Here is a 72,089-nt window from a genome sequence, read left to right on the forward strand (position 1 = left end):
GAATTCTGAAAACTAGTTGTGTGTGATCTTTTCCTAAGGTTTTTTAAGCTTGTTTACTACTCCAACCACTTTTCAAGCAATCTGTGATGCTTTACTAATTGCTGTCAAAACAGACTTTTAAGTCCAGTCCTTAATAAACTTCTTTCAATATGTGTCCTACACTTTTACTTTACTCTTAGTTAATAAGTTCTGCCCCCTCTAGTATGTGTACTGCCTTGGGATCCTCTTGAGAACCCTCTGAACTCTAGCATACTGTGGGTGGCCTTTCCACACTGCACTGGTTCAATGCTTGGCTATTAAGTCTTGGTGTAAGCATTGTCCGGGGTCCTTGAGACCCTTAGGGAACTTTGATGAACCTAGAATTTCATTTGTCTATGGGAATGAGGTTTGAAAGGCCATTGGAGGCTTTGGGAAACTTGGGCCTGATTGCAGGCTCTCTATAGGATAACTTCTTGATTTTCTATTTCCCTTATTTAATTCATTTGTTGTCCTGTAATATTTTGTAAACAGATATTTGGGGTAATTTAGTAAAAAAGGTGGGTAGATGTATACTTTGTGGGGTATTATGGGTAGAAATCCTGCTCTTAGGATTTTACTTTTAAATCTGCCTGCTTTATTCAATAGAAAACATGTTCATAGGGTATGACTCTTGTTGAATCTGATTTTATTTGCATAATAGAAATCATCCCTATAAGTTTTCACTTTTAAGGTCGTTTGCATTAGATAGAAACCATGTTCATAAATCCTGCATTTGTCATGTTAGAAACTATGTTTCTAGGTTCCAAGCCATCACGTTTTAAATCAATTCAAGTATAGATACCATGCCTATAGGGCATAATTCCGATTCAGTAAGTCTTTCACATGTTACTGCAAATTGACTAAAACCAGTAATACGCCTAGATACCATGCTTATAGGGATTTGTATTCACAATTACGTCTAAAAATCTAATTACCCTAATAATTCGATTTCACTCAACTAGTTCACTTCTTAAAACTGGTCTTATTAAGCGATAACATTTCCTGAAAATGGTTCTTTCATGTTTCAGCATTGCTTTAATCTCATTAGATATCCTACCTATAGGTATTACAAGGGTCTATTTTGAAAAACCTATTCGTTTTTGCATCAACATAAATATTAGTATTCTGCACATAGGCAAGTCCTAGGGCATTTTCAAAACTTGCATTTCCCTGAAACTGTTCTCTCAACATTTATGATCCTAATAATCTTTTAAAGAAGAGGCCTTGGGCAACTAGTAGGTTATGACTTCTGAAAGTGGTCTATTAATGCATAATCACTAAGAAATCCTTCTTTAGGACTTTGATTACCAAAGACCTTACTTGTGGTTGAGTCGTGCTGCATGCGTGCTTGTTTGTGGAGGAAACTATGAGCCTTTTACTTTATCTCGTTATGTTAAAGTCCTAGATGCTTTTTGACTGTCGCCTTAGAGTTTTGCCTTTAAAACCGTAGGGGTACGTCTACAACTACTTATAGGTATAGGTCCTAACTCCCTCTGATATTATTAAGAAGGGACGGGCAGTAGCACGCAATATGATTCAATGACCAAACACTCGCTTTGCATGACCAATAAGGAGATGGGAAGTGTAGACATGGGATATGATGACTAAGCATTAATGTCACGTGTAGCCCATCATTGAAGAATGTTTACCAGACATTGCATGGGGTGATCCTATAGGATAAACAACCTAGGACCCCTTTTTACCCCAAATCCTCTCCTTATTTAAAACTTAATTTTGTATAATTTGTTCAAACCTTTATTTCACTACTTGTTCAATGAGCTGTACAACTTACTTGAATCAACTATTTGTATTGACTAATTTATAAATATAAGTTTGATCGGGACATATAGTTGTGGACCAAGAAGGGTGCCTAACACCTTCCTCTCGAGGTTATTTCAAGCCCTTACCCTAATCTCTGGTAACGCAAACCAACCCAAGAGTTAATCGATCTAGGTGCCCTAACGCACCATAATCCGTTAGGTGGTGACTCTTCAAATACCCAATTCCCAAAAGGAAACGAGTCATTACCCCCCATGAGTGTCGAAACCCGGAGTTCCTCCCCGCGGAGGGAAAAAGGGGCGCAACAGCATGGCGACTCTGCTGAGGATACCTTTAGGCTCTTACCATATCAAACTTGTCTTTACAAATTAGTCCAAGCATGCTTATCTCGTACCCTACTCCCTTATCTGAATTTAACTGTCTATTTTTAAGCATTTATGATTCTTTACCCCTGAAAACTGACTTGTCTCTTTGTTTTCCTTGTCTTGTAACTATCTTTTCAATTATTTAAATGCTGGATTTTTTCCTATGTGAAAATACTTTCCTACATGTTATTAACTGCTGCATAAATCATGCTCCATATCATATTCCACTTGTGCGTCTCAAATTCTATAGCAACGCTTTAATGAGTGATTGCGCTCTTCCTATTTATTACCCTTTCAGAAAGGCTTATTTGCAGTAAAACCAGTCGATCAATGTTGCAGTCGACGATTTCGTGCCTTTCCCCTCAAGTTGTCCGCTTAAGGGTACCAGTCTAAAACCCCATAGAAACCTTACTCTATTTAAATTGTGCATGCATCATGGTCAAACTTAGTTGGATTAATTATGTTGTCCACATAATGATCCTTTAAGATAAGCCTTATCCAAAGTCCATCGAGTTTTCCATAATCCCAACGAACACTATCACGTTATGTGCATTAATTTGGAGGATTAAATGCCGATATGCTGATCATAAATGTATAAATAGTTGAGTCCGGTAGGGGTAAGGCCTAACCCTTTTGTTTTGCAGAAAAATGAGGCACGAAGTCCCTAGATTTGGCATGGTTAGCAATATCCCTCCATTGTTGCTAAATTGGTGGAAAGATCTTTCCTCAACTGACAAGAAGTATGTGAAAAAGTACCTGGGTAACCTGCCTTCCCTGCTACATATTGAACCAAACAAGAAACTGATCGAGGCTGCCACCCTATTCTAGGATGCTGAAAGAGTCGTGTTCTGTTTTGCAACATAGAAATGACACTACTCCTGGAGGAAATAAGAGGACTTACAGGGTTGACTTGGGACAGTCCCAGGCTTTTGGAACCAGAAAACCGTATAGGCAGGGGATTTTTGAAAAAGATGGGGCTGAAAAAGAATGTCGACTTAGGTTCCTGAAGGACTCCTACATACCTTTCGAAAATCTCTACAAGTGGTATGGCCACAACAAGTCTTTCTGCACTTATCATGATGAGATCACCCTCACTTCACTGGGTCACATCCATCGCAGAGTGTTCGTGTTCATCTTGTGCTTCCTGGGGATGATAGTGTTCCCAATGAAAAAAGGAAGAATCCACACCAGGTTGGCCATGGTCGCCAAAACTCTAATAGAGGGGATTAGTTGACAGACATATACCATAATCCCCATGATCATTGTTGATATCTATAGGGCCCTGGAGCGCTGTCAAAGAGGGGTCCAACATTTCGAGGGCTGCAATTTATTGCTGCAATTATGGTTGTTGGAGCATCTCCAAAAGGGTTGCTATCGCCAAGAATTTCCGCGAAGGGCTTGGATCGACCACATTGCTTTCCATCACCCTAAGCAGATGACCTACATTCCGGACAGATTTGCTCAGCTAGAAAATACCAGCGAATGGGTAGAATTCTTTGACAATTTGAACAAGGAACATGTGCAGTGGATGGTTGAATGGTTTCCAATGGATGAGTACATTATCAGGTCCAAGGATGCTCCACATTTGGTGTTGATCGGGTTGAGAGGGATATATACATATGTCTCTATGCGGGTTATGAGGCAAGTAGGCAGAAAGCAGGTTGTACCAAGGGTCATCAAGATGAGCCACTTCAGGGCATATTTCCAAGACAACAACATGCCTTACAAGTGCCAAGCTCAGCATATGTGGCACTGCAAAATTATTATGGAGAAAAGCACTGTTGAGACAGACAGATATCATACGGGGTGCGAGCCTCTCTACCCTGTATGGTTGGAGGACAATCTGAAAGGAACAGTGACACCAAGGACTGGTCAAGGGAACAGAATTATAAACGAGGAAGCTGAAGCCCAAGTCAAATACAATAGGCTACGTAAGATAGTCCACGACTCTGAGAATGAGCATCGAGAGATACATGAGAGAAACGTTAGGTTGATCGAGGAATGGAAAGAGATGGCAGTCACTTCCAATAGAAAACTGGAATACCTGGAGCGAGGAATAGTAGAGTTAGAGGGCAAAGTCATAAAAAGGATTGAAAACTGTCAGAATGCTGAAGGAGCCAAGGGAGGACATCTAGCCCAATCCTACTTGATGCTGGGACTGCGCTAGCTGGGAGATCTGTTTGATGGAGTCCAGAAGATCGAATCTGGGGAAGGTCCTTCTAGGACCAAATTGATTAGATTTACTTGCTTTCCTTAAAATGTAATAAGGTCAAGTGCCATTAGTGACTTGTCTTATTATTATGTTAGTGTCATTTTTGGATTCATCTACTTTTATATTATGAAATGAAGCATTTATTGGCATTTGAAGTTCTCTAAATCTACTTGTCACTAGGCCTACCTCGGGAGCAACGAGGCTCCCAAATTAGGATACGAGTTTATATTTCACACTATGTGTTTAAATACTGCAAACATTTCAGGAACCCCACTAACTTGTTACCTTTTGTTTTGTTTACTTTTATTACTGTTATTCCCATTCCCATAGGTTGGTTCGTCTATACTGTCCTCATAAGCATATCATACCAGATCCAAAGGCCCTCCACCTCCTCCTCCTCTAAGAACACAAAAGCAGAGGAAGACGAAATAGCTGGGCTAAAGGATTTGTTCTTGGAAGATAAGGATATGGACTGTAGTGCCATAATTGAGGAGGTGGAAGAAGGCCTCTCCATTCAGATTGTGACAAAGGGAGCTGTTATTAGAAACTGGACCAGCACACCATCCCGAGCCCGCTGAGTCCCTCGGTAGCTTGGCAGAATTTATAGCCATTCTAGGCATTTTTAAATTTCCAGCAATCTTGTTTTAAGATTTCTTTGTTTCAAAATAAATGCTCGATCTACCGATCCAAGCTTTGTTCGAATAATTTTCTCAGTTTTAATCAAATGCATTTACCCTTTATCATTATTCATTACTATTTTTTATACTTTTCCTTTCTACTGTGTTATTATTACTTTTCCTGATGAACCAGTGACTGTGACATGTAATGAGGCGACGCAACATGAGAATAGTGACTCAGAGGAAGAAGATGAGATACCCGAGGAAATTGTAAGGGAAGTTGAGAATTTTGAGAACAAGCCTAAATCCAACTTGGACGAAATAGAAGCAATAAATTTGGGAGATGCCAAGACCTTCAAAGAGACCCGCATCGGTATTCACTTGTCACCAACAGAAAAGGAAGAGTACATCTGTTTTCGAACGGAATATGAGGATATCTTCGCATGGTCGTATGCGCTATGACCGGTTTGAGCACAATTGAACTACGCTTGTCCTGATTCCTGTTTAAGAGGGGATACATAGGCAGCCTTATGGGTTCAGACATATCATAATAAAATTTTCATCCCCCACCCCAATAAAGAAACTGGGGTAGAATTTTGAGGAGGGTCCTTAAAATTCCGGAGCAAGTCCAGCCAGCGCCATCATATGTCAGGAAGCCAGTAATCAGTCAAGAACTGGGGCAGAATTTTGAGGAGGGTCCTCAAAATTCCAGAGCAACTCCACCCAACGCCATCACATGTCAAAAAGCTAGTAATCAGTCAAGAACTAGGGTAGAATTTTGAGAAGGATTCTCAAAATTCCGAAAAAGATTCAGCAAGGTCCGCCATCCATGAACAGTTAGAAATCATCTACCAAACTAGGGCAGAATTTTGAGGAGGACCCTCAAAATTCCAGCATAAGAAAGCTACAATGCCTTTGGAAAGTGTCACAGTCGCTAGTTCATCAAAAGTTACTTAATATATCAATACACTTCCAAAATAATTCCATTTAGATCAATGAATGCATATTTTTCGAAAATTTTGATAACAGTCAGATGCTACCTAGGGGAACTAGAAAGGGGCTTCCAGAGCAGAGTGAAGCAAGGTCGGGAGATGAAGCAAAAACCAACCTCCCCTCATGAAATTTATGATTTTTTTGAACGCAGGCACATTTGATGATAGATTTAGTACAAATAGTAGATTCACCATCCATCCGGCCATTTGACACTGAACCTATCCTAGCTAAGATACTCTACCCTTATCTGCTATTTTCTCTTTGTATGAGACTAATCCTTGACTCCATATTTGCATGAGTCTAATCTCTGACTCCACATTTGTATGAGTCTAATCCTTGACTCCATATTTGCATGGGTCTAATCTCTGACTCCACATTTACATGAGTCTAATCCTTGACTCCATATTTGCATGAGACCAAGCTCTGTCTCCAAAATCTTGCATGAGTCTAATCCTTGACTCCATATTTGCATGAGTCTAATCCTTAACTCCACATTTGCATGAGTCTAAGCCTTGACTCCACATTTGCATGAGTATAATCCTTGACTCCATATTAGCATGGGTCTAAGCACTGACTCCACATTTGAATGAGTCTAATCCTTGACTCCATATTTGCATGGGACTAAGCCCTATCCCGAATCTTGCATGAGGCTAAGCCCAGCCTCCATATTTGCATGAGGCTAAGCCCTACATCCATTTGCATAAAGCTAAGCACTGCCTTCCATTTGCATGGGACTAAGCCCTGTCCCGCATATTACATGAGGTTAAGATCTACCTCCATATTTGCATAAGGCTAAGCTCTGCCTTCCATTTGCATAGGACTAAGTCCTGTCCCGCATCTTGCATGAGGTTAAGCTCTGCCCTCCATTTCGCAAGACTAAACCTTGTCTTGTTACATCATATTATTGCATCTCATGGGCTGAAATATCGCCAATCTGTCAAAAGACGTCATAGTCTAAAGGCACCATCCTCATAGCCTAAAGACACCATGCCATGGCCTGAGGATCTCTCAAATTTGCATATCATTATTCAAAGGCATCATGGTTCGGAGGCACCATTTTCATGGCTCGAGAACATCATTTCGTGGCATGCTAACCCCTCATTATACAATTCATGGCCCAGGACGTCATGGTCCAAGGATGTCATCTTTAACCGTCCGAAGACAACCTTCATTGTCCAAAGGGAATTTGCATCATGTTTAATTTTTCACAAACACGTTTGTAGCATCTTTTATCTGCATGTAACCAATGAGAAACCACTATCCTAGTAGGAGCCATCTCGCTCCAGTTCCCTTTGACCGTCCCAATCGTATCCGCTTCCACATCTCGTATCTGTTTTACAACAATTTCATCGGCATACTCCGCAGGTGAATCCAAAACTACACATGGCCTAATTCCTGTAAAACCAGGGATATGTAGGTAACTCGAAAATTGGAGCTCGGCCTCTATCTTTGAAAACATCCCATCCGGTCAAAATTGGCCATCATTTCTTTACCCGAAAACTCTTTCATCCTTCCCGGATAAAGAGGGGCAACTGTGGATACCCAATTGTTCCCTATATATTTTAAATGTGCATACAAAGCCTTAAAAATAACATATATATGCATATATATATATATGCATGCACAAGGCTTCATTATTTTTTTCATAATTTTAAGAGTTTAAATTGATTTGTTTTCTACCTTTTTATCCATAAAATCCCCAATAATTATTTCCTAAATTATTGTATTGATAATTCATTTATTTGATTTCTATATTTATGCCAAAATATAGTTAATGTAATTTTTTATATATTTGTAAAATTACATTTAGTATTTTTTAAGATAAATTGTATATAATTGCAATGTTAGCCCATTTTAAGATATAATTATATTTTATACGCATGAAATTGATCCTCATATTTTTGAAATTCCAATTATGTATTTTAAATCATTTTAGCAACTTAAATTATTTTCCAGAAATTACCGATTATTTTTATAAAGTAAAATAGGGAAAACTTGACTATTTAAATAACAGCCAAATTTGGATTTCAATTATAGCCAAATCGGACCCCAATCCCAGCCCAATTTTATAATTAAAAACCCGACCTTACCCTATTAATCCTTACCCAAACCCGCACCTACCCATTCTAATCTTGACCGTTGGTCTCCCAAATCAATAGTCTAAATAATCCCATTCATTTTTTAATTCTAACCAACCCCCCTAACCCTAATCATTTTTCCAATCCGTCGCCTTCAGATGCTCTCTCATCTCCACTCTTCTCTCAAACCTAACCCAAGACTCCTCCAGTCACCTCCTTCTCCGGTCATCTCAGGCGACTGTCTCTCAAACCCCAAGCCTCCAATGGTCACTCCACCACCTTACTCATCATCTCTAAGGCCCTCAAGGGTCATGTTCCATGTTGATTTGGACCTAGAGTTTCTAATTCTGCTTTTTGAGGCTTCTCTACTCTGATTTTGGGCAAAATCACACTATGTGTGTAACGATTTGTGAAGTTGCAATAGGTTCTTTTGATTTCTACTTAGTTTTCCTTTTAAAACTCTAACTCTCTTTTGTATCTCTCAGATCTATGTTATTTTCATGCTTTAAGCCTGATTCCTTCTATGATTTGCTCATTCACGAGCTTTCTTATGAAAGATCTTTTACTCTAAACCGCTTTTACTTTCTTTGAAAACTATGGTTTCTAGGAGTTCTTTTAAACCTGTTTCGACCAATTTCTTTATGATTAAACCTATTTTCCCTGTTTATTTTGACCGATTCTATGTTCCTACTGCTTTTTAAACTCAACTCTGTGAAAAGCCCTAATTTTTAAAGATTTTTCTCTACTTGTTCTGTGTGTTAGCATAAATTTCTTTACTTATTTCTGCGTGTTAGCATTATTTTCTTTACTCTGCTTTTATGGTTAGCATGATTTTCTTCACTTTGGTTCCGTGTGTTAGCATGATTTTCTTTACCTTGGCTCTGTGTATTAGCATGATTTTCTTTGCCTTGGTTTTTTTAATCTCTCATGGTCACTATTCTTGGAATATGTTATACTGAATCTTTAGCCTACTTATATCACCTCTATATGACTGTGTTTGCTCATCTCTTGTTTCTTTCTGCCTATATAATTGACCTTGTTTGTTTGCTATTTCTGTTCATTCGTCACTATTTATATGTTGAAATATGCAGAATCATGACTCCCCATGATTGATTCTGATTTTCCTTAACTTTTGGTAATTGAAAGATTTTCCTTCGAAGCCCTAGAATTATACTCGTCTGTTTGAATTAACTGATTCTGTTATCTTATTTACTATGGTACTTTATTTACTTAGCCTTTCCTTAATTGTTTTTTTTTCCTGAATTTGGTCCTAATTGGCTACTTTATGTCAACTGAACCTGGCTCCTTTCCTTATTTAATCATGTACCGATTCTTCTTCCTGCCTTATATGGTACTGAATCTTTTCGTTTGATCTTAATTCCCTTAACTTAAGGAAGTACTTCCTTGATTCTCTAATTGATTGATTCCGAGTTCTCAAATTACTGTACTACTATGATTTTTACCTTATTCTACTACCTACTTTCAACTATAAATTCTTTAAGTTTTTACAAACAAGGGACAGAAACTTCGTTTTCAAAAACTACCTCTCTTTTTAGAAAATCTCTGCTCTCCCTCTCTCTTGTGCTATTTGCTACTATTAGCCAACTGCAAGCCAAGGCTTATCATTCTGTGCTCTTTGGTTCTTTCATTCTGCTAACTTCTATCTTCACTGGTATGTCCTAGTTTTGATTTAAAGTCATAACAATAACATGCTTCTCTTGTTGCTTCTGTTTCTCTTATTTCTAGTCTTCTTCTACTTGTGGTTCTGTTGTGAAACTTGTAGTTGAGTTACATCACTAGCATGCTATTATGTCTCCCTTTCCATTTAGATTAATGCATTCCCTTATGTGTGTTTAAAAATATGTCTTGACAGTTTCTTTTACCTCTTGTCTGCTTACCACCTTATGAATCCCCAAATCCTTATCACCCCTTCTATGTGTTTGTGTTCTCATTGACTGGTTTGTGACTATGCCAGTGTCGACTATCTCTGAGCATGTTTCAAACCAGTTTTAAGACCTTTGCTGGGTTATGTAGCCAAATATTTATGTATCCCCAAGCCCCTTAACCCTTGTGTGACTATTGAATTCAGAAAACTAGCTGTGTGTGATCTTTTCCTAAGGTGTTTTAAGCTTGTTTACTACTCCAATATCTTTTCAAGCAATCTATGATGCTTTACTAATTTCTTTCAAAACAGACTTTTAAGTCTAGTCCTTAATAAATTTCTTTCAATATGTGTCCTACACTTTCACTTTACTCTTAGTTAATAAGTTCTGCCCCCTCTAGTATATGTACTGCCTTGGAGTCCTCGTGAGAACCCTCTGAACTCTGGCATACTGAGGTTGGCCTTTCCACACTGCACTGGTTCAATGCTTGGCTATTAAGTCTAGGTGTAAGCATTGCCCGGGGTCCTTGAGACCCTTAGGGAACTTTGATGCACCTAGACTCTTATTTTTCTATGGGAATGAAGTTTGAAAGGCCATTGGAGGCTTTGGTAAACTTGGGCCTAATTGCAGGCTCTCTATAGAATAGCTTCTTGATTTTCTATTTCCCTTCTGTAATTCATTTGTTGACATGTAATATTTTGTAAATAGATATTCAGGGTAATTTAGTAAAAGGGGTGGGTAGATGTATAATTTGTGGGGTAATATGGGTAGAAATCATGCTCTTAGGATTTTACTTCAAATCTGCCTGTTTTATTCAATAGAAAACATGTTCATAGGGTATGACTCTTGTTGAATCTGATTTCATTTGCATAATAGACATCATGCCTATAGGTTTCCACTTTTAAGGTCATTTGCATCAGATAGAAACCATGTTCATAAATCCTGCATTTGTCATGTTAGAAACTATGTTTCTAGGTTCCAAGCCATCACGTTTTAAATCAATTCAAGTATAGATACCATGCCTATAGGACATAATTCCGATTCAGTAAGTCTTTAACATGTTACTGAAAATTGACTAAAATCAGTAATATGCCTAGATACCATGACTATAGGGATTCTATTCGCAATTACGTCTGAAAATCTAATTAGCCTAATAAGTCGATTTCATCTCACCTAGTTCACTTCTTAAAGCTGGTCTTAGTAAGCGATAATATTTCTTGAAAATGGTTCTTTTAGCACTGCTTTAATCTTATTAGATATCCTGCCTATAGGTATTACAAGGGTCTATTTCGAAAAACCTATTTGTTTCTGCATCAACATAAATATCAGTATTCTGCATATAGGAAAGCCTTAGGGCATTTTCAAAACTTGCATTTCCCTGAAAATATTTTGTTAACGTTTCTGATCCTAATAAACTTTTAAAGAAGAGGCCCTAGGCAACTAATAGGTTATGACTTCTGAAAGTGGTTTATTTCTGCATAATCACTTAAAAATCCTACTTTAGGACTTTGATTACTAAAGACCTTACTTGTGGTTGAGGTGTGCTGCATGCATGCTTGTTTGCAGAGGAAACTATGAACCTTTTACTTACTCTCGTTATTTGAAAGTCCTAGATGCTTTTTGACTGTCACCTTAGAGTTTTGCCTTTAAAACCTTAGGGGTACATCTAGAACTACCTATAAGTAGAGGTCCTAACTCCCTCCGGGACTATTAAGAAGGGACGGATGGCATCACGAAATAGGAATCAATGACCAAACACTCGCTTTGCATGACCAATAAGGGGATGAGAAGGGTAGACATGGGATATGATGACTACGCATTAATGTCACGTGTAGCCCCTTATTGAGGAGTGTTTACCAGACATTGCGTGGGGTGATCCTATAGGATAAACAACTTAGGACCCCTTCTTACCCCAAATCCTCTCCTTATTTAAAACTTTGTTTTGTATAATTTGTTCAAGACTTAATTTCACTACTTGAGTTGTTCAATGAGCTTTACAACTTACTTGATTCAACTATTTGTATGAAATAATTTGTAAATATAAGGTCGGTCGGGACCCACAATTGTGGACCAAGAGGGGTCCCTAACACCTTCCCCTTGAGGTTATTTCGAGTCCTTACACTAATCTCTAGTAATGCAAACCAACCCAAGAATTAATCGCTCTAGGTGCCCTAATGCACCATAATCCGTTAGGTGCCGAGCCTTCAAATACCCACTTCCCAAAAGGAAACGAGTCATTACACCAATGAGTGTCGAAACCCAGACTTCTCTCCGCAGAGGGAGAAAGGGGGTGCGACAATCATCTGTTCATGGGTCTCAGAAAAATACGTAAGTTGAAAAAGTTTACTTCATGATATTTATCAAAGGCATAATGGTCTTATGATATTCCGATAGATTTTATTGACATGCTTCTCATGCATTGCATTTATTGATACTGATCCGTGACCAGATGGCGTAATATACGCATATATATGTATATTATATGTATATGGGATATGGAAAAAGGTTATGGCGTTATATACGCACAACCACCTTATCAGCTGGTATACGTTGATAATTGTGCCCACAGTGGCCAAGATGATATGATGGGATGCCTTTAGAGGCCTATTGATGTTATGAAACATGTACATATGCACGACACGACATTTATACACATATGCATGATACTATAAGTATTAAATGATATACAAAGTTATCTAGACTTACAGGTTCAGTCATGTGCTCCATATTTCTTTCATATCCTCTATATATTGATTTACATGCCTTACATACTCGGTACGTTATTCGTACTGACGTACTTTTGTTGTGGATGCTGCATTTATTCCTACAGGTATAAGTAATCGACTTGATGAGCCCTCATAGTAGATGAGGTTAGCATTTAGCGAAGGATCAGTAAGACTCCACCTCATTCGGAGTGCAACCGAATCTATGAGTCATCGTGTCAGAGTTTTGCTACTGACTTATGGGTTGGCCGGTACCCTATCCCATTTAATGTCGAATAATCTTAGATGCTTTTTAGATAGAGGTTCATTTTATATAGTATGTCAGAGGCCTTGACGGCCCACATGTATTCGTGTTTTATGAACGATGGTTCATTAATATAACATTTTCCCATTTATAGTTGTGCATTACGAGTTGTGGCCATGTTGGCCCATGATAGTTATAAAGAAAATGAATGAGTTACAAAGTAGTTCGCGCAGGCCCATGCGATACTAGGTGCCTGTTACGACCAAAAATCTGGCCCTGTCGTGATGACGCCTATCGTGGAACTAGGCCAACCACTTATTCCAATTTTCCATTTTTACCCAAATTATTAACTTTAAAAAACATCAATTTTCAAAGTGAAATCAAATAATAAAAGCTAGAAGTATCAAAACAGCGGAAAGAAATACAACCCCGACCTCGGGTGTCACCAGTCATGAGCAGACTAATTCAACATGTCTGAAATACAAATCTGGAATAGTCTGAATACATACAATAAATAAAGCTAGAGGAAGATATGGAAGGAGAAGACGAAATTGCGGTCGTCAATCAGCTTCCTCACAATCTCTGATCGAAGTCTGCATAAGGAAGATCAACAACCGCTACCGTGACCAGATACACTTGGATCTTCATACAAGGTACAGGGGTAACTTGAGTACGCCAACTCAGTAACTAACAAGTCCAACCTGTGGACTGACAAGTAGTGACAAACTAAACCTTAATAGGCAATTAGCAATTAATAGAACAGAAATGTAGACATGCTTACAGTTCAAATAAAACTCAACAGTAATAGATGCAGCTGATCAGTGAAGATTTCAAAACTTAGAGATTTTATATAGGTACCAATGCACAACTAGCGTGATCAATGTTCCACGAACTCTATTCACAAGTGCTCAACCACTCGGTACTGTATATGGCCATCCGGCCCAGGGAAGATCCATCCTGGAATATATATTACTGACCGCAGTCATTTAGTACCAAGGACACAGGACGATCCAGCCTCTTAGAGAAGATCCATCTCTCGGTATAGTACTTCAGACAAGATCCATGTCCAGGGAAGATCCATCCCTCAATATAATCATCTACTGCGCCCACTAGGGGTGTAAAGACTCCGGATGGGCTTCTTTGACTCTAATAGCTATATCAATGGCAGCGAGGGGATGTCCAATATCATTGTTGCGGCGTGCAACCCGATCCCATACTGTCAATAAATATTCGGTTCTCGGCCTCACTCGGTCAATACTCTATAGTCTTACACACATGGGCTAAGATGTCATAATACAAGCCCGAACAATGACATGATATGTCAGATAGCAATAATCGAGACTGAGGCATGATATAATATGCATGAACAGGACTGAGTATAGAATATACATGAATCTAATGACATGATAGCAAGAAACAACCTCTCGGGTCTCAACGATGTTGGGGTGAAGCCTTAACATGATAACTATAATGATTTGCAGCTTATCAACTTAATCACATGATTATAACACATATATCAACATAAAAGGGTAGCTAAGCGGTGACATGGAATGATCCAGGACGCATTTCTCATGGTGCACGCCCACACGCCCGTCACTTGACCTCCACTCTAAAGTGCTCAACCACCCGGTACTGTATATGGCCATCTGGCACAGGGAATATCCATCTCGAAATATATATCACTGACCACAATCATTTAGTACCAAGGGCACAAGCCGATCCAGCCTCTTAGAGAAGATCCATCTCCCGGTATAGTACTTCAAACAAGATCCATGTCCAGGGAAGATCCATCCCTCAATATTATCATCTACTGTGCTCACTGGGGGTGTAAAGACTCCGGAGGGGCTTCTTTGAGCCCAAGAGCTATATCAATGGCAGCGAAGGCATGTTCAATATCATTGTTGCGGCGTGCAACCCGATCCTATACGGTCAATAAATATTCGGCTCTTGGCCTCACTCAGTCAATACTCTCCAGTCTCACACACATAGGCTAAGATGTCATAATACAAGCCCGAACAATGATATGATATGTCAGATAGCAATAATCGATACTGAGGAATGATATAATATGCATGAACAGGACTGAGTATAGAATATACATGAATCTAATGACATGATAGCAAGAAACGACCTCTCGGGTCTCAACGGTGTTGGCGTGAAGCCTTAACATGATAACTAACATGATTTGCAACTTATCAACTTAATCACATGATTACAACTTATATATCAACATAAAAGTGTAGCTAAGCGGTGCCATGGAATGATCCAGGCCGCATTTCTCATGGTGCACGCCCACACGCCTATCACTTGGCATAGCGTCACCTTCATAATAATAATAGAACATATCATTCGGGGTTTCGAACCAGCAGAACCAAGGTTGGAAGCGCTACTTACCTCAAGCCATGACAAAACTCTAGCCCGTGATGCCTTTCCCTCTCGAATCGGCCCCCAAATTCCTTGAATCTAACCAATGTCAGTTCATAACCATCAATATATGCTAAAGAAGTGAAACCCATACCAAATTAACCAAATTACAACACAAAATCCGAATTGACCAAACCCGACCCCCGGGCCCAAGTCTTGGAATTTGACAAATTTTACATCAACTGAATCCTTATCCTGCCACGAGTTCAGTCATACCAAAAGTACCAAATCAGACCTTAAATCGTCCCTTAAATCACCACTCAAAGCTCTCCAATTAACCAAGCCCTAACCCCCAATTTACCACATATTTTCTCCTAAATTTAATGCTAACAATAATAAAAATAATCATAATAACGACCTTAGGAACCAAGGACCTTACCTCAATGAATCCCTCTGAAAATCTCCCTTGAAATTGCTCCCAAAAGCTTCACCACAAATGAAATATTGAGAAAAATGGCCAAAAATCGCGAATGCAATCTTTTATACTTTCTGACCCAGGCTTTTAACACCTGCGATCCCTACACCGCACCTGCGGTACCGTATATGCGGCCCAAGCACAGTTGTTTGCCGTTAAAATAGTAATAACAATTAAATTTGTTTGTCGGACTCAAAAAATAAGTGATCTATTTTTATGCTAGTTTGTTAAGAAGTTGATGCTATGTATGTGAGACTTAGAAATGAAATGAGAGTTAAGGATGGGTGATAATCAAACCGTTAGGCCAATTATCGGGGCCTTGAGCTTGTCGATTCGGGGCCTTGAAGTCGATCTCAGAGCTTGAGTACGAGCTACCAAAGGCAATTAAAATGTGACTAACAGTTATAGTAAAATTAACGGAGGCTCTTTATGGCCAATGATAAGCAATAAATGATGAACAAATATGAAGATAATAAATGAAGCAATAGTATCTAAACAATGTGTTAGAGAGCAAATGGAATGTTCTTATATATTTCATGTGAAGAAACTGAAGCAACAGAGGAAAACAAAGTGTCATAGACCACCTTTATATAGGAGAGGAATCCCAACATAGTACAAAATACATTAATAACAAAGAAGTAGGGATGGGACAGGTAGCTAATGTCATGGTGCAGGTTCAGACTAGCCTCAGACAAGCCTGACAGATTTTATCGGCCCTTGCTGCAGTCCTTGGGAACTCCCCATATTTGTTGTGGTTGCGGCCAACATTATCCCTAGGTTGGGCGTCGATGAACCACGAGGGAGGAAACTCGGCCATAGCCTTATAGCCTCGAGGCTTCGAGATGATCTTCTGAAATGCCTTAATGACGAGAAATGGGACCCTTCGATTTCGCCGTATATAGATAGTCCCCGCGTTTCTTGGAGAGGAGCGATAAGAAAGGACCTTGACATCCGATTCTTCGGGCTTCCTATGATGACATCATACTGATGACGTCAACTCATGACGTAAGCCTTTGTGATAGCTGAGACGTCTCATGGACTTGTCTTTTTGGCATCATTCAATGCAGTGTCAATTCCCATTCTCCAAAGCGATAGTACCGCCGTCGATTCGGTTTTCAATAATGCATTGATTGTGCCTGTCAATTCGTCTTTTAAAGGTATTGATGGCATTGCTGGCCATACTATCTTCCCTATTAATGAGGGCCTTTCGATGCTATCTTCTTACCCAAGTGCCTTTTAATATCTATCCATCCTTTTCTCCTCACTATTTTCCATCATTGTTAACCACCATGTTTGGGGTTCATGGCCTTAAGGTTGCATGACAACTTTTTCATCGGCTGCATAATGGCCTTCTACCTAAAGCTTCCCCTTGCCGAATGAGATCATACTATCTTGTCGCTGTTGTTGTTGTTGATACGACTGTTACTGCTGTCGTTATTGGCTCGAGGTGATGATATAGGGGGTCGACTTCTTTCGATTTAGAAGGACGTTTGGACTCTACACCGCTGCTCGGGAGAGTGTTCGAACTATACACTACTGCTCACTCTTCTACCCTAGCCTGGTGTGGCACTTCATCCCTCGGGTTTTTTACCAAAGGATAAAGTGGCACATCCGGCCCTGAACTTGCACGGAACGATGTCTTGGAATGTGGACTCGAAGCGGCCATGCAAGTAGGGTTGATGCCCGCCGAATCTTCAATTTTTGGCTTTGGCAGTCTATGTCTCTTTTTTTTGCCTCTTGTGCATCACCTTCCTCTTCTTTGCCTTCCCCTTTTCCTCTTCTTCATCTTCTCACTCGGAGATATTATTCCGCGAGATCGAGATGGGAACCTTGAGGAGGTGGCCGTTGAAGGTATCATCGTCGAGGATTCATGTTCGAGGAGGTGGTGCTTGGAGATGCTGCTACCGGAGATGAACCTTCGAGAGTAGACTAGGTTTTAGGCTTTCACTACATGTGTACCCGTTTGTTTCTTTGTTTCTGTGTAAGGACCCCTCGTGGACTTTTGTAATCATGTGTAAGGACCCCTTGTGGGCTTTTGTAATTGAATGTTTATGAATACAAAGATGTTTCTTCAATTTTGTCTTCAATTCTTGCTATACTCCCTTTTATTTATGTTTACGGAGATTCTGAATGAACGACTCTATCGGTTAGTGCCTATATCAAACCCAGAAGCGAGTATTCTTTATGACTTTCGGTTGATAAAAATGGCTTCTCATGGAATCCTTTACCGTCCCTCGGGCCAAACCTGGATTGATCCGTTAAACTCGGTTCATCGGGATCCTTACTTTGAGTCGAATGGAAGTAGGGTTTCGAACCCCTAAACTGAGACTTAGCCTTTGGACCTTCGAGAGCAGTCCTCGAGTGAGGGTTGACTCGGGGCATTTGGGAACTTGTCTTGAAATTAATGTATGTAACCTTAAGGCCTTGTAGATAGGCCCCAGATGAGGGATTGCTCGGTTTTAGATGATATCCTGATATTGAAACCTTATGGACGGAGCTTGTAGCGCTTATTCTTTTTCTTGAGAGGAGCTTACGAAATCGGGTATCGCCTTGCAATGCTGTTAAAGGCTTCCTGGATCCTAACTTATTTTTTGAAGGAGGTCCTCGTGATCAGTACCATCTTAGGGTTTGTGATGATGCCAATGGTTCCCTGGGGCCTAACTTCTTTTAGATGGAGATCCTCGAGGTTTGGTACCACCTCGGGAATAGCGAAGGTGTTATGGGCTTCCTGGGGCCTAACCCTTTTCTGATGGAGGTCCTCAAGGTCGAGTACCACCTCAGGACTGGCGATGATAACATCGATTAGTGTTTCTAATTGGCTTCGATGCAAGTGGATCATTTCCGTTTATTCGATGTATAATTAGGATTGTCTCTGCTCTTTTGGAGATCCCACCATTATAAATAGTTGCCCTTCTCTTTCCGCGTCAAACCTTTCATTATTTTAGTACTAATATACTTGCACAGATTCCCGCTTTAGTTCTCCAATTTTACCATATCCATGACTGCTGCATTGGGGCCCGCTCGGCAGAGAGGGGAGAGCTCTGCCTCCAGTATTCAAGATCAACAAAATTATGCCTCGAAGATTATTTCTTCAATAGGAGAAGAGAATCTTGGGTTAGTGAGAAAGGACAGTGGATGGGGGGAAAAGGTAGTGTTACAGACGTTTTCCCCGGGCGAGGGCATCACGGATTGTGCCGATGGATTCTTGAATGTGTATACATACCTTTTCACAATGGGCCCCCTTGATAAGGTTGTTCTCGACTTCTGCTTTGAGTATCGGGTTACCATAACGCATATCCATCCGTTATTTTGGTGAACAGTATTGATGATGAGATTTTTTACGGTGAAGGCGGGGCTTGAATTTACTCTCAGTCATCTTATCAGGCTGTACCGGCCCTTTCACCATCGAGGTCTACTAACCTTGCGATGTTGATCGACCACGCCCATCATTGGTAATAATGAGGAAGATGGAGACCGGGAGTGGATGAGTTGCTTCATTTGAATGCGAACCGTTGACATTATCCCCATGGAGCTTATGTCATTCCCTGAGGAATGGAACTATACACGTAAGTGGTGCATTTCGTACCTTATCAGTTTTACATGTGATGAAAACTTGTTTCGTAACCGTGCCCTTTTTTCTTTTTCTGCAGCGGTTTCATGGGCGTCGGGCGACGTTCCTAATTTGCCGGATTGGATCCGAAAATTGGAAACCCACTTTACCTGTGATGAGCGCAAGTGGCGAGCTTTGTGTCAGGGCAGATGGGAAGCAAAACATCACGGTGAGTGCTGTACTATTCTTTCCTCTCCCTTCTTTCATTTGAAAAGGCATTTTCCCTTTATGCGTATTAAACTCGTTGTTGTAGGCATCAGAGAGCCTTCCAAGGCTATGCCGCGCTCTTCTGGTGAAGGAGAAGGATTTCCAGCCCCCAGGCTAAAGAACAACAACAACAAGCGAGAGATGCTTTTACAGGGCGATGGCACTCAAAGCAAGGAAAAACAGGACCGGGGCTTTGGAGCGGACACATTGTCCGATCTTGCCACGTCCGTGATTCTTGGTTCTGGAAAGAGGGTTTCAATGTTGTTGTCGCCTTACTTTTCCATCGACAATACTTTGGGAGATACTAGAAATCCGGGGTCGCATATACTGAGCGATCGTGCTTCGACTGGAGTCAGCTCTATTAGGGCTAAATGAACTGGATTGGTAGGTGTGCGCTTGTCCTTTGAGGAAGCCCAACGGCTTCACTTTGTGGTGAGTTTCGTCATAGGTCTTTTGAGCTTCGTGCCTTCCCTTCTTTATTGGGTTTTCTTCTGTAGCCATTCGACAAGTTTAAGTCCGGGCTGCTTCGTTGTGAATCCTGGATACGGAAACCTCTGGATGAGGAGACATCCCCTAGGCTCCTTTGTGATGAAAAGGAAGTCGAGTTGGTACACTTGCAGTATGAGGTGGGCCGGAGCTTGAATTACGAGAACCACCTGAAGGAGCAGGTAGTTTTCTATCCTAGGTGAGCATGCATTCCGCCCTCTTCGAGATGAAGTTGGCTGGGCCAGGGGTAAGCATGATAAGCTGAAAGCTCCGGCGGAGGCTCTGGCTTTAGAGGGAAAGGATGCTTTGGCTAAAGTTCCTGCTTTTTAGGCTTAACTCTACTTAGCTCACGACAACGCTTTGGTTCAGACATTAATGATTAAGAAGCTCGAGTTCGAGCTTTCAAAGGTTAGGGCTGAAATCATTGATGCCCGGGCTGAGGCCGCAATGAGCCGAACTAAGGCTAACCAGGAGATGGCAATCTACTCAAAGGATGCTGCTAGTGCTCAAGATGAGCTGAGAAGGTTCCTCAACCATTAAGAGAGGGTTGAAGAATACGCTCGCTGCAAATCCCGAAGAATGACCCTTAAGGAAATCCATGCTAGGGGATTTGCCCTCTCGAAAGAGTTGGCGCGAGCGAGGGAAAATGAGCGTGATGCTCGGTTGCTTTTGCCTGATGCAGAAGAAAGCGAAGATGAGGCAGGTAGGCCATAGCCCCTGGGGGCATAGATTCCGCCATCTATATGTAGCATTTCCATAGCATGTTTGTAGATGAAGATCACATTTTTCACATATGTGTATAAAACGAAAACCTTGTGGCTTTATTTTTTTTGCATCTCTTTCTTTCTTGAATTTGGTCAGGTGAATTGGTCTTTGAGTTGGTAGGACTCCTTATAGTCGTGATATGGCCCTGGGGCTCATCTGGCTGACCCGTAGGCTCTTACGTACTTTTTCTCTTAGGCATATTTAGGCCAACTATTTTGGGCTCAGTCCCCGAGTCGGGCATTGACTCGAGCTTATTTGACGTTCGAGTGGCTGAAATTTAGACTGGCGATAGTGACTTTTACGTTTTTGGTCAATGTGACCTTTTAATGTATGTGGTCTGGCGACGATGGCTCTTTCGCCTTGGGCTGATGCGGCCTTTTAGTGTAGTCTGGCGACAATGGCTCTTACACTTTCGTCGATATGACCTTTTTGTGTGGGCTGGCGACAACTACTCTTACGCTTTTGGTCGATGTGACCTTTTAGTGTGGGCTGGCGACAACTTCTTTTAGATTCAGTCTCCGAATCAGGTTACGACTCGAGCTCATTCGACCCTCAAGTTTTCATATTTGTGTGGGCTGGCGACAGTGGCTCTTATGCCTTGGGTCGAAACAACCTTTTATGTGTGTGGCCATGAGGCTCCTTAGGCTGGCGACAATGAATCTTACGTGTTTGGTCGATGCGACAATTTATGTTGGCTTTATTTTTCCCTCGATAAGCATTTTTGAAATAGTATTTGTCTGACTCTTCGACGACTTAGTAAAAAACCTCGATTGTGAGTCCTTATATGGCGATGATCGAGCACCTCAGGAGGTTTGGTTCAGAGGCTGAGTATCTCAAAGCCGATGTTTAGAAGCTGACATGGTGGAACTTTTTTGCTGTATCGAGGGTAGCCTGTTTAACTGGTTCTTTCCGAAGTAGATTTGAAGTAATTGAAGGCCTGTAATTTTGTAGCGACGGTCGAGCGTCCCTAAGTCGCGTTAGTTTGGCTGGTACAGCCTTGTGACCGGAGTCATTTGTGTTAGGCCGGAGCCTTTGAGTCCTGAGTGATATAGTTTCGACATCTATATCAAGGGTATGCCTTTTTAGGGGTCTTACAAGTTTGATATATAGCCGAAACTTTGATATCGGGTTTGTGCCTTTAGTAAGGTCTTACAAGTTTTACATGCCTTTGAGGTCTTATAATTTTGGATACTTGGTAAAAGTATGGTCTTACAGATATTGTCACTTGGTAGAAGTGTAGTTCATGCCTTGCTTGAGGTCTTATAGATATAGTTGCTGCCTTATGTAGGTTTACGACACTGAGTCTACCCGCTTGGGGTCTGAGGCCTCGGATTTTTTAATGAATAGCGATTGGAGATAGTCCCCGAGTCATCAAGGATACCGTGGCTCGAAAGTCGTTACTTGTAAATTTTGTATTGATTCATCAAGGGCATACAATTTTGGAGATCCCGACCCTGAGGTCGTGCTATTTTTGAGATTTTGACGCTAGTCCCCGAGTATTCGGGGCAATTTCGGCCTTGGAGACGTTTCATGATTTTAATGATTCCTCATTGAGGTCTTATGAGATTGGAGTACCAACCCGGAGGTCGTTCATGTGTCTCATTGTTGACGCCAGTCCCCGAGTGTTCGGGACGTTTTTAGCGGAGAAGTCGTTTTTGCGGAGGTGCCAAGCTTCTCCTGGAGTGTGAGATGCTTTGATAAAAGATATTCTTCAAATATTTGGTACAAGTGTACATGTTTTTGCTGTCGGGGTCCGGCTATACGAACACGATTTGTTCGATAGTTTGGCCCGGTACATCGTTTTCCTAGTGGGGCCCCATTTGGCGTTTCTTAGCTTTTCCGAGTGTATGACCTTCCGGGAAGATTCCCCCTAGTGTTCGAGGTCGATTGCAAAAAAAGCCTTGAACACTTGTTGGATCTTCCTTAAGTATCATATAAGTGTTGCCTCGTTAAAAACCTTGCCGGTAAAACCCTATTCGGGATAAAAGCTCGGTCGAAGGAAAAGAGTGCAACAAATGCTTTAAAACCTTAAGGTCTTCGAGCTGGTTTAGCGCTTTGACTACTTTGGTCGGGCGCCTGCATAAGGGTTAGTATGAAATACGCAATGAAAAGGGGATAGTTTTAGCTTTGTGTGGGATGTGTCAGTGATGTTTTGAGGACCGATATGTCCTACTTACTCGAGATGAGGACATGGTACGGTCCTTTACTTTGTTTAATAGGGCTTAATCGAAGGTGTAGTTTGATTACCCTTTGGCTTTTTTGCGGATGGAGGTATTGGTGCCGGTGCCACGTCGTGCACCACGAACATTTCCCTTGCCGCATGTTGTTCCCCGTAGATGGTTTTAATCCCATCTTTTGTCGGGAGTTTCATCATTTGGTGTAGAGTGGATGGTACTGCTCTCATGTAGTGTATCCACTATCGTCCAAACAAGGAGTTGTACCTCATGTCTCCTTCGATGACATGGAATTTGGCAATTTGGGTTATGCCGACCATAGTGACTGGGAGGGTGATTTCTCCTTTCGTTATTTCACTTGCCATGTTGAATCCGTTGAGGACTCTAGTGGCGGGCACAATTTTGTCAAGCAGTCCGAGCTGCTCTATCACCCTCGACCTGATAATGTTGGCCAAGCCACCTGGATCCACGAGTACACGTTTTATTTGTAAAGAATTTATGAGGAAAGAGATTATCAGTGCGTCATTATGAAGTTGAGACAAGGTCTCGATGTCCTCTTCGCTGAATGTGAGGGTATCCTCGGGGATATATCCCCGGGTTCGCTTTTCTCTGGTGATGAATATTTTTATCCTTCTCATCACGGGTTCCTACGGGGCATTGACGCCTCCCAAGATCATGTGGATGATATGTTGTGGCTCATTTGTTTTGTTCTTCTTGGCCGTCTCTCTTTCTCGGAACTGATTTTCGGCTCGGTTGCAGAGGAATTCCCAGAGGTGTCCTTTGTTAAGTAGTCGAGCTACCTCTTCTTGGAGTTGGTAGCATTCCTTGGTCCTGTGGTCGTGCGTGTTGTGAAAGTCGCACACTAAGTTATGATTCCTTTGTGAAAGATCTGATTGTACATGCCTAGGCCACCTGGCGTCTCTGATTTTTCTGATGGTGAACATGAAGTCCGATACATCGACATTGAAGTTTTATTCTAATAAGTGTGGTGCCCCTGTTGGCCCTGCGTTCCTATCAAATCTTGCTCTGTTAATGAGTTCTCGCGAATCCTGTCCTCGGTCTATCCTTCGATCATTGCGATGTGGGTTGTGCCTCGGGGCTTTCCTTCTATCTTCGATGTATGGTTGATATATTTCTTTGTTTGGCTTTGGCTCCTTCGCCAAGAGCCTGCTTGGATATACTGAGACCGAGTGGGATCCCAGGTGGTCGTCCTCGACCCTGATTTTTGACTGGTGTCGGTTGTGGACGTACGACCAGGTCACGACGGAATATTCGACCAGACAGACTCGATCTCGTCGTCCTTTATATAGTTGCCCTTAACTGCCTAAGTGTAGGCAGTAATGTGTTCAATAGGTTCTGAGGTCCCGTCGTACTTTGGGATTTCTGGCATTCTGAACTTTTTTGGAATGGGTTTTGGGTCCGCTTCCTCGGGGAACGACCTTTGTATGAACTTCTTCGAATCCATACCTTTCAGGGCGGGGGGTGTGCCCAAAATTTTGTCAACCCTGGAGTTGTAGGTTTCAACCTTTTTGTTGTTGGCTTCTATCATTTTCTCGCCCGATTCGATCCTTTTGGTGAGGTCCTCGAGCATTTTCACAATGATAGGGTCGGTCATCGACCCGTTATTGCTCGATCTCTCCAGTCCCTGTTCGGCTAAGGGAGCTGTCCCCGGTGCTATCGTGCTGGGAGTTTTATGGTGACTTTGTAGCTAGGCAATAGCTAGTTGTTGTGCTTGTAACATTTCAAAATAACATGAAGTCTAACCTCACGCTCTTCCCTGGTTAGGGTTTTCTGAGCTTCATGTGGATCTCCCTAACGCACGCTCCTATCAGTATGCGAGCTTATATCGACCCGTTGGGCGTCGCGTGAGACCGCGACCATGAGGGTTAGTTCTGGCATATTCCTAGGGTTTTGTGGTGGCACACCAATACCTGAAACATCCACACCGCTTTCTCCGTGGTCCTCAAGATTGTTGTTTTCACCTCCATTCACCGAGTTAGACATTTTTACCTGAAATTGAAGATCTTGGACAAGAAAAAATGTGAAATATAAATTGCGTTGTGTAGCTAAACCAACAAGAAAATAATCACTAATATTTTTAGCCCCACGGTGGGCACCAAACTATTTACTGTGAAAATGGTAATAACAATTAAATTTGTTTATGGGAAAAATACGTGATCTATTTTTATGCTAGTTTGCTAAGCAGTTTATGCTATGCATGTGAGACTTAGAAAAGAAATGAGAGTTAAGGATGTGCGATAATCAAACCGTTAGGCCAATTATCAGGGCCTCGAGCTTGTAAATTCGTGGCCTCGAGGTCGATCCCGAAGCTTGACTACGAGCTACCGAAGGCAATTGAAATGTGACTAACAGTTATAGCAAAATTAACAGGTGCTTTTTATGGCCAATGATAAGCAATACATGATGAACAAATATGAAGATAATAAATGAAGCAATAATATCTAAAGAATGTGTTAGAGAGAAAATGGAATGTTCTTGTATATTTCATGTGAAGCAACTGAAGCAACATAGCAAAACAAAGTGTCATAGACCTCCTTTATATAGGAGGGGAATCCCAACATAATACAAAATACATTAATGACAAAGAAGTAGGATGGGACAACTAGCTAATGTCATGCTGCAGGTTCAGACTAGCATGATAGATTTTATCGGCCCTGGTTGTACTCCTTGGGAACTCCCCATATCTGTTGTGGTCATGTCCAACGTTATCCCTAGGTTGGACGTCGACGAACCACGAGGGAAGAAACTCGGCCACAACCTTGTAGCCTTGAGGCTTAGAGATGATCTTCTGAAATGCCTTAATGACGAGAAATAGGACCCTCTGATTTCGATGTATACAACCGCATCTGCGGATTCCACTTAAAATCCAACTTTCGCATCTGTGCTTCACATTTCGCATCTGCGGTCTCGCAAGTGCGACCACCCATCCACACATGCGCTTCAACCCCTCAAGCTAATTTTTGCATCTGCGGCTAACCTTTTGCTTCTGCGGTCCCCAAGCCTCAGATGCGGTTATGACAGCAAGAATAAACTTCAACTGCCAAACTCAACTCCAAAATCTCTCGTCAACCATCCGAAATCACCCCGAGGCCCCCGGGACCTCAACCAAAAGTACGAATAAGTCATATACCACTATCGAAACTTATACCAATCTTGAAAACATCTCAAAAAACAACATCGAATCAACCAAATAACATCGGATTCAAACCTAAAGTTCGAAAAATCTTCCGAATTTCGCTTTTGATCAAAAAGTCTACCAAATCACGTCCGAATGACCTGAAATTTTGCACACACATCCCAATTGACCTAACAGACCTACTGCAACTCCGAAAATTCCATTCAGACCCCTATATCCAAATCTCACCTATCAACCGAAAAATGCCAAAATTCCAATTTCACCAATCCAAGCCTAAATCTACTCCGTGTCACGCCCCAAAATCTCAAGAGCGCGACCTGCGCTCAATCGAGTAAACCAGACTAAGCAACCCTATTAGGTTTCATTCTACCCAAACTAGTTCATGAATAAAGAGGAGATGAACTCCAGTAATCTTACTTTGTAAATATTTCATTAACAACTTCCATTTTATTTACATTAGCAGTTTCAACCATAATATCCAAAACATTACAATTTTTTTTATAGTTATGATGATGAAAAATATATTTGTCAAATATCAATACTTCTAATTTAATTTCCAATATCAAACACCACCCACAACCTCTCTACGAAGCCTCTAAATACAACTGAAGAGTAATATGGAAATGTCAGCAACAAGGCTCTGGCTATACCTCAAAATACAAAGTACATGATAAACAACGATACCGGACCCCAAAATGAAGTAGGGCTCACCAAGTCATCTAAAAGGAAGATTCATCACTAGTTGCAACCAACACGGCCTGCTATGGAACCACCTACATCCATATAAAGATGTAGCGCCCCCGGCAAAAGGAACTTTAGTGTCGTCGAATAGCACTAGTATGTATAACTAAACACCATCTCATTCGAAAGAACAACCATACAGGAACAAAGAAATAATAAGGATTAAACAAAAGCTTTAAACAAACACCACATCATCAAATAAAAGGAATCACATAGCTTTCACATAATATCCATACCTTTAGGTTGGGACATTTCATACTGTTACACCATCATTCACAATACCACCGCCTTCTTGCGCGGAGTCCGATCACAACCCAATCGGCTAGGTTGCTTCATTTGAGACATGTACCTCAGTCACAATTTCATTCTCACTTTTCGATTTCAATATCAGCACAATACCACCATGTGTGCGGCATGGCGTCCAATCATGGCCCGATATATCATCTCATTTCAATCTTTACTTCACATATATCAGTTCATCGGCACTTGGGGCCACAATTATCACATCATACTTGGCACTAGGCCACATTTCATAATTCGAGCTCCTTACCCCCACATTTCACATCAATATCAATTTCAATTACAACCCATTCAATCCAAGATGTCAAGTACACATGAGAGGAATCATGAATCATGGGCATATACAATATTTCATAAATCATAGACCTCAAGTTCATTAGCATTGGAATGTTAAAAAAAAATGATTCTTCAAAAATGGAGGGGACACACTAAACCACCAGTATTCGAGGTGGATTGTAAAAGAAATCTTGAGCACTTGTTGAGTCTCTTTCAGGCGCCGTATGGCCGTTGCCTCGTTAAAAACCTTGCCGGTAAAACCCTCATAGGGATAAAATCCGACCGAAGGAAAAAAGTGCAACGGGTGCTCGAGGATGTTCTCGAAATTTTAGATCGGATGCCCTAGAAATAATATCGTTTTAGCATTGATATGTTCCAGTTGCTTGGAAGTTGTTCGCCCTCTATTGTGCCGAGCTTGTAAGACCCTTTGCCGACTACTCCGATGATGCGGTACGGTCCTTCCCAATTTTGGCCCATCTTTCCTTCATTGGGGTTTCGGGTGTTAAGGGTGACTTTCCTTAGAACCAAGTACCCAACTCTAAAATATCGGAGGTTTGTTCTCCTATTATAATATCTTTCGATCCTTTGCTTTTGGGTGGCCATTCGGACCATCGAGGCTTCCCATCTTTCATCCAGCAGTTTGAGGGCCATTGTCATGGCCTCGTTGTTCGAGCTCTCAGTGGCATGCCGGAATCTGGCGCTCGGCAACCCGACCTCCACTAGTATCAAAGCCTCGCTACCGTATACTAGAGAGAAAGGTGTTTCCCCTGTGCTCGATTTTGAAGTTGTTCGGTATACCCACAGTACCTCCGGAAATATTTCTCTCCACTTTTCTTTGGCACTTTCCAGTTTCTTTTTTAAGTTTTGGATAATGGTTTTGTTTGTGGACTCGGCCTGGCCGTTCGCACACGGGTGGTAGGGCGTCGATAGGTTTCTCTTGATTATGTGATCCTCAAGGAATTGTGTTACCTTCCTCCCAATGAATTGCTTCCCTTTATCACATTTTATCACGGAAGGAATCCCGAATCGGCACATGATGTGGTCCCAGATGAAGCTGATGACTTCTTTTTCTATTATCTTTTCGAAGGCTTGCGCTTCCACCCATTTGGAGAAATAGTCAGTCATAAATAATATAAATCTAGCCTTACCTGGTGCCGTTGGCAAGGGTCCAACGATGTCCATCCCCCAGTTTATGAACGGCCATGGCGATAAGACCGAGTGCAGCTGTTCACCGGTTTGGTGAATCATCGGCGCGAATCTCTGGCATTTATCGCACTTCCGGACGAATTCTTTGGTGTCCTTTTCCATGTTCTCCCTATAGTAGCTTGCTCTGATTACCTTTCGAATTAAAGCATCGGCACCGGAATGATTTCCGCAGATGCCTTCGTGAATTTCTCGGAGTACATAATCTATATCCCCTTACCCCAGCCATACTGCTAGGGGGCCATCAAAAGTTCTTCTGTACAAAGTCTTGTTTTCATCGAGCGACAATCGGGTTGCTTTGGTTCGCAAGGCCCTTGATTCCTTTGGATCCTCGGGCAATTTTCCATCTTTCAAATAATCAATATATTTATTTCTCCAGTCCCATGTTAGACTGGTGGAATTAATCTCTGCATGACCATCCTCGATTACTGATTTAGATAGCTGAACGACAGGCCCGGGGAGTAGGGCGTCTTCTTCGACAAATGATCCCTGGTTTGCGAGGGCATCGACCTTGCTATTCTTCTCTCGAGGTACATGGACTAAAGTCCATTCTTTGAAGCGACGTAATGTGACTAGGAGTTTTTCCAAATATCTCTGCATCCTGTCTTCTCGGACCTCGTAGCTCCCATTCACCTAGCTTACTACCAGGAGTGAATCGCATTTTGCTTCAATGATCTCGACTCCCAAGCTTTGGGCCAATTCTAAACTTGAAATCATAGCCTCTTACTCAGCCTCGTTGTTAGTCAATTTTGCAGTTTTTATGGATTGCCTGATTATGCCGCCCGTAGGTGGCTTTAGCATTATACCTAGTCCGGAACCTTTCACGTTTGTGGTGCCATTAGTGAACAGGGTCGATACCCCAGAAGACGTGCCTGATTTCAGTAAAAGTTCCTTTTCTACCTTGGGCACGAGGGAGAGTGAGAAATCAGCCACAGAGTCTGCCAGAATCTAGGACTTGATGGTTGTTCGAGGTTGATACTCGATATCATACCCCCCAAGTTTGATAGCCCATTTGGCCAATCGACCCGATAATTCGGGTTTGTGCAATATGCTCCGGAGGGGGTATGTCGTTAGAACACAAATATGATGGCATTGAAAATAGGGTTCCAATTTTCGCGATGCACTTATTAACGCAAGAGCCAATTTTTCGAGGTATGGATACCTAGTTTCAGCATCCCCTAGGGTTCGGCTTACGTAATAAACAGAGAATTGCATTACTTGCTCTTCTCGAACTAGAATGCCGCTTACCGCTATCTTGGATATGGCTAGGTATAGATATAGCGTTTCATCCACCTTTGGTGTGTGAAACAGAGGTGGGCTAGTCAAATATCGCTTTAGCTCTTCTAAGGCACGTTGGCACTTTGGAGTCCATTCAAAGTTGTTCTTTCTTTTGAGTAAGGAGAAGAAATGATGGCTCCTATCGGATGATCTAGATATGAATCTGTCCAGAGCCGCTATCCGACCTGTTAGCCATTGCATGGCCTTTACATTGTTTACCACCATGATTTCTTCGATGGCCTTGATTTTATCGGGGTTAATCTCGATCCCCTGTTTGATACCATAAAGCATAAGAATTTGCTCGAACCTATTCTGAAGGCACATTTCTCGGGGTTGAGCTTCATGTTGTAACTTTTGAGGATGTCGAATATTTCCTGCAAATGAGTTAAATGGTCCTCTACATGCAGGGACTTAACTAGCATTTCGTCAATATAAACTTTAATAGATTTGCTTATTTGACTCTAAAACATTTTTTAACTAGACGCTGGCATGTAGCCCCTGCGTTTTTCAGTCTGAAAGGCATTACATTGTAACAGTAGGTACCATACTTTGTGATGAACGAGGTCTTCTCCATGTCTTCGGCATTCATCTGAATTTGATTTTACCCCGAATAGGCATCGAGAAAGGTGAGGGTCTCGTGGCGGGCCGTAGCATCGATCAAATGATCGATGTTAGGAAATGGGAACGAATCCTTGGGACACGCCTTATTTAAATCTTTATAGTCTACGCTCATTCTTAACTTATTTCCCTTTTTAGGTACCACTACTACATTAGCCATCCACTCGGGGTACTTTACCTCCCTACCCTATTTTAAGGAGTTTCATTACCTCATCCTTGATGAATGCGTATTTTATCTCGGACTGGGTCTTCTTTTTTGCTTCACCGGTTTAAACTTAGGGTCGACACTCAGTCGGTGGGAGGTTATTTCCGGCGGGATACTTATCATGTCTAAGTGGGACCATGTGAAACAGTCGATATTATCGATAAAAAGATTGAATAAAATTTTTCTTGAGTTAGGGGGTTAATCTCTTTCCTAGATATACCTTACGATCGGGGAGGTGCTCGATCAAAACAGCTTGCTCCAGATCTTCGATCGTCGATTTCGTTACATCCAACTCTTCGAAGGCAACGAATGTTCGAGTAGCGAGGAAATCTTCTTCGTAATCCTCGGGGGTCTGTATGTTCCCATACACGTCCGAGGTCGGGAGTACAGGGGTCAACTCCTCCTGGTAAATCGCGAACATTTCTTTCGCTGCACGTTGTTCTCCATATATGGTCATTATGTCGTCCTTTGTAGTAGTTTTAATCATCTGGTGCAGGGTTGACGGTACTTCCCTCATGTTGTGTATCCACGGCCTGCCAAGCAATGCATTATACCATATGTCTCCATTGATGACTTGAAACTTAGTGTTCTGAACCGTGCCAGACATGTCGACTGGGAGGGTGATTTCTCCTTTTGATACTTCGCTGGTCATGTTGAAGCCGTGGAGGACCCCGGAGGCGGGTATGATCTGGTCGAGTAAGCCAAGCTGCTTTGCTATCCCTGACTTGATCACGTTGGCCAAGATGCCTGGATCCACGAGCATACGTTTAACTCGGACACTTTTTAAAAGAAATGAGATTACTAGCGTGTCGTTGTGTGGTTCTGTCAAGGTCTCGAGATCTTCGCTAAACACGAGGGTGTCTTCGGCCACGCGGTCTCGGATTGGCCTTTCTATTAAGGCAGATATTTTTGTCTTCTTGATCATGGGCCCATAGGGAATGTCGGTCCCTCCAATAATCATATGAATGACGAGCTGAGGGATCTCTTTTGGTGCCCAGGCTGGAACATCCACAACACTTTCTCCCCGGTCTTCCAAGTAGTTGTTTTCATCTCTATATGAAGAGTTAGGCATTTCAACCTGAAATTTGAAGATCTTGGACAAGAACAGGTGTGAAAGATAACTTGCGTTGTGTGACAAAACCAGCAAGAAAATAATCACTATTATTTTTAGCCCCATAGTTGGCGCCAAACTATTTACCGTGGAAATAGTAATAACAATTAAATTTTTTGATGGGACTCAAAAAATACATGATCTATTTTTATGCAAGTTTGTTAAGCAGTTGATGCTAAGTATATGAGATTTAGAGATGAAATAAATTTAAGAAGAGAGCTATAATCAAACTGATTGATTGGTTATTCGGGGCCTCGAGATCGATCTCGGAACTCGATTATGAGCTATTGAAAGGCAGTATCTATGTGACTAACAGTTATAATAAAATCAATGGAGGCTCTTTATGGCCAATGATAAGCAATAAATGAAGAACAAGTGTGAAGACAATAAATGGAAACAATAATATTGAGAGAATGTGCTAGAGAGCAAAGAGAATGGTCTTGTATATTGCGTGTGGAGTAGCTGAAGCAACAGTGTGCCATAAAATGATTGGGATCCCCTTTATATAGGAGGGAAATCCCAACATAGTACAAAATACAGTAATGATAAAGGAGTAGGGATGGGACAGATCGACATGATGTCTTGACGCCCTGAGTTGGGTTTAGAATAGTCTTCTAGGCTCTGTCAGTCTTGGCTAAGTGCCTTGGGAACCCCCCTCATCTCTAATATAGTCGTTGGTCTGCACTTCCCCAAGGTCGGGCCCTAACGGTCCTCGATAGCGAACCTAGACATCGGTCTCGAACCTTGAGAAGCATATTCGCGGGGCATCATAATGACGGCGAAATTAGATCCCCTAAGTTTACCGTATACACTCATGTTTACCTCCACATGTACATAAGCAGATAAGCAACATTTCTCAAACAACTGATTTTAAATAAGTACAGAAAGCCTAGGAACATGATATCTAGATGAACATCACAAAACAGAATATGCAGTGTTTGTTTTAAGGTAAGTAGTAGGGTCCTAACCAGCTTGCCTAGTGGTTTTACAGCCTAATAATCCTTGATAATTTCACACATAAACAGAACCGGCTTCAAAGTGATTTCACGTCCTAAGGCTTGCCTAACTATGTATATGCAGTCACAATTTTGGGAAACAGTTTGAAGTTCTTTATCCTATAGGTATGTTTTCCGTTGATGTTTAACAAGACATTGTATGAAGTTCCAGTTTTAATATGATAATTACTCTATGGACATGAATTCTATCTTTAATGAGTGAAACTGCTATTAGTTCTTATTAGACACGCATACTGACTGAGCAAGTGTGACAACGAACTAAACCTACATGCATGATTTCTAAAAAGATGGCTTTGAATATATGCTGCAACGAAAGTTGAACCTTAGCTATTTTAGTCCCTATAGACATGGTGTCTAATCATGTAAAGCAAAGTAGGCAGAACTTATTTCAATCAAAGCAAACCCTATAAGCATGTTATCTAACAAATACATTTCGACCAAAATAAACCCTATAGCCATGTTATCTACCCAGCTTTGCCCACAGTACCATATAACTACCCTCCCTTTTGACTAGTAACTCCAATATCTGTTTACATTTAATTATTACAGACCAATGATTGAATAGAAATTACATAGATAGATTATAAATTAAGCTATAGGGAGCTTGAAGTAGGCCCAAAGCAAATCCTAGTGTACCACTCCTTCACTAGTTTCAAATGCCCAAGATTCATTGCCACATTTGTGTCCGGGTGTGTCAGAGTTCCATAAGGACCTCAAGGATCCTGGGCAGTACTCACACCCAGACTTTCTCAAATAAAGACTAATTATGTGCATGATGGAAGAGCTAGCCCTAATATACCAGAGTTCAGAGAGTTCTCAGGGACCTCTTAGTAGTACACATAATAGAGGGGCAGGACTTAATAACCCAAGAATAAGTAAGAGTGCTTGACATGATTTGAAAAAGTTTTGGTAAACAGTATAGAGAGGATTCTTAGAGATGAATAGATTTTCTAAAAAAACAGTACTAATTTGGAGGTAAAACAGCTTGAGAAAAGTATGAAAAAACACTTTTAAGTCAAACACAAATCATAGAACAACCATATTCAGAAACACTTGGCAAGCAGGTTCCAAACAAGGAGAGAGGGGTTGGGGACACATAGAATACACCTTAGTGTATAGTGGAGCACATAAACAATAGGGTGCATAGAATTCTCAAGGGGTTCTTCAGAACTAGTAGGTTAGCTATAAGGTAGGTCATTGAGACATAGAACAAGGATCACAGTAAAGCCACATTGAAAACACATGAACACTGGATAGAACCAACAACACAACTAGAGTTACCTAAGGGACTAGATGATTTAGCATGAGCAAAACAGAATGGGCAAGAACTTAAATGGACAGGCTAGGCAAATATCAACAAGTAGACATAGTGTAGGCATGCTGATCAAAATAATATTTAAACATGATAGGTAAACAATAGACATGCCAGCATAATTTAGACAAACTAATCATATATGGAACCAGACAATATTAGGCATGTTAGATAAACAGTAAACAAGCAAGTAAGTTGAGACATGCTAATCACATATTGAACAAGGTATATTAGGCATGCTAGATAGATAGTAAACAGGAGCAGGAATTAACTCAGGACTGATGGACTAAGGCAATAATGAAACTCATAAGGTTTAGGTTCTAAAATTTAATCAGAGGCATACCAATTAGGGAAAGAGAACACAAGATGTAAGATATGTGTTGTGCAATTTCCAGCCTTTGCTTACAACTGGCAAGACTAACGAAAATCATAAGTAGCAGAAAGAATAGAGAGCTTTTAGAGTGTAAGAGTAGTGATGAACTAATGTTCGTGTCTTTAAGAAGTTAAATAAGAGAGTTTATATAGTAGTTCAAGAGTAGAGCAAATAAGGTAAAGTAATCAATAATCAGCAATTAAGGGATCTCAAAATCAATCACACAAAGAGGTTCAGCATACTCTTCCCCTTAATTAAGGGCAATTAGCCAACGGTAATAACAAGAACTAGTTAAGGCAAGAGGTTCAAATCAGACAGAGTAAAGAAGTAAAGAAGCGGAGGCCTTATTAAGGAAGGGAGTTCAAATCAAACCAAATAAAGAACTTCAAAATAAAATAATCAAGGGTTTAATTAAGGAAAGAATCAGTAAATATACAACAATCATATAAGGCAAGAACGACTAATTAAGGTCATAAACATGGAAATAATCAAGAATCATGCAAACGAATTTTTTAACCGAGCAAATCACTCAACAATTCTGGAAAGAACATATCAATTCGCATAAACAAAATAGGCTAAGTAAAACTTTTATGAACACAGAGAAATTAGACGGAAAATAATTCTAAAAAAAACTAATTTGAAAACACTTAAAGAAGGAAAACAACCATGGAAAACTTGAAAGCACGTCAACCCACAGAGATTCGAACAACAGAAATCATAGAAATCGAAACATGAAGTAGCGTAGTGTTTAAAAATCGGTTAGTAGTAGAGAAGTAAAAAACCTAAAAGAATAGCCATGGAAGTTTGAAAATACGTCAGATACCCATAGGTTCAACCAACAAACAACAAGAAAAATAAACCCTTATATAACAAAATGTTCAAAAATTGATTAATCAGTAAAGAAATAAAGGAGCCTTAAGGAAAAAACAATGACGAACTCAAATTGGTACAGATCTACAAGGATCTGGACGGATTCAAGTCTGAATGCTAAGTTTTGAAGAAAAGAGAAATGGTAAAAGAGAATCTGGCATTTGAATCAAAGATTTGAGTCGTGAAACTTTGATAGAAATCACTCACAGGCCATAGACAGACTCTTGAAAAGTTTTAAACGAGATCACGACCAAATCTCTTCGAGGTCCTTCCACAAAACAACACAATCGAGCAACCAGGGGTAATAGGAGACAAGTAGAGGCCTCGTACAGCCATGGGAATCCATAGATCGAGTAGGAATCAAAGATATTAGAACTGGTTTTGGGTAGCGGCGATTAGGGTTAGGGCTTAGTCTCAGAGAGAACCAGAGAGGAGAGGGTTTCAGGGGCGGCTGTATGGAGGAAATAATTTAAGGTTAGGGGTCATTAGGAATAAAAAAGGAAAGTCTTAATGTGGACCGTTGATCTAAAGGATCAACGACCACGATTTGTTGGGATTTTGGGTCGGGTAGGTGTCTCTAGCATTGGGCTGGGTGGTTTTTGGGCCTGGTTTAATTGAATTGGGATTGGGGGGTTGAAATTGGGCTGACTTAGTAGGCTAGGTCCGAAAAAATAAAGGAATAAAAAGGCTATTTGTTGAATACCCAAGTATTTGAATAAAAAATTATTTTATAAAATAATTAATCAATAAATAAAAAATAATAATTTTTATGCACAAAGGTGCTTTAGAATAATTATTCTATATTTTAAAAATATAATGGACCAATTTCTGGTAAAATATTGCAGTGATATATGCATGGGTTATAATTGCAAGGTTATTGCAATTATAGCCAAAAGGTGTCAATTTGGATATTTATGAAATAATTTAGACTCAATAGGACTGTAAATAGTAATATTAAATCAAGAAATATTTTAAAATATTTGTGATGCAATTTGTAATTATTTGTATGGATAAAATACTGAGATAAATTAATTTAAAAAATATAAAAATATGGAAAAATACCAATTGATGCTAATGTATGATTTTGAAGATATATATATATATATATATATATATGCATTTTAAATTTTATAGGAAAATATTGGGTATCAACAGTCGGCCACTACGGAGGAGTGGGCCATCTTGGAGGAGTGTTTCCCGCTCAATGCTTATGCTCAACAGCTGGTTGGGCTTAGCGATGGCCAACGACTCCCAGAGGATAAGGATGTCAACACGTTAGAGCAGTTTGAGGTCGAGCCAAAGCAGTTCGAAGAGGATAATGATGATGATGTTGAGGAGGGAGCAGAGGATGAAGAGTGGACAACTACATATGAGGCCTTCGAAGATGAAGGCGATGACCGATCAGTGAGTTTTTCTTTGTAGTTTGTAGTTTAATGTGTTTAAACATCACGACGATTGTTGTTACATTTATGAGTAGCTAATTGTCTATTCTAAGGTTTGATGAAACTGACTGGAGGATGATTTTCTACTACATTTAATATAGATTTGCCTTTGATTTTTTCTCGACTTGTTCAACTATATTTTCATTGTTGTTAATTGAAAAGCTCTCAATTAATTGTGCATATTTAGTGCATATATTGCCCAAGAGAGAGTATACATTTAGGTAGTTGTTGAACAAACCACTCCTAAAGTATTTGAGAGATCAATACAAAGGGTTTAAACACAGTAATAGAGATGACAAAACCCTGGAATAATTGTAGTAAGCGGTGAATTCGTTCCAACTAGCGTAGTTTGAGATAATACGTCTAGTAAATTATGCTAGTTACTCGAGAGAGAGAGCTACCATTCCCAAAGTACTCACGATCGGTAGAGAATACTTAGGCGAATTTGTAAGAAACGTGGTGGGGGAGATTCCGACAATAGGGAAAATCATAATCGTAGACTTTTCCAAATCTCGTCCACAATATTTCCTCTGTTAGTTATAGATTACTGCATTTTAATTGCTTTACTCTTAGTTAGTAAATATTTAAATCATTTTTTCATATTTCTGAAGGTTGATTAGTTGAATTCGTGCGAATCAAATAATTGTAATTAATAGGCTAATTCCCTGCGGGATTCAATTCCGAACTTGTAAACCGGATTATATTTGCAACGACCGCTAGACCTATTAGGCGGCATAGTTGGGCGTGATCAGCTTTGCATTTGCATATCCTGTCCTCATCGCAAATGCAACACATTTGTCGCAAATACGAACTACCTAATTTCCTGACACTATTCGCATTTACGACCCAGGTATCGCAATTGCGACACCTGAGACCCCCTGCTAGGATCACAATTGTGATGTTGGGGCTCGTAATTTTGACAACTAAGGTATCAGCACACTAGTAGTTCCTACTTCAGTCCAGACCATTCTACGACACGTCCAAAACTCATCTGAGCCCTCGGGGCTCCAAACCAAACATCCACACAAGTTTGAAAATATCATTCGAACTCGTTCGCTCGATCAAAACATAAAAAATAACATCTGGAACTACCAAAACGCATGAACTTCAAAGTAAAGTTCTGAACTTCTAGAATAACAACTAAGCGTCTGAATCGTATCAAATCAACTCAAAATGATATCAAATTTTGCAGACCAGTTCTAAATAGTATAATGGACCTATTCCAAGTCCCAAAATCCAATTTAGAACCCGATACCCAAAAGTCAACTTACGGTCAAACTTCTAAACTTCGAATTGCTAATTTTCAACAAAACAACCTATGAACTACTGAATTGGATTCCGGGCATATGCCGAATTTCAAAATCATAATACGAAACTACCGGAGCCATCAAAATACCATTTCGGGGTCATTTTTACAATAGTCAAAGTTTGGTCAATATTTCTAACTAAGCTTCTAAGTCAACAACCAAAGGATCTACATCAACCCAAAATCTTCCTGGAATGAAACCAATAAACCACGTAAGTCATAAAACCATAAACACATATTTGTGTAGCATCAAAACAGAAAATGGGGTACAATTACACAAAACGAGAGAGAGAGAAAGAGAGAGAATTGAAACGTATACATATGCGCTAACGATGGAAGATAGCAACTACGAAGCTTCTCAATGTTTCATGTATATAGAGTTCCATGTACATGTGTGGAAGTCTCATTATTAAAGCAACAATATTATTCTACATTCAACAATTCTAATATGACGTAAATTATATATATATATATATATATATATATATAGTACAGTGAATGACCAAATTTTAGGTGTTAAGAAAACCTAGTCCTATTATATTTTTTATTGGTTTCCCACCCAGTGTCCAATACCCAAATTGGAGCCCGACTATATCCGAATTCACGCTGTGTAGGACTCCATTCGGGGAGAAGCGCTCCTTACTAAGGATTTTTCTCTACCCAGGGCTCGAATTCGAGACCTTTGGTTAAAGGAAGAGCAGTCACATCCACTGCACCATATCAAAACAGTCAAAACGGGACGATTCGACTAGAGAACCAATAAGAAAATTACCGGTAGCATCAATTCCACTAGTCACTTTCTTGAAATTTAAGTTTCATTTTTAGTATTGCTTTTTCCAGCAAATGATTTTACAACTGTATACTTCTTGAAATTAATAAAATTAGTTTTTTCGTAATATATATATTGAAACAAATCACTTCTAAGTTTGTTTGATAACTAGAGATTAGGTAAAGGCTTGAAATTATCCTTAGGGGAAGGTGTTACGCACCCTCAGGATCCACTAGTGTGGTTCCCGGCCAGATAGTTTTTTGTGAATTTGTGCAATTTAGCAAACAAACAGGTATAGGCACAAATAGTAGGGGATTTAAACACATAAGAGTTTGAAAATAGTTAGAATGCGGATTTCGAAAGAAAGAGTTACAGTTCTACAAATACTAGAAAATATAAAAGAGGAAAAAAGGGGAGGAGGGTCTTAGGTTTATTTATAATATGGATCACATCAATGTGATACCTGGTATGACAATCCTCAGAAGAGGGGATACACGTGGTATTAGCACACCGATCATCATATCCATATCTACCCTTCCCACCTCATGAAGGTATTAAAGCGTGGATTGGTCTCGACCTCTATTACATGTTGTTACCCGCCCTTTCCTATCAGTCCCGGAGGAATTTAGGACTACTATTCCTAAAGAGGAGGGATATTAGGCTGACTTTAGGTTTCAAAAGGTGAAAAATCCAAGGCGACATAAAAAAACACATAGTACTGCACATTAGGAGAAGCATGTAAACAAATAAAAGGCTCATGTATACCTCCTCAAGCAAAACACATAAATAGCATGACTTAAACATACATTTAGGGTCTGAATTTAAAAATACTAAAGGCGAGGGGAGTTTGAATTGTTGAAGTAGACTGTGAGCACGTGAATTTTGCTCTATATGAATTACTCTCATAAATTCAACACAAAGTAATTTCTTTCAGTGTTTGCAATTTTGTGGATTTTCGTGGAATTTTATGTTAAAAGTTTGCATTTGTCTGTGCATATTTATTTTATTTAATTAACAGAAAATACAAAAATATGTTTCATTTGCATTTAGGATTTAATTCTACATTTTAAGATTAATTAGAAAATTAGTTTGTTTTATAAGAATGGGAAAAATTACAAAAATATAGTTTATTTTGCACTTTTAATTTTTAATTTCGAATTTTGCTAGTTTTTCTTTGAATTTGGTTGTTAATTATTTGTGGTAAATGTTATTTAGAGTTAATTAATGTAATAGGATAATTAAATTAGTGATTAATATAGGATTATTTTTAATTTTGATTTAAAAGGAAACTAAAAAAAAATTGAAAAAAAAGAAGGTAGGAAAAAAAACAAATAAAGAGGCTGGCTTGGGCTGCAAACCCTAGGCCCAAACATTTCCCCCCCCCCCCTGAAACCCGTTTGGCATGACCCAGCTCCACCCCTGACCTGGTTCGGTTCCCCCCACTTAACCAAACGACGGCGTTCCAGTCCCCTTCATCTCGACCGTTGAACTGATCTGATCGAACGGATTGGAACAGGGGAGGTAAAGATATTTATATGTCCAAACGCTGCCCTACCCCCCTGGGACTCTCCTTTAAAACCCTAGCTAGCCGCCCCCAAATCCTCCACCGCCAGTGGCGGCGCCACCGCAAATCGCCACCAAACTTACACCAAATACCCTCCTCCATCTCCACATCACAGATCCGCACCCCTTTTCCCTCAAATCGAACCTCAACCATTCGAATTTCAAATTGAAACCTCAAACCCTAGCCGCCGTCCTAGAATTCCCAACCCCCTACCCGGCGGCGCCGGCTCCGATCCTCACCAAAATTACACCCCGGGACCTCCACGAACCCCTCTTCCCAAATACTATATCAGTTTCCCTCGAACACCCTTGAATCCTCTCGAATCTGGATTTGAAGACGAACCCTAGAAATTCCAAAATCCTAAATCGAGTGTTTGTTGATTTTTTCCGATCTAAATTGATTTTATTCGTGTGTTCTTGTTAAGAACACACACTTAACTTCAAAATAGGCCAGAACTCGGATGATTTGAAGACCCAGGCTCCCTATTTCATTTCCCGAACCTTTTCTGGGTACTTTCTTTTCTTTCTTGGGTTTAATCTTTTCTTCATTTGTTTTTCTGTTTTCTGCTTCTTCCCGTGCTTTTGAAAATCTTAGTTTTCTAGTTTCAGAGTGTTAATTACATGTACGATAGTTTTTTTTTGTTAAGAACTTTTCTTTACTTTAAGTAGTTTCAGAATTTGTTAATAATTTAGTTCAAATTTCATTAAGTGCTTAGTTGCATCAATTGGAATAAGTAGAAATTTTGCACGAATTGTTTCTGTTTCTCTGGATTTCATTCAGAGTTGGGGTTTGTTAGTAAATACTGAATTGGGTTGGTTTCGTGTTGGGTTTGAAAGCCCAAAGAAAGAGGTCAGTCCAGGTTGGGGTTAAATGTTGGGTCAACTTGACCCATGAGCTGAAAGGTAGCAGAGTTAACCAAGGTAATAACAGGGTCATTAAGGGGTAAATTGGGAAACTTGGGTAGGGAATCTTTTTCTAACTAACTAGGAAGCTTCTAGGAAGCTGGAGAGGGGGACTATTTTGAAGTTCTGAGATTTAAAAGAGGGAGACCTAAGCTAAAATGAAAATTTCAGAAGGTTTTAAGTGCAAAAATTGATCCCTTAAGGCTGCCCTACTTGCCTTGCCTATAAAGTCAGTCTTTCTTACCTTTCAAGGAAGAGACTTTAAGGGAGGAACATTCTGAAAAATCAGAGAAAAAAGGAGAGCAAAAATTCCAGAAATATAAAAACGACAGCTTCTTTATAAGTCAAAATATAACTTGGAAATCTGGGGAATATCTGAAAAGTATTGAAAGTCCTGGTTAGTTTTTTGCTTTTCTGATCTGATTAGCTTGGTTGAAATGGCTGAAAACTCAAGGTTTTGGGTTTTGATTGTGGAATGAATTAAGTTTGGTTATCTTTGGAAATTGTTGGTTTACATTTGGTATTTTGGTTACTGTTTCATCAATTTTGGGCACTGTTCCTCTGTTATTCTGTTGCTGCTTGGCTGTTGATCTCACCTCTCTTATTTCCTTCCATTTTCCAGGTATGTTTTAACACTTTAGAATGTATGAGATGTGAAAGATGTAGCCCTGTGGTTGATAGTGAATGAGTTGATTACTAAAGAACTATTCATGTGTGTTTTTTCCAAATTAATTTGATTGCTTGAATAAATTTTGCGTTCAGTTATGATCAAGCCATGTATGTTAAGGCTATGCTTGAACTTTGGTTTCTTATTTTAACTAGCTTAACTAAGATTCCCTATCAAATACTCATGTATTGGGACTGTTATGATGGATGCTACTATGAGTCGATTTGAGTTCCACACCTATCATTAGTGTTTAGATTTGATGATATGAGTTAATCACTAGAATTGTTCTGATTGGAAACTCTACAGTTCATGTAATTGGTTTGAATAATAGTGGTTGCAAAATATGTCTAGTTTTATCTTCCGTAAAGCAGTTTGTTAATGTTAAAACTAGCATATGGCAAAGAGTAATATAGGTCCTTGTTCACTTTGGTAATTAGGGTATGGTTTTGAATGCTGAGTATGGTTAGTGTTGAATTATTGTGTAAAGTCTCTTTGCCAATGCATATAATATATGCGTACTGATTAATTTAGGTCTTCTCTATAATTTATCTTGAAATATAAGTCATTCTTGCATGAAAGATATGATGTTGAAAGCTGGCGTTAATTCAATGTTGGGATGCACCTGCGTAAATTCAACTTGTGAGCCCAGCATTAGGCATGGTTTCATGGGTTTGGATTTGGAGAAATCGGCCTAAAAATCGGAATAGCACGTTTGGGGCCTAATGAATTTTATTAGCTCAACTCCCTCATTTGCTTGGTTGTTAAATGGCAGATTTAGGTCGGGTTTTTAGCTCTATACATGTGTTGGACTTCTGGGTTTCTTCTTTTCCCATAATTAATTAATTTCTCTTAGATGAATGTGAGGTGAGCCGCAATGGGTTAATTCGAAATAATTATGGCCCTCATGAATTAGTATAGAGACCTTTAAGTAGAATATTTTGAGGTGCGTCGTGCCAAACAAAGATGACAAATTGCATGGCCCTCGTTTAGTTACTTCTTTTAAAATACTTAGAATTTGAGGCGTGCCGTTTAGTAAATTTCCATGGCCCTCGCAAACTTAACAATGCGTATTGATTTCCTTAAACTCGGGTGCGCATTTATGTGACCCAAATCCAAATCTCAACGATGTTAAAATATTTCAAAAGCCACGGGTGCATTTATGTGACGTGGTTCGAGAGGTATTTTAATAACGTTGCAATCTTCTTTAATTAATTAAATAAAAGCGGTTAAAAGGTTAAAATTTGCACATAGGTTCATAATTGTTTAAAACCAGATAATTAAGCCGAATATAACAGTTGAGCGACCTTGCTAGAACCACGGAACTCGGGAATGCCTAACACCTTCTCCCGAGTTAACAGAATTCCTTACTCGGATTTCTGGTTCACGGACTGTTGAACAGAGTCAACCCTTTCCCCGATTCGGGATTCAACCGGTGACTTGGGACACCATAAATCTCCCAAGTGACGACTCTGAATCTTTTAATAATAATCCCGTTTCGATTGTCCTTTAATTGGAAAAACTCCTTTACGCCCTTCGGGGTGTAGGAAAAAGGAGGTGTGATAGCTCTGGCGACTCTGCTGGGGATCGAACCCAAAATCTCTGGTTAAGGGTTCAAGAGTTCGAGTTTAAAATAATTGTTATATTTGGCTTTGTTAATTATCTGGTTTTATTACATGTTTGGGCCTAATGTGCTAATTGTTGCTTTTTACAGTTTTCATATTATCTGAATTGTATATAAACTGCTACGAAACCCCTCTCTTCTCTCTCCCGACGAGTGCACGCTGGTCGTGACTTCATTCTGTTAGTGTCATATCCCAAATAGAACGAGGTTAGGACAAGTTGCAAAGCCGGATGATCTTTTCGTTACCAATACGCAGCCCCTCCTCGGCTCGACTTGTCCGCTCGGGTAAGCCAGGTCTAGAACAATAAACCCAGATTTTAAACCTAGTATAACAATACCTCATGTCGGATCCCTAGTAGGAACGTTTGTTTGCATCATGTGCATTTTGACTTTGGAAATTCAATACAGGGGTTGGGTCTGTCTAGGATAGGTGCACCCGAAATAAAAAGACTATCTTGATGCATCTTACTTGCTACTTGCGCATTTATTTGCTTCGGATTTGCATATTGAACGGCTTTGGAATGAAATGAGAGAATTTGGGAAAGAAATAGTAGTGTAGAGGGTTAAGGTAGTGAATCACCTGTTTAAAGAAAAATCAGTGTCCAAATAAAGCAGAAACTCTGCCGAATTTTTGAAGAAAAAAAAAAGAGAAAACGAATTGAAAAATGAGAAAGGAGTTTTATTTTCGAAAATAGTTCGTTTTATTTGTTCGAACTACGCCAGTTTCACCTTCATGGTAGCTTTCTTAGGCCTTGTGGTGTTCCCCCAAAAAGATGGGAATATCGATTTGTGGGTGGCCGGAGTCGTCAAGGTCCTGATTACCAACGCCAAAAGCATTCTTGCCCCTATGATAGTGTCTGAGATATACTGAGCTCTCACAGCTTGTAAAGTTGGGGCAGATTTCATCGAGGGCTGCAATTTTCTATTATAGATGTGGATGATCGAGCACCTGTGTCATCACCCTCAGTATATAAGTTACGGGTCCACAGAGAAAAGTTGCATTGAAGAGTTTGACACAAGGACTTCGGGGTTCAAGCTGACATAGGGGTTTGGAGATTGGGTATCCCGCCTCCGTTCCATTACTGCAGGACAAATAGAATGGACATTGGGTTGGCTTCCTGTTGAAGAGATTTTGTATATGCCCGCCACTGGTCCTTACTTCCTCTTAATGGGTCTGCGAGGTATTCAGCCCTACGCTCATTACCGGGTGATGAGACATTTGGGAAGGTGTCAGGTGATGCACCCAGATGAAGATCTTAGCGTTTATGCGGTCGAGGTTAGTTCCGACGGCCAATTTCATGAAGAAAAAGTTCGTTCTATTTGGAATGAATGCCAGTATTTGACGGTGAACACTTGAGTGCGTGACCTATCTAGAGGCGAAGTCTCACCCACCTATCTTGCCTGGTATAGAAAGAAGAACACTGCAAGGGCCGAACCAGAAAGACCAGCCAAAAAGCCTCACATTCAGGAATTCGTTGAGGTGTCGCAAGAACAGTGGGCTTGGTTGGCTAAGGAGAATGAGTATAGGGCCTCAATAGGAAATTTGGAAAACCAAGTCAGAGAGCTTCAATTCGAGAGTGGCTTGCAAGTCGCGGCGGATGAAGGAGAAAAGAAAAGGCTAGCCAAAGAAAATGAGGCCCTTCGAGCCCAAATTCAGAAAATGAAAATAGCAGCAGAAAACCCCGCCCGAAGTGCCAAATATGAAAAGCTCATAAATAACCTGAGGCAGAAAGTGAATGACTACAATTTCGATTTGAACAAAGCAGAAAGTGAACTAGCGATGGCTCGAAAGCAATTGGCTAAAAACGCAGATGAACGAGCGCACCTGGTTAAGCAATTGAAAGAAAAGTACGATAATGAGGTCGCAGGACTAAAGAAAAGGGTCATCACCACGGAGAATAAAACAATGAGACAGGCGAAAAACTTCAAGGATGAAAGGGAACAGTGTTATACGACAATGGCATGGCTAGAAAGAGACTTGCAACAACTCCAAGATCATAACTGGGTAGCCGAACAAACTTTGGAAGCCAGAACCGAACAGATTGGGCGTTTGTTGCAAGAGAAGAATGTCATAAGAGAGCGAGTCAAAAGGGTCGCCAACTATATCGCGATGAAGTGCAGTAGCTGTGAGGATATGACTAGATCTATGTTCTTCGCTACTGTGATGATTTTTGTTTGCCGGATAATGGAAGATCTCTACCACCTCCAAGGGGATTTAGCGATTCGTCCCACGGCGAGGCCGAATGATGCCACGCGGGTCCCGGGGGCGATTGTGGCATTGATGCATTCGTGATTTCTTGAGTCTGTATTTTCTTTCCGTTAAAGTCTGCCAGTTTGGCTTGGAGTCTATATTTCTTTTATTAGACTATGTGGGTTGTTTGTATTTCCGAGTCTTATTATGAAAAAAATTGAAAACTCCAAAAAAATGTTTTATTATTTTTTATCTCCAAGAACTACGCTTGGTCTGATTCTTGTGGGGTCATGATACGTAGGCAATATCCATAGAATTCGACCGTAACCAAATGAAAAAGAGAGGAAGAAAATAAGAGGAAAAACAAGAGAGTAAACAAAAGAAAAAGAGCGGAAAAACAAGAAAGAAAAGAGACAAAATAAGAAATCAAGAGGGAATAAAAACAAAGAGAGAACAGAGACAAGAGTGAAAAGAAGGAAAATAAAAAGAAATAAAAAGGGGGATGTTTGCAATTGAAAGTAAGAAAAGGCCGGGATGACGCATGCAACCGATCAAATACATAATAGAGACGGTTAACTGCTTAGGTGCATCCATTCCCCAAATGTGCGATTACCAATTTGTTAAAGCCCTAACCACTAACAAGGTTGTTATTGATGTATTGAGTTCAGGCAGGTGGTTAGTTGATTGGCATTCTGGCAACTCACTCATACAACACCCGATCAAAAGACAGGCTGAATATGGCCAACCAAAAACCGGAGACAAGTATTGTTGACCCGTCAAAAGAGGTGGAAGAACTAGATGTTAATGCAATGAAGGAAGAGTTGTATAAGTTAAAACAGCAGATGGTTAAAATGTACCAAGCCTGGGCAAAAGGGCATCCATCATCGGTTTATCCCGCCAACCCTGCTTATATCCCACCTTCAGCCCAACCTCCGGATCCCCCCACTGTGAACTCATCTCCAGCCTTTCCCCTCTACCAACAATGCTATGGCGCCACTTCCCATACTTGTCAAACTCCACCACCCAAACAAGTCCCATACACTCCCCCACCAATTACACCTATTTTTGTGGCACCTCTACCTGCTACATTACAACGATCTTCCAGTGAACCTCTGTTCAAAACTCACGACAACCAGTACTATCCCCCTAAACCCACCTTCAAAGTTCCAGAACCATATTCTTGCACCCCTCATTTTGATCTCCCGGTAGAGACCGAGAAGCGACCCAAAAATCCCGAGCATTAAGAGATGATCAGAAAGGTCAAAAACTTAGAATAATCGTTCAGAGATATGAGGGGGTTGGGAGGTCAAGTAAGTGTGGCCTAAAAAGATTTATGTCTGTTCCCAGATGTTCAGTTGCCAGCAGGGTTCAAAATGCCCAAGTTTGATCTGTACGACGGACATGGTGACCCAGTAGCACACTTAAGAGGATTTTGTAGCAAGATGAGAGGAGCAGGTGGAAGAGATGAATTGCTGATGGCATATTTCAGCCAAAGTTTGAGTGGATCGGCATTAGAATGGTATACCAAACAAGATCACAGCAGGTGGTACACATGCGACGATTTGGCCCAAGCCTTTGCCTGCTATTTACAGTACAATCTCGAAATTATCCCAGACCGTCTATCGTTAACAAATATTGAGAAGAAACCCGGTGAAAGCTTCAGGGAATATGGATTCCGTTGGAGAGAGCAAGCAGCGAGGGTTGACCCTCCGATGAAAGAAAGTGAGATGGTTGATTATTTCTTGCGGGCTTTGGAACCCACTTATTTTGGTCATTTGGTGTCAGCAGTGGGCAAGTCCTTTAATGAAGTTGTAAAAATGGGAGGCATGGTTGAGGAGGGACTCAAGTCCAACAAGATCATGAGTTATTCAGCAATCAAAGCAACCACCCAGGTCATTCAAAACGGTACTGGAGGTGTACTCGGGAAGAAGAAGAAAGAGGATGTTGCTACAATTGAGTCGGGAGCTTGGGTTGGATCCAAGAACCTTCCATGTTACTACAACTCGCCTCGACCCTACCACAAAACGTACCCCCACACTCCATATAGTCCACCACAACACTGCTACCCACCACCTGATCCCCATGTTTCCGTCCATCACATATAAACCTATACCCAACCTCCCGCTCACGCATAATAGCATGCGCCGACTCCACCAAGTCCATACCTAGCTCCACAAAATGCCCATCCACCCCTAAGAGCCTACAGAAATCCCCTTAGAACAGGTTTTCAGCCAAATAAAGCCTTTAAGAATGAGAGGTTGCAGAAGCAGAATACTTTCACTCCATTGGGAGAATCATATGCTAGTCTATTCCACCGACTGAGACAGATGGGTATGTTGAATCCGATCGATGCTAAACTGCCGAATCCCCCTCCCAGAAATCTTGGCCGCTTGGTGAGTTGTGAGTATTGTTCAGGGACCCCAGGTCACGACACAGATAAATGCTGGAAGTTGAAAACAGCTATTCAAGAGCTCATTGATACTAATCGGATTGAGGTCCAAGCCCCAGAGGCACTCAACATCAACCAGAACCCGTTGCCGGCCCATCATGAGACTAATATGATTGAGATAGTGCATAAGGGAGGGGAGCCTAAGAACCCCTCACAAACCATCATGATGATTCGGGCTAGAGAAGCCAAGCCATTTGAAATGTCAACAAGTGAGAAGTCTGTGATCAAGTTGAACGGGGCAAATAACGAACCATCCGTGGAGGTCAAGAAGGGGTCCTCAAGTGACGTTGCAGAAAAACATGAGAGAGCAAAAGTGGTTGTGCCAGGAGTGACGAACAAGCCTGTGGTAATTGTGAAGGGCGCCCGCACAGATCCTGTCGTTATCAAACCGGTAACTCAATTACCGATAATCAACAGCAAGGCAGTCCCATGGAATTATGAACGAGTGATAGTGACTTACAAGAGGAAAGAGGTTAAATAAGAAGTGTGTGAGACCCATGGTTTGACTCGATCGGGGAGATGCTTTGCCCCCGAAGAGTTGAGAAAAGCTAAGACCTCGAATGATAACCCAGTATTGGTGATGAAAGCGGTGACCGAGGAAGAAGCAGAAGAATGTTTGAGAAAGATGAAAGTACATGACTATTCCATTGTGGAGCAGTTAAGGAAGACACCGACTCAGATCTCGCTCTTATCATTATTGATCCATTCAGACGAGCGCCGTCGGGCTTTGATGAAGATCTTGAACGAAGCCCACATTCCTGACAAAATCTCAGTAAACCACTTGGAAAAGATAGCTTGCAAGATATTGAGGTAAACATAGTCACTTTTTCTGATGATGAGTTGCCCATGGAGGGTATCGAGCAGAATAGACCCCTCTATTTGACGGTGAAATATGAAGATTCTGTGGTTACTCGGGTACTTGTTGACAATGGTTCCAGTGCAAATATTTGCCCTCTTTCCACTCTGAACAAGTTGAAGGTGGATGATGAAAGAATTCACAAGAACAGTATCTGCGTTCGGGGATTCGACGGTGGAGGGAAAGATTCAATTGGGGACATAGTGCTCGAGCTTAAAATAGGGCCAGTTGAATTTACTATGGAATTCCAGGTACTCGATGTGGTTGTTTCTTACAATATGCTATTAGGACGACCCTGGATTCATGTTGCCAGAGCGGTCCCATCAACTCTGCATCAAATGGTCAAGTTTGAATGGGATCGACGGGAAATTGTTGTGCATGGCGAAGATAATTTGTATGTTCCCAGCGATGCCATTGTTCCGTTCATAGAGTTTGAAGATGAAAAGGGGCCATGGGTTTATTAAGTTTTTGACACGGTATCGGTAGAGAAAATTCCTGAAGGGAAGTGCGTGCCAACTCCAAGGGTAGCTGCTGCATCAGTCATGGTAGCTGTTGAAATGATGAAAAATGGTTTTTTGCCGGGCAAAGGTTTGGCTGCATCTCTCAGCCGGTTTCTCTTCCTAAAAACTTGGATACATTTGGTCTGGGGTTCAAGCCCACAGTCGCAGACGTGAGAAGATCCAAAAAAATGAAACAGAGAGCATGGGCCCTTCCAAAGCCAGTCCCGCATCTTTCCCGTTCATTTGCCAGGCCTGGTACCAGCAAGCGCCCAGTGACGTCGGTCCCCAGTTCGGTGGTTGATGTGGATGGAGATTTGATGGAAAGGTTCGAGAGAATATTTGCCTATGTGAACGTATTGGAAGCTGGAGAGGGTTCTAGCAAGGCGGATGTGCAATTTGTTGGGCCCAGTGTGAAGATTAGCAATTGGGAAGCTACTCCTCTCCCCATTAGGAGGGAGTTTTAGTAGTTTTCTTTGATTTTCTTTCAATTTATCTGGATTATTCCAGGGTTGTAATTCAGATGCTATGTTCCGTCCGTTTGGATGTATAAACCCCGTTATCTTTAATTTCAACGAAATGCAATTTCTCTTTTCCTCTTTGCCTGATAGTTTTATTTTTGTTTTCCTTTCTTCCTTGTAAAGTTCTTTTTATGCTGGCTTCAATGATATGACATGCATGCGGAATCTCCGGCTCAGTCTTAAAAGCCAATCTAATCCTGAAATAGTAATTCAAGAAATAGAGTGTGATGTTGAATCGGAGTATGACGAGGATGAAGCCTTTTAAGAGATTAGTAAAGAATTAAGCCATTTTGAAGAAAAACCCAAGCCTAACCTGAATGATACAGAAGCAATCTATTTAAGGGACCAGGATAATGTCCGGGAAACTAAAATAAGTGTCCATCTCGAACCACAACTCAGAGAGGAGATAATTACAGCACTGTTCGAATATAAAAATGTTTTTGTATGGTCCTATGATGACATGCCAGGTCTAAGAACCGGCTTGGTGGTTCACAAATTTCCCACTAATCCGGCATTCCCCCTGTCAAGCAGAAGCTGAGGAAATTTAAAACTGATATGAGTGTGAAAATTAAGGAAGAGGTCAACAAACAGTTTGAGGCCAAGGTCATTCAGGTCACTCGGTATCCCACTTGGTTAGCCAATGTAGTGCCTATGCCGAAGAAGGATGGCAAGACTAGGGTGTGTGTTGATTATCGAGACCTCAACAAGGCAAGTCCCAAGGATAACTTCCCATTGCCGAACATCCATATATTGATCGATAATTGTGCCAAACATGAGATTGGTTCTTTTGTGGATTGTTATGCGGGCTACCACCAGATATTAATGGATGAAGAAGACGAAGAAAAGACAGTATTCATCATGCCATAGGGAACATACTGCTATCAGGTCATGCCATTTGGTTTGAAAAATGTCGGGGCAACCTACATGAGGGCAATGACGACCATATTCCATGACATGATACACAGGGAGATCGAGGTTTATGTGGATGATATGATTGTAAAGTCTAGAAAGCAGTCTGACCATGTCAGAGATCTGAGAAAGTTCTTCCAAAGGCTTCGCAGGTACAATCTCAAGCTCAATACTGCAAAATGCGCATTCGGTGTTCCGTCTGGAAAGTTGTTGGGATTCATAGTCAGCCGACGAGGTATTGAATTAGACCCGTAAAAAATCAAAGCCATCCAGGAATTGCCACCTCCAAAGAACAAGACTGAGGTGATGAGTTTGTTGGGAAGATTGAATTACATGAGCCGGTTTATTGCTTAGCTCACGACAATTTGTGAGCCTATTTTCAAACTGTTAAAGAAAGATGTTGCGGTCAAGTGGATAGATGAATGTCAGGAAGCATTTGATAAGATAAAGGGGTACTTGGCAAACCCACCGGTGTTGGTCCTGCCAGAACCAGGAAGACCTTTGATTCTGTATTTGACAGTCTTGGACAATTCCTTTGGATGTGTGTTGGGGCAGCATGACATCACCGGCAGGAAGGAGCAGGCCATATATTATTTCAGTAAGAAATTCACATCTTAGAGGTTAAGTACACTCATCTTGAGAGGACGTGTTGCGCCTTAACTTGGGTAGCCCAGAAGTTGAAACATTATTTGTCATCTTATACTACTTACCTCATCTCTCGTTTGGATCCTTTGAAGTATATCTTCCAGAAGCCTATGCCCACGGGAAGGCTCACAAAGTGGCTCATCTTGCTCACAGAATTTGGCATTGTCTACGTGACTCGGACCGTAATGAAAGCACAAGCATTAGCCGACCATTTGACTGAGAATCCTATGGATGAAGAATATGAACCCTTGAAGACTTACTTCCCTGATGAAGAGGTAATACACATTGATGAGTTGGAACAGATTGAAAGGCCAGGATGGAAGCTTTTCTTTGATGATGCTGCTAACATGAAAAGTGTTGGAATAGGAGCGGTACTTGTTTCTGAAATAGGGCATCATTACCCTGTTACAACACAGCTTCGGTTCTACTGTACTAACAACATGGCAGAATACGAGGCATGCATTTTGGGTTTGAGGATGGTTGTGGATATGGGTGTCCAGGAAGTCTTGGTCTTGGGTGACTCGGACCTTGTGGTACACCAGATTCAGGGAGAATGGGAAACACGAGATTTAAAACTCATACCGTACCGGCAATGTTTGGATGATCTTTGTCAACGGTTTCAATCAATAGAGTTCAGGCATATTCTGAGGATCCATAATGAGATTGCCGATGCTTTTGCTACTCTGGCGTCAATGTTACATCATCCAGATAAGGCTTATGTAGACCCGTTGCATATTCAGGTCCGTGATCAGCATGCTTATTGTAACTTCGTGGAGGAAGAGCTTGATGGGGTGCCTTGGTTTCACGACATCAAGGAATACATCTGAAGGGGAGTATATCCGGTACAAGCCATAGGTGATCAAAAGAGAACAATTCGTCGCTTGGCAAGTGGATTTTTCTTTAGTAGAGGAGTTTTTGTACAAAAGAACGCTAGATATCGGGTTATTAAGATGTGTAGATGCCAGAAAGGCCGTGGCTATCATGACCGAAGTACATTCTGGAGTCTGTGGACCGCACATGAGTGGGTATGTGCTGACAAAGAAGATTCTCTGGGCGGGTTATTATTGGCTCACTATGGAGCGAGACTGTATCAGTTTCGTGCGTAAAATTCATCATTGCCAAGTGCATAGAGATTTGATTCATTCTCCTCCATCTGAATTACATACAATGTCTGCACCATGGCCTTTTGTTGCTTTGGGAATGGATGTCATTGGACCAATCAAGCCAGCAGCGTCCAACGAGCATCGGTTTATTCTGGTGGCCATCGATTATTTCACCAAGTGGGTAGAGGCTAAAACATTCAAGTCTATAACCAAGAAGGTGGTGGTTGATTTTGTGCATTCAAATATCATTTGCTGGTTTGGGATATCGAAGGTGATCATTACAGACAATGGGGCTAATCTCAATAGTCATCTAATGAAAGAGGTATGTCAGCAGTTCAAGATAACACAACGCAATTCTACCCCATACCGCCCTAAGGCAAATGGAGCAGTTGAGGCGGCCAACAAGAACATAAAGAAAATACTTCGGAAAATGGTGGAAGGTTCTAGGCAATGGCATGAAAAGTTGCCGTTTGCATTGCTGGGTTACCGCACTACTGTCTGTACTTCAGTAGGGGCGACTCCTTATTTGTTGGTGTATGGCACTAAAGGTAATACCCACAGAAGTGGAAATTCCATCCCTTCGAATTGTTGCGGAGGTTGAGATCGATGATGAGGAGTGAGTCAAAACCCGCTTGGGACAATTGAGTTTGATCAATGAGAAGAGACTGGCAGTAGTGTGTCATGGCCAGTTATATCAACAGAGAGTGGCAAGAGCATACAACAAGAAGGTGCGTCCACGAAAGTTTGAAGTGGGGCAGTTAGTATTGAAACGCATTCTTCCTCATCAGGTTGAAGCAAAAGGAAAATTCACCCCAAATTGGCAGGGGCCGTTCATTGTGACTAGAGTGTTGTCCAATGGTGTATTGTATTTAACAGATGTAGAAGGCAAATGTGTAGATACGGCTATCAATTCTGACGCAGTCAAGAGATACTATGTATGATTTCTTTCTTTGATTGTACTTGTTTGTAATTGGCACGTTTCGAATATTGAGATGACGAAGGCATTTTGTTCTGCTATCCAAACACTTTATCCCTTGTCACCCCTTTTGAGCATTATTTGTTTTCTTTCATACCCCTCTTTCGGAATCAGCAACAAATATCAGGAACACAAGCGTAAAAGATAAGTAAAGGAAGAAGAGAAAAATAGAAAGAAAAGAAAAAAGAAAGAAAGAATGAAAAGAGAAAAAAAAAAGAGAAAGAAAAGAATGAAAAGAAAAAAAACATCAAAAAGAGAAAAAGAAAGCAAAAAAGAGAAAGAAAAGAAAGAGAAAAGAGAAAATCACAACAACAAAGTAATTCCTATGTCATGAACTACATTCGACCTGATTCCTTTTAAGGATATGTAGGCAGCCTCATGGTTCGGTCCCATCAAAGTAAAAATCCAAAAGTCCCCAAACAAGAAACCGGGGCAGAAGTTGTGGTTGTTATCAGAAATCTAATTCCGAAGGTTGTAAGTTGGAACCCAATCAAACTGTTTTGAGCTTTTTATACCCTTCCTTTCTAAACCATCCAAAAGCCACATTACGTTCCTAAGAAAGACCTTCCGATCAGTCTTCGGGAAATGCCAAGTCAAGCAGGTAGCGGTGATTCACATCAGGGGCAACACTCTGGTCCAAATAGGGAAAAGAAATCAAAAATGAGAGTCTTATTGTTGAAAACTCTCACGGGCATCGTAAGGCGACGAGAGCTGCAAAATGAGAGAGTCTTATTGGTGAAAACCCTCACAGGCACCTTAAGGCGAAAGTGAGTTGACAGATGAAGGAATGAGAGAGGTCTGTTAGTGAAAACCTTTCAAGGCACCGTAGGATGAACAAGGTCGGGATTAGAGGTGAAGAAATCAGGTTATGGAAATTCTGGGGCAACAAAGTATGGCATTTTAAAGTTGATTGGTTGGACAGATTGGGCTGATTAATCCAAATTACATGTCATGATCATTGGTGCTAGTTGTTCCACTCAGATAAGTCTCTTCTCTTTTTCTCTTCAGATAGTCTTCCAGTTTTGGACTTCCTTATCCTTAACTCTGAAAGTCACAGCATTTCATTTCTTTGGGTTTATTTCTCTAAGATGTTCCCAATGTCAGTTCTGTTTAAGCAAATAAGAAGGAATTTCAAAGCTCACTAGCGGCTTCAAGATTGCAAAGCACAGTGCGGCCGGAGCATACCAAATATAGCATGATGTTAAAGGGGATAAAATGCCAGCAAGAGCTCCATCGGCAAAATGATTTGGTAATTTCATGGGAGATGCAGAGGTTCAGTTAAAGGGGTCAGAGATGTGAAACAACGGTTCGGGGATAGAACACTCGGGTCATTCAAGTTATGAGTTTTTGAAAGTCAGTCGGAAAGTCAAGCGGTTCAGGGCCAGTTCAGGGAAGCCAGCCAGAACAAAACAATGCAGCGGAAAGATCTTCAGCAAGAATGCCATCAGCTAACTACTATTTTACACTGAAAAAATTTTCTTTGATTGAAACAGTGGCAGGAAATTTTGGTTGTTCCGGAGAAACCCTCCGTGGAGAAAGGCAGTCACCAAACAGGTTTGATTTTTTATTTTCAGGACCCTCCTGAAAAATGGGACCTAGTTTAAAGTTCAGAAATAGCATGATCTAGCATAAATGTATCCCAAAAGGAATATAAGTTAGATTATGAGTTTGCATGTTTGAGATAGGATTCAATTAGGAGTTTCCAGGACCCTCCTGAATAATAGGACTTAGTTTTAAGATTTCCATTAGATCACAAGATGTATCGGAAGCTCTGTCGTAGGGTAATATAAATCAGTCATAAAAGCATTTTTTAGGACAAGATTTGATTTTGAGTTTCAGGACCCTCCTGGATAATGGGAAGTAGCTTTAAGACCCTCTTAGATAACAAGATTTAGCGGAAGTCATACCTTTGAAAGATATAACTTAGATTTAAAATTGGCGTTTAGGTAAGAATTGTTAGGACCCCACTGGGTAATGGGACCTAGCTTTCAAATTTTTAGGAAAATTTGGTAATATGATTCAGTTTAACACTCACATATGTGCCCAGCTACCAAACTGGGGCAGAAAATTTTCTTTGTTTAGTCTATTTTGTTGAAGTTAGGAGCCCGCCTGGAGAGCAGGGAATACTTTCAAGCGCAGCAGTCAGGAGCCCTCCTGGAGAACAAGGGAGTACAATTTAAGTTTAGCCTTCAAGTCCTCTATTTCGTCTATTTTGAAATTAGGAGCCTGCCTAGGGAGCAAGGAATACATTTTAAGTCAGCAATCAGGAGCCCGCCTGGAGAGCAGGGAATACATTTCAAGTAAGCAATCAGGAGCCCGCCTGGAGAGAAGGGAATACATTTCAAGTCAGCAATCAGGAGCCCGCCTGGAGAGCAGGGAATACATTCGAGTCAGCAGCCAGGAGCACGCCTGGAGAGTAGGGAATACAATCAAGTCAGCAATCAGGAGCTCGCCTGGAAAGCAGGGAATACATGTCAAGTTAGAAGTCGGGAGCCCGCCTGGAAAGCAGGGAATACATTCAAGCACAGCAGTCATGAGCCCGCCTGGAAAACAAGGGAGTACAATTTAAGTTTTATCTTTCAAATTCTTTGTTTTGTCTATTTTGAAGTCAGGAGCCCTCCTGGAGAGTAGGGAATACGTTTCAAGTTGAAGTTAGGAGCCTGCCTGGACAGCAGAGAATACATTTCAAATTAAAGTCAGGAGCCCGCCTGAAGAGCAGGGAATACTTTAAAGTTTAGCAGTCACGAGCCCGCCTGGAGAACAAGGGAGTACAATTCAAATTTTAGCTTTTAAGTTCTTATTGATAGTTGGTAATGTGATCCGTTTTACACTTACATATGTCCCAAGATACCCAAACTAAGGCAGAAAGTTTCCTCTGTTTTTGTCATTTCGTTGAAGTCAGGAGCCCGCCTGGAAAGCAGGGAATACATTTCAAGTTAAAAGTCAGGAGCCCTCCTGGAAAGCAGGGAATACATTTCAAGTTGGAAGTCAGGAGCCCGCCTAGAGAGCAGGGAATACGTTTAAGTTCAGCAATCAAGTATCCATTCGGATAAAGGAAAACATCTCAATGTGTAGTTGGCAGTCAAGCATCCACCTGGAGAAGAGGAAAACATCTCAGATTATAACTCAAGGCACCAACAAAGGGATTTCATCAAGTCAGCAAGGCAACAAGAATCACAAGAGCAGATGGAAGATATAGATAGGATTTTGTAATGCAAATCTAGTATAGTCTAGGTTCTTTTTATTTTTATCATGGTGTAATAAGGGGATGCAGTAAGCAGTAGCAGCAGCAGCAACAGTGAGATCACGGCTTCATGGTAGTCTCAGCTACAAAAACTTCCCGAACTATACTGACCTGATTCCATTTTAGCCAAGGATATGTAGGCAACCTCAGAAGCAGGGTGCGGTCAAATCTTTCAAAAATGCTTCATACAGAGTATTCAAACGGGCAAAAATCGCTCGTATCCGCTCACTTATCTTTGCACGAAAACTCTTCGTGTTTCCGGGCAAAGAGGGCAGCTGTGAGCACCTGATTTTTGCCCTATATGAATTACTCCCATAAATTCAACACAAAATAATTTCTTTCAGTGTTTGCAATTTTGTGGATTTTCGTGGCATTTTATGTTAAAAGTTTGCATTTGTCTGTGCATATTTATTTTATTTAATTAACGGAAAATACAAAAATATGTTGCATTTGCATTTAGGATTTAATTTTACTTTTTAGGATTAATTAGCAATTTAGTTTGTTTTATAAAAATGGGAAAAATTACAAAAATATAGTTTATTTTGCACTTTTAATTTTTAATTTCGAATTTTGGTAGTTTTTCTTTGAATTTGGTTGTTAATTATTTGTGGTAAATGTTATTTAGAGTTAATTAATGTAATAGGATAATTTGATTAGTGATAAATTTAGGATTATTTTTAATTTTAATTTAAAAGGAAACTAAAAGAAAATTAAAAAAAAGGAAGGAAAAAAAAGAAAGAAAAGAAAAGAAAACAAATAAAGAGGATGGCTTGGGCTGCAAACCCCAGGCCCAAACATTCCCCCCTGAAACCGGTTTGGCATGAACCAGATCCACCCCTGACCCGGTTCGGTTACCCCCACTTAACCAAACGATGCCATTCCAGTCCCTTTCATCTCGACCGTTGAACTGATCTGATCGAACGGATCAGAACTGGGGAGGTAAGGATATTTATATGTCCAAACTCTACCCTACCCCCCTCATTTCGTCCCTTTCAAACATCCCTCCTGGGACTCTCCTCTGAAACCCTAGCTAGCCGCCCCCAAATCCTCCACCGCTGGTGGTGGCGCCACCACAAACCTCCACCAAACTTACACCAAATACCCTCCTCCATCTCCATATCCCAGATCCACACCCCTTTTCCCTCAAATCGAACCTCAAACATTCGAATTTCAAATCGAAACCTCAAACCCTAGCCGCCGTCCTAGAATTCCCAACCCCCTGCCCGGCGGCGCAGGCTCCGATCCTCACCAAAATTACACCCCGGGACCTCCACGAACCCCTCTTCCCAAATCCCATATCAGTTTCCCTCGAACACCCTTAAATCCTCTCGAATCTGGATTTGAAGACGAACCCTAGAAATTCCAAAATCCTAAATCAAGTGTTCGTTGAATTTTTCCGGTCTAAATTGATTTTATTCGTGTGTTCTTGTTAAGAACACACTATTAACTTCAAAATCGTCCAGAACTTGGATGATTTGAAGACCCAGGCTCCCTGTTTCATTTCCCGAACCTTTTCGTGGGTACTTTCTTTTCTTTCTTCGGTTTAATCTTTTCTTCATTTGTTTTTCTGTTTTCTGCTTCTTCCCGTGCTTTTGAAAATCTTTGTTTTCTAATTTTAGAGTGTTAATTACATGCACGTTAGTTTTTTTTGTTAAGAATTTTTCTTTTCTTTAAGTAATTTAAGAATTTGGTAATAATTTAGTTCAAATTTCATTAAGTGCTTAGTTGCATCAATTGGAATAAGTAGAAATTTTGCCCGAATTATTTCTATTTCTATGGATTTCATTCAGAGTTGGGGTTTGTTAGTAAATACTGAATTGGGTTGGTTTCGTGTTGGGTTTGAAAGCCCAAAGAATGAGGTCAGTCCAGGTTGGGGTTAAATGTTGGGTCAACTTGACCCATGAGCTGAAAGATAGCTGAGTTAACCAAGGTAATAACAGGGTCATTAAGGGGTAAATTGGGAAACCTGGGTAGGGAATCTTTTTCTAACTAACTAGGAAGCTTCTAGGAAGCTGGAGAGGGGGACTATTTTGAAGTTCTGAGATTTAAAAGAGGGAGACCAAGCTAAAATTAAAAATTCAGAAGGTTTTTAGTGCAAAAATTGATCCCTTAAGGCTGCCCTACTTACCATGCCTATAAAGTCAGTCTTTCTTGCCTTTCAAGGTAGAGACTTTAAGGGAGGAACATTCTGAAAAATCAGATAAAAAAGGAGAGCAAAATTCCAGAAATATAAAAATGGCAGCTTCTTTATAAGTCAAAATATAACTTGGAAATCTGGGGACTTTCTGAAAAGTATTGAAAGTCCTGCTTAGTTTTTTGTTTTTCTGATCTGATTAGATTGGTTGAAATGACTGAAAACTCAAGGTTTTGGGTTCTGATTGTGGAATGAATTGAGTTTGGTTATCTTTGGAAATTGTTGGTTTACGTTTGGTATTTTGGTTACTGTTTCATCAATTCTGGGCACTGTTCCTCTGTTATTCTGCTACTGCTTGGCTGTTGATCTCACCTCTCTTATTTCCTTTCACTTTTCAGGTATGTTTTAACACTTTAGAACGTGTGAGATGTGAAAGATGTAGCCATGTGGTTGATAGTGAATGAGTTGATTACTGAAGAACTATTCATGTGTGTTTTGTCCTAATTAATTTGATTGCTTGAATAAATTTTGCGTTCAGTTATGATCAAGCCATGTATGTTAAGGCTATGCTTGAACTTTGGTTTCTTATTTTAACTCTAGCTTAACTATGATTCCCTATCAAATACTCATGTATTGGGACTGTTATGATGGATGCTACTATGAGTCGATTTGAGTTCCGCACCTATCGTTGGTGTTTAGATTTGATGATATGAGTTAATCACTTGAATTGTTCTGATTGGAAACTCTACAGTTCATGTAATTGGTTTGAGTAATAGCGGCTGGTTGCAAAATATGTCTAGTTTTATCTTCCGTAAAGCAGTTTGTTAATGTTAAAACTAGCATATGGCAAAGAGTAATATAGGTCCTTGTTCACTTTGGTAATTAGGGTATGGTTTTGAATGCTGAGTATGGTTAGTGTTGAATGATTGTGTAAAGTCTCCTTGCCAATGCATATAATATATGTGTACTGATTAATTTAGGTCTTCTCTATAATTTATCTTGAAACATAAGCCATTCTTGTATGAAAGATATGATGTTGAAAGATGACGTTAATTCAATGTTGGGATGAACCTACGTAAATTCAACTTGCGAGCTCAGCATTAGGCATGGTTTCATGGGTTTGGATTTGGAGAAATCGGCCTAAAAATCGGAATATCATGTTTGGGGCCTAATGAACTTTATTAGCTCAACTCCCTCATTTGCTTGGTTGTTAATGGTAGATTTAGGTCGGGTTTTTAGCTCTGAACATGTGTTGGACTTATGGGTTTCTTCTTTTCCCATAATTAATTAATTTCTGTTAGATGAATGTGAGGTGAGCCGCAATGGGTTAATTTGAAATAATTATGGCCCTCATGAATTAGTATAGAAACCTTTAAGTAGAATATTTTGAGGTGCGCCGTGCCAAACAAAGATGACAAATTGCATGGCCCTCGTTTAATTACTTCTTTTAAAATACTTAGAATTCGAGGCGTGTCGTTTAGTAAATTTCCATGGCCCTCGCAAACTTAACAACGCGTAGTTGCTTTAGGCACGTGATCTTAATAATTGATTTCCTTAAACTCGGGTGCGCATTTATGTGACCCAAATCCAAATCTCAACGACGTTAAAATATGTCAAAAGCCACGGGTGCATTTATGTGACGTGGTTCGAGACGTATTTTAATAACGTTGCAATCTTCTTTAATTAATTAAATAAAAGCGTTTAAAAGGTTAAAATTTACACATAGGTTCATAATTGTTTAAAATCAGATAATTAAGCCGAATATAACAGTTGAGTGACCGTGCTAGAACTACGAAACTCGAGAATACCTAACACCTTCTCCCGGGTTAACAGAATTCCTTACTCGGATTTCTGGTTCGCGAACTGTTGAACAGAGTCAACCCTTTCCTCGATTCGGGATTCAACCGGTGACTTGGGACACCATAAATCTCCCAAGTGGTGACTCTTAATCTTTTAATAATAATCCTGTTTCGATTGTCCTTTAATTGGAAAAATTCCTTTACGCCTTTCGGGGTATAGGAAAAAGGAGGTGTGACACAGACCAGTTTATTACATAACTTAGATAAGAAGTCCAAATCATGTCTGCCTACTGGTTGTAGCAATTACCAATTAACAAAGGCGGATTCAATTTTATGGTTGTTATCACCTAAGGCTTGCCTAAGTGTTTGGGTGAGATCCTATAAACATGATATCTATTACTAATTTAGAATGTGGCAAAGCAGCAACCATTTTAAAATAAACTATTTGAGATCCTACAGGCATGCTTTCTAAACCGTATTAACATAAGGGGGGAGAGTTGTTTAAAAAACTAGTTGAGAATAGTATGAATTAGGCTGATTTTAAACTAGACTGGTTTCAGATCCTGTAGGCATGATATGTATTATTGCTGATTTAATTCCTATAGATATGATATCTAGTTGAACGTGTAATGAAGCAGGAAGAATTTACTAGCAATTCCTATATGCATGATTTCTATAAAAGGGTACTGATTTTAAACTACTGGACAAGATGCTATATGATAACCAGTTAGATCCTAAGAACATGGTGTTACGTGTGGTAATGTAGAATCTAAGACAAGTCCTATAGACAGGTTCTCTAAATGCAGAGTTAAGCATGCAAAATTTAAACGAGTCCTATAGATAGGTTCTCTAAATGCAGAGTTAAGCATGTAGAATTTAAACGAGTCTTATATACAGGTTCTCTAAATGCAAAGTGAAACATGCAGACTTTAGGTCCTGTAGGCATATTCTCTAGATGTAGAACATGCAGAATTTTAGTGAAAACAGATCTTATAGGCATGATATCTAAATTGCAGAGTTAAACATGTAGAATATTAGGTCCTATAGGCATGATATCTACCCTTAAGCATGCATAATTACCCAACCCTTTTCACTAGCCAAACCCCAACATTTATTACAAATTATTACAAACTGAATAACGAATTACTTCAGAAAAGTGTAAAAGAAAAAGTTACAACCAGATGAAGCCCGATTCTTGACTTCCTCTCTGAGTTATGGAATAAACCACCTCAAATGCCATTTGTTTCAAAGCCTTTCTCAGACCTGGGTGTGTCAAAGTTCCCTAAGGGTCTCAAGGGACCTCGGGCAGTGCTTACACCCAAGTTTGCATAACCAGACAGGAATGAGTGCAGTATGGAAGGGCCAGCCCTTATGTGTCCCAATTCAGAGGGAGCTCATGGGTCCCAAGGCAAGGCTCACACAAGAGGGGCAGAACCTAAATTTAAGAGTATAGTGGAAGTGCAGGAGTAGAGAGTTGTTCAAAACTGGGTTGAGAATAGTAAGGGGGCAAGGGTAATTTGAAAATAGTAGTAAGAAAGTTAACACTACAGAATCAACATTTTGATACAAAGTGGTCAAGGCTTTGGGAGTTCATTACAGGGAGCATATGACCCTAGGAGCTGGTCAGGTTTTGGACATGCTCAATAATAGATGATGTTGGAATGCCCATAAACCAGCCAGAGAATACAACGCATAGAGGGGATATGAACGATATGACCCCAGGGAGGGTCAGGTTTGGGTCATGCACAACAATGTCTAATACTGACATGCCCTCAAACCAACCAAAGAACACAAACACATAGGGGATATGGGGGTTTGGGATTCATAAGTCATATTAAGTGACTGTGAGCACGTGATTTTTGTTTTACGCGACAATCGCTCCAAAAGAATTAAAAATGTATGTGTCATGCGTAATTTAAACCATGACCCGTTTGTTAGATGGAAAATTACAAAAAATATGCATTTTTTCATTTTTTCTTTTTTTTTCCTGATTTGTTGCCGTGTTTAATTTTGCCTACCTTTAACATTTTATCCGCGTGAAATAAATATGTTAAGTGTTAATTAGTGGTGCTTGGTTTTATTTAATTAGTTTGTGTATTTAGGAAATTAGAAATAAAGAAAAAGAAGACAAAATTTGTTTGGGCCGTGTCCATTTCAAAATTTGGAGCCCAATTGAACAGCCCAAACCCCCAGTCCGAACAGCCCACCCCAGGACACAAAACGACGTAGTTTAACACCAAAACTACGTCGTTTCAAGGCCGATCCATCTCAACCATTCAAACCAAACTGATCCAACGGCCAAGATCTCACACCCCGTACCCACTAACTAACCCGACCCGTCTTATCCAAACCGACCCCCAAGCTCTGAATGAGAAACGACGCCGTTTCCTCATCAAAAGAAAGATCTGAGCCTTCCATCTCGCCTCATCCAACGGCTAAGATCAACCCCTTCCAGCCATATATAAGCCCGTAACATACCCTGCCCCCCTATCCTAACCCCAGCCTCCGTCTTCAACCTCATTCCCCATCAAACCCTAGAGCCTCCCCTGTATCCTTCACCATGGAAGCCGGCGGCACGGGCGCCGGTGACCTCGCCCCTAACACCGTAGAACCCCCTTGACATCCTGAACCCAAATCTATCAACCACACACCTCGAATCCTATCCCACCTTCTCGAATCTTCATTTGAAGATTCGAGTCGGAACCTAATCTACACCAATCTTCCCTAAATTCATACCAGACACTCCCCAGACCCCCCTCGTGACCAAACCATACTTGGTTTTGTCCGAATCTGACCAGGGGAGTATAAATCCCGGATCTGAGTTTGGAACTTTGTAGTTCTTCATCACTGGCCTATGTCCGTCCAAACCAAAGAGATTAAGGTCTAATGGACCTTAATCGAAGTGTTTCTCATCCGAGAAACACTTCGATTAAAGTCCGTTCACCCTTAAGAAAGTCTGTCCAAGTCCGAGTCAAGGTTTTTGATTTTTCAAGACTTGAGGTGAGTCTTGCTTGCTTTCTTTATTTCTGTTTGGTCCATGTGAGTGATTGAATGGCTGTTCATGTTTTGTTTCAATTTGTATCTTTTGAATTTTTACCAACTTCTGTTTGTCCACTTTGCTTGAACCACGGTGTTTGTTTGAACCCCTCCTATTCTGATAAGGCATGTGTATTGGTTGTGTTCCAAATTTGTATTGATTAACTGATTCCTCGAAGTATAATTTTGTTTAGCCAGTACAATTCAAGTCATGTGCCCTATACTTTGAATGTCTGATTTTTGGCTACGATTGTGTATGTTAATGCTAATATAGTCGAGTCGACATGAGTCGTCAATTAGTTTCAACTGCCTGAACAAAATAAATCGATTTGCTTCTGTTGAACATTTGCCTGAATCAATTAAGAACCAAGTTCAGTTACTTATAGTTGTTAATATGATTTCAGAAACCTAAGGCTTGATCTGTAATTGAAATCTGAGTTGATAGCATGTGCACTTGTGCACAGCATGTGCATTGTGCACAGCCTGGTCCCTGTACAAAGGGCTTTTGATTTAGAAATGGTTTGACAGCATATGCTGTCAGATATATTCTACTGCCCATGCTTGCTTTTAGTTAATAAAATAGGAAAGGAAAGCCTGCCAGGGAATATTGATGGGGTTATATACTTAAATAACTAATTGGGATCTGAAAAGGTAAAAGACACATGGGAGGGGTACTGTGATACTCTAAAAAAACAGGCTGTTAAAAGGGTTAAGGAAGGCATATAAAAGGGGGAGGACATCTGATTGAAAAAAAGGAAGGAGATTGAAAAAAAAAAATAGACATTGAACCTTAGGAGCTGGAAAATATACAGACACAGTGAGGAGTTTTTGAGTAGGAGAGTTTGAAATACATCCAAAGAGATACAGAAAGAGAGGGATACCTAGACTGAGGGGATTGAAAAAGGATAGGACTGCACAGATAGAGGGAGGTTAAGAGATAGCAATTCCAGTCGTGTCTATTAGTCGAGTGTCTTTCATTGGTTTACTACTGGTGTGTTTTGCCTGGAGCTCTGATTCTACTCCACTGGGTGTTGTTGTCATTTGGCTGCTTCTTTCTATCGGCCATAGTTGCGCTTCTGTGTTTGAGCCTGTCCTGCTGTTTGCTTTGTTTGTTGCTGCCCTGTCCTGCTGCTATTGCTAATCCTGTTTCTTTTGCTGCTGATTTCCACATCTTATTCTTCTCCTCCTTTGCATTTTCAGCATTTCCAGGTACACATTTCAAGTCCCATATGGATGTAATTGAATCAGTTTGAAAGCATGAAATGAAAAAGGTTGAAGAAGTTCAGTTATTTTTGTAATACTCATAGTACATTAACAAGCCCGTGAAAATTGATCAGTTTTATTCAACGGTTCGAAAGTATGTACTAATACTCGACTGAGTTTACCCTTTTGTGTTTTAGCTCGTTAGTTGTTGGTTAGTCTGGGCATGTACGTTTCGATCTCATACAATATTGTTTTTGTTTCACTTAGCTTTTTTTTAGTTAAGACTAGTCCACATAAGTTTAGTTAAATTCAACTCAAGAAATGTTCAGAATTAAGTGTTGTATTTTGTTAGCTCATGCATGATTTCTTGTCAAAATAAGCATTTTACTTTGCCAATATATCCTTTAACTTAGTCCAAATAAGTTTAGTAAGTTCAACTTAAGACATGTTCGGATTAAGTATTGCATTTCATCAATCTCATATGTAATCTTTTTATTCGACCAAAGCATTCTCGTAAGGCATGACGTTTTCTCACTTTATAAGTAATTAATCAGAAATTGATAGGAGTCGGGTTTAGGCCAAAGTATATATTAGCATACATTTTTCTTTCTTCTATCTCTGGAAATAAAATAATAGAAATGTAGTCACTGTAGGATACCCTTCTAAAATAATGAGACGAGCCTCGCCGAATAAAAAGGCAAATTGCGGGGCCCTCAATAATTGATCATAATAAATACTTAGAATTTGGGATGGACTGTTTAGTGAATTCCACTGCCTTCCCCAAAGATAATAACGCGTTAGACTTTTTAGGCGCGACTTAATTAAATTACATTCTTAAATTCGGGTGCGCATTTATGTGACCCAAATTCAAATCTCAACGGAGTCGAAATGTGTTAACAACTACGGGTGCATTGATTGTGACGTGGTTCGAGATGCATTTTCACGACGTTGCAATTCTATAAAAATAAATGATAATAATAAAAGCGGTTAAAACTTAATAAAAGCACATAAGTCACAACATGTATTTAAATCAGATATTTAGCCATTATAACAATTTAAGCGACCGTGCTAGAACCACGGGATTCGAGGGTGCCTAACACCTTCCCTCGGGTCAACAGAATTCCTTACTTAGAATTTTTGGTTCGCAGACTTCATTTGGAAAAGTCGAAAATTTCCTCGATTTGGGATTCAAGATAAACCGGTGACTTGGGACACCAAAAGCTAAACCTTTCCCAAGTGGCGACTCTGAATTAAATAAATAATCCCATTTCGAATATTGTCACTTAAATTGGAAAAACTCCACCCGCGCATTTAACCCCTTCGGGGGCGGGCGCGCAAAAAGGAGGTGTGACAGCTCTGGCGACTCCGCTGGGGAATGTGACCCAGAACCACCAGTTCAGGGTCCAAGAATTCGAGCTAAGAATAATTGTTATATCTGGCTTATTATCTGATCTCTATTACATGTTTTGCATAAAAGTGCTAAATGTTGTCTTTTACCGCTTTTGATATTATCTGAACTGTATATAAACTGTGCTGAAACCCTTCTTTTCTTACCTCCGGGGAGAAGCTCGCTGGTCGAGACTCCCTATTCTGTTAGTGTCAATACTTGAAATAAGAAAGAGGTCGGACAAGTTACAAAGCCGGACGATCTCGCGGGTCCCCGGTACGTAGCCCCCTCCTCGACTCGAGTTGTCCGCTCGGGTACACAGTCTAGGGCAAATACCAAGGTTTAAACCTAGTATAACGAAACTTCATGCCGGATCCCTAGTAGGAACGCTTATTTGCATCATATGGCATTTGACTTAGGGGACTCAACACAGGGGTTGGGTCCGTCTAGGACAGGCAACCTGAAATGGAAAGACCATCATGCTGCATTCCTATCTGTGTTATGCATTTATTTACTTCGGTTCCGCATGTCGACCGGTTCTTAAAAAAAAAAGAAGGGAAAATAGCAGCGCAGGGGAGATAATTACTTATTTTTGGAAAATAAAACCAATGTCCAAGTAGTGTCAAAACCTCGCCGGAATTTTTCTAAAAATAAAAACTGTTTTGTTTATTGAGAGTTGTTAAAAAGAATATATATATACAAAAAATTTTCTTTTATCACTTTCAAAAATCAAAAAAAAGAAAGGGTATTTATTTTAAAAGTAAAAAAAAATCGAAAATTCATAATTCAAAAAAATGAGTTGTTTCTTTCGTAGTACCTCTTTTATGAATTCAGACTAATAGTCCAAATCTTTCTAAAAAAAAAATAATAATAATATAAAAAAAAAATAGTTTCTTTAATCTTTATCTCTTTTCAAAAAAAATGTAAAAATACGCATTCCTGATTTCTAGGTTTATTCGATTTTTTGCTATTTTACGATATCCCGAACTACGCCGGTTTGATTCTCACCGGATGTGAGATACGTAGGCAATCCTCGTCGGGTTCAACCCCCATTTTGCTAAAATAGCCAAAATCAAAAAAAAATATGTTTCAAATTTTTAAAGAGTCATAAATAAGTCAGGTGATGCTGTTTTGTCATAAATAGCCGAATGTTCCCGAAAGGGACGCCGGAAGGCTAACTTTGCATAAACAGCCACCTTTGGGTCATTTTTAAGGTTTAGTCCAGTTGACCCACACAACCTTAAAATCTTCGTCCCCTAGGCGTTGAAGGGTCGTGTTAGCAATATTGAGTTTCCTAATTTTTTTTTTAAAAAAAAAAAAAAAAACATAAAAAGGGTCGTAAATGAATAGGGTGACGCTGTTTTGACATGAATAGCCGAATGTTCCCGAAAGGGACGCCGGAAGGCTGACTTTGCATAAATAGCCACTTTTGGGTTTTGCTTAGCATTTTTAGACCCACACAGCCTTAAAATCTTCGTCCCCGAAGTGCTTAAAGGCCGTGTTCAAAGCTTGGTCCCCTCTGTAAAATATTTTGAGTCAGTCATTTTTGTTAAAATCACCTTAATAAATGTGCAGGATGAGCACGATGCAAAATGAACATTTTTCAATAATGACCAAAATCCCTGTCAAGTTACGGCTATGGTGGAATGATCTAGGTGTTGAAGGGCAAAATGAGGTTAAGAAATATCTGAAAGGTCTTGTGGGTCTGTTGGAAATCCAGCCTCGGGGAGATATCATAAGAGCTTTGGTTACCTATTGGGACCCGGCGCACAATGTTTTCCATTTCTCTGACTTTGAGCTCACCCCAACTTTGGAAGAAATGGCCGGATACATCGGGAATACTGAACTTCCGTTGAGGGAAAAATACGTGGTCGCCCCAAGAGTCGTCACGGCACATCGATTCCTAGATTCATTGAAGATACCCAGAACAGTCCACAACCCGGATCTAGCAGCCGGATTCTGTACTCCATGCTTCATATATGATAGGTACGGTCATGAGGGGGGATTCAATAATCCAATCAACAAACTGTGCAGCAAAGGAGTTCGGCAGAAGTGGGACGAGCACAGACGGGTAGCATTCATGATGATGTTCCTGGGCCTTCTGGTATTTCCCAGGAAAGATGGAAACATTGATTTGAAGATATCTGGGGTCGTCAGCACTTTACTCACGCAAAGTGACAGTACTCTCGCGCCTATGGTGGTATCCGACATCTTTCGAGCTCTCACAGCTTGTAAAGCTGGGGGAAATTTCTTCGAAGGTTGTAACTTGCTCCTGCAGATATGGATGACCGAGCACCTTTGCCATCATTCCGAGATTTTGAGCCATGGTTCCCCGGAAAAGACCCGCATAGAAGAATCTTACACGAGAGCCAAAGAGATCAGTTTGCCCGAAGGAGTCCTGGCTTGGACCTCGTTCTTTCAAGCTCTTACTGCCAGCCAAATACAATGGAAGTTGGGATGGTTGCCCGTTGATGAGGTCTTATATATGTCGGCGGCTAAAACTCATTTCTTGCTGATGGGGCTTAAGAGCATTCAACCTTACGCACCCTGCCGAGTTTTAAGACAGTTCGGAAGATGCCAGACAGTACCTCATGAGGAAGATCTAAGCACTCAAGCAGTTGAGATAAGTCCTAACGGACAGTTCCCAGAAGCAAAGATTCGCCAAATCTGGAATGAGGGTCAATATTTGAAATCAGATACTTGCGTGCGGGATCAAGCCAAAGGAGAAACGGCGCCAGGTTACCTTGCATGGTACAGAAGGGAACTCGAGCATGAAAGGCCAGCTAAGAGACCCCACATCCGGAATTTTACCGAATCATCACAAAAGCAGTGGGATTGGTTAGCAAAAGAAAGAGGCTATTGCACCGAAATCAGCAGGTTAAAGCAACAAGTGGAAAACTTGAAATATGAACACAACGTGCAAGTTGCTACCGATCTGGGAGAGCGGAACAGGTTAATTCAAGAAAATGAAATGCTCAGAGCCCAGATCAAACAGATAAGGTTGGATGCAGATAGACAACCAAGGCGTCGATCGGACGAGCAGCTGATAAAAGGGCTAAAAGGTGAAATCAGGGAATGGCGAGATGGTTTGGAGAAATCTGAAAACATCATAGCAGAGCTCAAAGCACAGTGGGATACAAGAACGGATAAGCATCGCAGGTACCTGAATCGATTGGAAAGCGACCATGAGAAGACTGTTGCTAAGATAAAGAGAGAGATGGCTGCACTTGAGATCAAAGCAGCTAATCAGGCCAAGGATTTCCAAATTGAGAGCAGATACTGGTATGACTCAATAGCCCAGATGAAGTTGGAAGTACGACGACTGAAGCATCAGCATGTACAAGATGCTCAAGTTTTCAAGATATGCAGCGATCAGACAAAACGCCTGCTCGTAGAGAAGAAGCAAACCAGAGATAGGATCAAGGCCATTGCCCATGCCATCACCAGACGATGCCTACGATGTGAGAACATGTCCAGCGCTACCGTCCTCTCGGCAGTAATGGGTTATGTCAAGCAGACTATGCACGAGCTGGAGCAACTTGAGAGGGATCTCACGCCTAGGACCGCGGCGAGGCCGAACGATGCCCCGCGGAAACCAATTTTTAAAACCATAATGCATTCATAGGTCAAATCTGTATTTTAGCATCTTCTGCCTGTTTTTTCATCAAGGTGATTTTCAGTCTATTTTGAGTCTAGGTTCATTTTCCAAGTTTGCTTTTTCTTTTGCAGAATGTAGCTTGTAATAGAACATTTCAACAATGAAGAGGTTGTTTCTTTTACGTCCATTTGTGTTTTTCGAACTACGTAATGATCTGATTCACGTAGGCATCGTGATACGTAGGCAATCCTCATCGGATCCGGTCACATTTCTTTTACTACAAAAAAAAATATAAAAAATATATATATATATATATATATATATATATATAATAAATAAAATAAAAGGAAAACAAAAGAGAAAAGAAAACAAAAGAAAAAAAAAAGAGGGGAAAAAACTAATAAGAGAAAAAATGCCGGAATGACGCATGCTCTCGTAGCAAACATATAGTAATCCACTTAACTGTATAGGTGCATCATGCCCAACGTGAGATTAACTATCTATTATTTGCTGCAAAATTAACCGTGCGTTTGTCATTGAGCATTTTCCTCCAGGGTTTTTTGAAAAGACGGTTGGTTTGGTGAAAGGCTGGCTTCGCACTCATACTTCACGAGATCAAGGAAAGGTGTTCAACTACCTATTGTTAGGACCAGAAGCAGTACTCACACTTACTTCACCAGGTCAAAAGGAAGTGTGGAAATGTCTTCGGAAATTCCATTGCAAACAGTCCCCGTCTCTGAGGAGAGCTCAATCTCAGCCGTCCTCACACCTGAATCCGCAACTGCGGAGGAAAATAGGATCCTACGGCTCCGCATGTTGGAAATGCTGGATGACTGGAACAATGGGAAAGAGCCGCCAAGTGTCGTCCCCGGATTCCCTGAACTATTCTCCAGGTCAAGTGGGACTTCTAATGTTCCCATAAATTACCCTGCTACCCCATTTGGGTACCCAGCCACCTCCGCCTTCTCTGCAGGATCACCTTCTGAGCCTCATCCCCGAATGTCGGCCAATGATGCAAGCATGAACATCTTTACTGCATCGCCTTGCCCAGCTACGGCACAGCCTGCCACGTACAAGCCAAGCCTTGACTCATCCTCTTTTACATTCCAAGCACCGTCGTTCTCAATGGAACCAAATAGGTTCGCTACCAGTACTAATCCTCTACCGCCTCAGTACGAGCTTGTACCAGGGCAGGATCAGAACCCCAGAGTTGTAGAACAAAACGAAATGGCCAAAAGGATGAGAAGCCTTGAGCAAAGTCTGAAGAATATGCAAGGATTGAGCGGGCAAAAGAGCGTCTCTTACGCCGACCTATGCATGTTTCCTCACATACACCTGCCAACGGGTTTCAAGACCCCCAAGTTTGAGAAGTACGATGGGCACGGTGACCCCATTGCACATCTTAAGAAATACTGCAACCAATTGCGGGGAGCCGGCGGAAAAGAAGAACTACTAATGGCATACTTTGGGGAAAGTTTAGTAGGGATAGCTTCGGAATGGTATATGGATCAGGAAATGTCCCGATGGCATATATGGGATGATCTCGCCAGAGATTTTGTAAAACAATTCCAGTATAACATCGACATTGCGCCAGACCGAAACTCTCTTTCAAATTTGAAGAAGAAGCCTTCGGAAAGCTTTAGAGAGTATGCTATTAAGTGGCGTGAACAGGCATCGAGAGTGAAGCCTCCCATGGATGAAGTGGAAATGGTCACTACCTTTCTCCAGGCTCAAGAGTCTGACTATTTCCAGAACATGATGTCGGCCATGGGTAAGCCATTCGCGGAAGCGATCAAGATTGGAGAGATGGTGGAGAA

General features: G+C 40.7%; 1 protein-coding gene across 1 annotated transcript; it reads left to right on the forward strand.

Annotated features, from left to right (window-relative positions):
- The first annotated feature begins 20,633 nt into the window (after positions 1-20,633).
- LOC138868698 (uncharacterized) lies at positions 20,634-49,684 on the forward strand. The gene is made up of 5 exons (XM_070146265.1): positions 20,634-20,757; positions 20,916-20,935; positions 36,609-36,857; positions 45,220-45,792; positions 49,472-49,684. The coding sequence occupies exons 1-5, from the start codon at positions 20,634-20,636 to the stop codon at positions 49,682-49,684; spliced, it is 1,179 nt and encodes a 392-aa protein (XP_070002366.1).
- The last annotated feature ends 22,405 nt before the right edge of the window (positions 49,685-72,089 follow it).

Source organism: Nicotiana sylvestris, chromosome 5 (genome assembly GCF_000393655.2).
Source record: "Nicotiana sylvestris chromosome 5, ASM39365v2, whole genome shotgun sequence".
Taxonomy (NCBI): domain Eukaryota; kingdom Viridiplantae; phylum Streptophyta; class Magnoliopsida; order Solanales; family Solanaceae; genus Nicotiana; species Nicotiana sylvestris.

What these genes read in the sequence shown, in the direction of transcription:
- LOC138868698 (XM_070146265.1), top strand. Translation starts at nt 20,634, where the DNA reads ATGACCCTTAAGGAAATCCATGCTAGGGGATTTGCCCTCTCGAAAGAG. An exon ending in GTGAATTGGTCTTTGAGTTG is followed by an intron (nt 20,936 to 36,608) that starts GTAGGACTCCTT and finishes GGGTATCAACAG; the next exon opens with TCGGCCACTACGGAGGAGTG. An exon ending in GTTTGTTGCAAGAGAAGAAT is followed by an intron (nt 45,793 to 49,471) that starts GTCATAAGAGAG and finishes ATGGAATTCCAG; the next exon opens with GTACTCGATGTGGTTGTTTC.